At 47.1% G+C, this 72,089-nt stretch overlaps 1 protein-coding gene across 1 annotated transcript; it reads right to left on the reverse strand.

Moving 5' to 3' along the window:
* Positions 1-2,830: 2,830 nt before the first annotated feature.
* On the reverse strand, positions 2,831-59,015 carry CCNJL (cyclin J like). The gene is made up of 6 exons (XM_061188401.1): positions 58,795-59,015; positions 58,302-58,416; positions 28,243-28,456; positions 6,705-7,007; positions 4,949-5,108; positions 2,831-3,424 (listed from the first exon to the last, which is right to left on the reverse strand). Exons 2-6 carry the CDS (start codon positions 58,365-58,367, stop codon positions 3,001-3,003), a joined length of 1,167 nt encoding a protein of 388 aa, XP_061044384.1. The 5' UTR covers positions 58,368-58,416; positions 58,795-59,015; the 3' UTR covers positions 2,831-3,000.
* Positions 59,016-72,089: the final 13,074 nt, after the last annotated feature.

Here is a 72,089-nt window from a genome sequence, read left to right on the forward strand (position 1 = left end):
TCACGTTAGCCTGCGGCAGCTGTGCAAAAGCTATGTTTCTGTACTTTTGTCTGCTGCTGAGCACACTCTGAGAACCCCCTCGACCCCGTCAATCAGCAGCACGAATGCCTGGCCACTCTTTTGCGAACCCATATCCATTATTCTGTCATGTCTTCTTCACCAGGTGAGCAGGATGGCCAGCTGGAGCCTTGCACTTATTCAAAACTCGACTGAGGCATCTCAGGGCGGCGGGGCAGCTCCAGGCTGCCTGGGTTTGAACTGTGCCTCCTTCCTTCACCACAGTGTCTTTAGGCAAAGAACTTCTCTGTGGCCCTGTTTTCTGATCTGTAAGGTACAGCTGCCTTGTAGGGTTACTAGGATGATTATAGGAAATAATATGAGAAAATTCCTTAGCAGAGTGCTTTATAAACAGCAAACGCTTAATAAACGTCAGCTGGGTGATTAGTGCCACGATCACCAGGCATCTATATATTCTATTGGCTGCAGGTGGTTTAGGGCACAGCCATCAAACCCAGTAAACAAACTAACAAGATCATTCCAGATGATTTAACAGCTATGATGAAAACAAAAGGGGTAAGGAAAGAGACCTGGGGGATGACAGAGACCTCTTTGGAAGGTGACCTTGTGGGCTGAGGTTTTTCAACCATGGCACGGCGGTCATTTGGGGCCAGTCCATTCTTTAGTGTGAGGGCTGTCCTGTGCATTGTAGGATGTTGACCAGCATCCCTGGCTTCTACCCGCTGAATGCCAACCACGTCCCTCTCCTAATTGTGACGACCAAAAATATGTCCAGACATTGCCAAAAGTCCCCTGGAGGGCACAAATGAGCCCTGCTGAGAATCACTGATATAAGGGATTAAGAGAGAGGAGCATTCAGATGACAGAATAGATGGCTTTGGAGAGATGGACTTTGAACCCAGAGGGTATGAGGAAGTGGAACCGTAACCCTGACCCTAATCCAGGCATTTGCGATGTTTAGCCTACTTCCTTAAACTAAATCACTCTCACTACCTCCATAATGGGTTCTGTTTTTCTGGAGAACCCCACCCGGTTCAGAGCTGGGATGTCAAGCCTCACTCACTCCCACTGCCCAGCCCGTCTCCCAGGGAGGCCCAGCTCCAGCTCCGAGGGCAGGAGCCCGTCTTGCTGTCACCAAGCCCACAACCTCTTGGCACCAGTGTGGGTGCCCATCCCCAGAGGCTGATGTGGGAGAGGGAGGAAGGGCTGGCTGAGAGAAGGCCAGGAAGAGAACCCAGAGAGAGGCCACAAGCAGGTGATGTGTTTATTGCGGGACCACTTTTTTTAGGGGCTGGGCTGGCTGTGAGGTTCTACTGGGGGTGGTGACGACACAGACGGACGGACCCTCCCAAGCGCCCAGCCCCAGGAAAGACAAACACAATAACTTGGAATCCAAACCAGTTGCACATAAATAGAAGGAGGTTGGCAAAAGAAAAAGAGAAAACTACAAATGAATGTGCACTTTCCTATCTATGCTAGTGTGACAAAGCGGCCCCACGCCGCCCACGTCCAGGCTCTTCTTTACTCAGCTTCCATGCTGAGGCTCCCATCTGCTCTGAAAACCGCCTTCAGATTCAACTCCTGGCGGTCCCCCTGCCAGTCTCCTGGACTGGCAACCAAGTCAAGAAAACTAAGATGGGTTCTTCTCAAAAAAAAAAACAAACCCAAAACCGCTTTCGTGGTTCTCTGCACCTCCCAGTCCTAGGGGGTGAATAATGTGACCTCTGACCCTAAACCAACCAAAAAATAAAACACGCTGAGCACAAGCCGTGAGTCAGAATAAAAACATATTGCACATGCTTCCAAGAGTCTTCCTGAGAGCCCTCTCACTGCAGAGACCCAAATACTGGCTTTTGATCCATCCTGTCACTGGCTGTCAGTCGTGTAACAGACCCTGCACGCCCCCAAATCCCCAAAGCCAGTTGGCATCAGGCATACATCCCACATCATGAGCCTCTGCTCTGAGCCAAACTTGAGGCTGAGGCTGGGTTTAACCTCAAGCAGGAGATGTATGCGGTGGAAGGAGGTGAGCGGTCCTGGGTTTAAATCTTTGTCTACTTTTCAACAACCTTTCTCCTCTGGGTGGTTATCGAAGTTCTACAGGTGAACAGAGCATCCAAGATGTGGAATCTTCCGGCACCGAGAGGCCTGGAAAGTGGTTCTCCCCAACCATACGCTTTTGCAAAGGGAGCTCTGTGGTTTACCACAGGTCTGCCCCAAGCCAGGTTAAAAACCTACAGCCCTCGCGTGGGACAGGCAGTGCGGCGATCACCATCATTTTTCTCCTAAGGACTTTTCAAGTATCACAAAATCCCTGATACAGCATGTAAACAAGACATCTTACTGAACAGAAAGCTAGGTCACTTCGGGAAGCAGCAGCATGTGAAATATCTAGAAGGCTGAAGAGGGTTTTAGGTTCCACAACAAAGCAACAAGACAGCTGCCCACTGTGCCTCGGAAGGCAGACGCTCGGGCATGAACACACACACAGGCCCCTGTGGATGGAGCCAGGGGAAGAAAAGCACCCCAGATAGCATCTACCGGGGGTCTGGAGACACATCAGGCTGCCCCCTTTTCAGTGGTGTAGCTGCCATCGGCAAAGAATAAAGGAGTCTTTGATGCTAAAACCTGGACGTGCTCGTGAACTGCTGGTCTGCATCCAGTCCCCAGTCTCCTGGCCTCTTCCCAGGTCTTTCTCGACCTGCTGGGCCCCTCTCCAGGGGGTGGCCACCGAGCCGTCCCCTTGCATCCCAGCCACACGTGGAAGACGTTTTCCAGAGCAATGCTCTTGGGTGAGGTATGTCACTGCCTGTTTTGCCCTGGGTCGGTTTTATTTAAAAAGAGCATGCACCCTCTCCGTTCAAGGGTCCTGAGGCTCTGCGGGGACAGCCTCCCAGGCGCCTCACTGGGCTGAGCTCCCTTCGTCAGCGCCCTCTTCCTCTGCCCAGATCTCCAAGGCCTCCCTGCGTGGCTAAAGGTGCCCTATCTGTCGAAACAGCCCGCAGGGAACGCGTGGCTCCCGCTGAAGTAGCTGCTCCCGTAGGTGGCAGCGAGGCAGTGTCTGGGCTCAGCTGCAATGGCCATGTGCATGCTGAGCGACGCGGGCAGTGGCACGGGACACACGTCCAGGGGCTGGAGGGTGGGGTACAGGGCATGGAGGGATGAGCCGCTGCCCCCTGAGAGCAGGGTCCCCGAGTGGTGGGCCTGCAGCGAGTCCCGATAGGCCACGCACAGGTCCTGCACGGGGGTCTGGAACTGGGCCAGGGCCATCGCTGTCGGCTGGCCGAGGCCGGGGTAGGTGGGTGGCTGGAACAGCACCTGGGTGGGGGCTGGGGGTGTGCCGGGCACCATCGCCAAGGCCTGGCTCTTGACCGCGACGGCATCCTTGAGGATGTTGTCGTAAGCTCTGAAAGGAAAGGACTTGGGTGAGTCTTGGGAGGTCAGAGGCTCCAGCACCAGACACCTGCCTTGCTGAGGGGGATGCCAGGAGACCCATGTCCTGTGACTGCTGGGCCTCTCCCAGCCTGGGCTCACTGCCTGGAGCACTGCCTCAGCTGTTCTCTGACTAAACTCAGGCCTCAGATCTCAGCTTGGATCTGCTTCCTACAAAAACCCTCTTCTGACCCCTCAAGACTAGCCTAGCTGTGCCTGCAGCCCCTCTGCACTGCCCCACCTTGGCGGTCAACACTGCAGGTGATAACTTCCGCTCACTACCTGGTCCCTCATGCAGAGTTCGAGCTTCGAGAGGGAGCACCCATCTGCTTTTGCTCATCACTGCATCCCCGCACTGGGCACAGCGCCTGCCCTGAGAGGGCAGAGCTCCCGGTGCTTAGGTGAGCACAACCTCTGCCTTCAAGGCACTTCCAGCCAGCTCCATCCTCGGCTAAGCTAGCAGATTTCAAGCAGGTTGCCCCCAGGGACCTAAGTGTCTCCATCTGAAAAGGGGGATGGAACAGGTTTTTTGCCATCTCAAAAAAAAAAAAAAAAAAGCTTCCCGTAGTAAATCTTTTTGGGAAAACAAATCAATTAGAGGCTTCGGTAAGAAAGGAACAAGTGGAGGCTGCAGCAGGTCTGAGCAGGGGGCTACCCCAGAGGGACAGCCTTGGGGAAGAGGCAGGGCTGGTGACTCAGTATCCAGGGGCACCCATCCTCACTCAGGCTAGACCGTGTTCTCCGGCTTTGGGCACCTTCTGAAAGGCACAGATTCTAAAATAAGGGTTAGGGAGCAGGACTGATTCCAGAGGAATGGGACAAAGGCAGCTGTACCAGGAGGCTGAGAGGTGGCTCTTCAGGGGCCTGGCCCTGTGGTCAGTGGGGCCAGCATCCAGGAGATGCCACCAGCTGTTGGGTAGAAGAGAGACCAGGTGCAGCCAGGCGAGGGCTTTCTGTCCTCTCTGTCCTCCTCCCTGCAGTCACTACTGAGCTCTCTTGCTTCCGATATCAGTTTCAGGGTGTTGTGTCTATGATGCCTTTAAGCATCCTCTCTAAAACACTGAACACTTCCTCCCCAAGATTCCCAAGGACCCTTGCAAGGAGGCTGTGGCCTCTTACGTGAAGCCACTCTGGGCTTAGCTGGCTAAGAGTCAGCTTTGTGGCCATGTCTGAGAAAAGCAGCTCATAATGAGAGTGTCTCAATATAATCACCCAGAAGACTGACTGATACACTGGGTCAAAGAGCCCAGACACTCAGAAAGTATGTGCACAGAGCCCTTCTTCTGCTGCACTCTTGACCTAAAAACTGCAAACCCAAAGCTACTCAAAATAGGAAGGACCAACTCCCCAAATCCCAATTCTGTCAGGAGTCACCACGGCCCACTTTCCATGAGCCACCAGCCCACCATAAGCCTCCAGGAAATCGCCTGAAGTGGCGATTATGAGCCAGTGGAACTTCAGTATTTCCGAAACACAAAGGGTCAGGAGAGGAACTTACACCAGCAGGATTTCGATGCATGTGCTGAGGTGTTCCAGGGAGTAGTTTGAGATCCTCTGCAGGTCTCTGGTCCAGTAGGGAGAAAGCTGAAGGCAAATCCTAGAGGCCCCAACGCAGGCTGCGGCCACCACAGAAGGCTGGAATTTGTAGAAAATATGATCTGAAAGAGAATCACGGAGAAAGAGTCAGCATCAGAAAGCCTGGTCCTGGAGTCCTGCCTTGTGCTCCCCGGGAACTGGTAGACAAATGATTAGGTCCAAGGTTGTTCACTGCTCCCGCAAACACACACACACACACACACGATGCAAAATTAAAACAGCATGAATTTCCATTCTTGAATCTTAAAACACCTTGGCTCTCTCAGTCTGGGATTTCTTATGTCAGCCTAGAGCAGCAGTTTTCAAAATACCATCCCTGGCTTCCAGGGGCTGGAATGGGCTTGCTGATGGGCTACAAGCAGAACGGCCAAACACCTGTTCCTTCCTTTGGCTGTTAGGGGTGACCTACACACTGTTTCAAAGGCTTCTTTTTGAGGTTATGACTGAAGGCTACTTAGTAACAAAGCCTGGCCCTCAGTAGGCACTCACTAACAATCTGTTGAAAGAACTAACGAATGAATGAATGCCTGTAAGTGTTTGATATTCTTAACTAAAATTGGAACTTGACTTATGTTTACTAGGGAATCTTCCCCCCCCCAACCCCAGCTTTACTGACATATAATTGACAAATAAAACCTGTACATATTTATGGTGTACAGCGTGATGTTTTGGTACATGTACACACTGGGAGATGATCTGAGAAATCTTAACGTCCTACTTTGATATCTGGCAACATGGCAAAGCTGGTACTACTTATGTGCAAAGGCAAACTGTTGAAATTCCCACAATTCTCATGAAGAACTGTTGGTTATCAGCGCATTATTATGCTGTCTTAAACTGTTTATGACTTTTAATGATTTCAACATTTGCCTGTTAAAGTATGAATTAGGCAGGGTGGTATGGTTACAGACACAGTCAGAGTCAGACTCCTCGGGTTCAAATTCCAGCAATGGCCTTGGGTAAGTTACTTCACATCTTGAGTATCAACTAAGGAAACTGATTCGTAAAATGAGAATAGCACAAAATGATTTTCATGTGAAGTCGCTGTGAGGTTCAAATGAGATAATGCATGCAGAGCACTAAAATAAGGTGCCCGGTACATAGTAAGTGCTCATTTAATGCTTGATATCACAATTGTTGATGTTGTTACTGATATTACTGATATTTGGTTTGCAGTGGGTTATCAGGTGGTTGTATCAACAGTATTTCTGACCTAGTGTTGTACTTAATACCTAGGTCTTTAGACACTTCAAATAAAAGTCCCCAAACAGGGTAAAAGTTTATTGCTAAAGCAGATGTAAACATAATCCTCTCTCCCACCCTACCTGTATGATGATAGCTCTGCCGGAGTGACCTACTTGTGGATTTGCATTGTGTTCCAGATTAGTGTATAAAAAACTACCAGGTGATGAGTAAATAAGACAGGCTACCAGCTGCCTGCATACATGCTGCTGCTTCTCTTCTACACGTTACTGCTAACACACACATGGTCGAATCGTCGCTCTTTCTCTGCTGATCCCTGCCAAGTGGAGTGATCTAATGATTTGGGTGGATGGGCCCCCATCAGCAAGGATTCCCTGGGGCAGGCCTCTCAGGTCCCCTGACCCCGGCCCCCGTGTGGGTGGGGAAGGGCGGACAGGCCCTGACATCAGCCCCACCTTGCAGGGTGACCTCTAGGAAGTAGTGGGCGTACTCCTTGAGGCACTCTTTGGTCTTGCGGGGGCAGGTGGTGGGCCAGCTGTGGCAGTGGTGGTCCTTCTGGCTGACGGAGGCCAGGAGGTAGTAGTCGAGGAAGTGGGCGGGCGTGGGCAGGCAGAGGTTCCAGCCGAAGGCCTCCAGCAGCAGCAGCTCCGTGCTCAACAGCTCCTTCTTGGTAAGGGAGAAGTTCTGGCTGCTCAGGATCCTCGTGCTGTTTATCTGCTCCAGCTTGGGGACGTGGTCTTCCCTATCCTCGAACTTACCTGAGGGAGAAGCAGAGGTTACTGGGACTTTTACAACACTTGCTGTAAAAGCCCACCTTAAAGTACCTGGACGGTGCTGGCAGGGAGAAGAGCAAGCCCAAAGGCACACATTCCAGATCTGTCACACCTGGGCTCGAATCCCCAGGCCATCACTTCCAGCTGTGCTGTGTGGTCATGGAAAGGTGTCTCACCCTCTCTGTGCCTCAGTTCTCTCACATGTAAAATGGAACTTATACATCCTAAAGCTTTTGTTAGATTCAATGGGAAACCTCACACCAAATGTTCAGACCAGCATGAGGATCACAGAAGGTGCTCAACAGCAGTTAGCAACAGCAGCAAGGGCCTGGGGAGTAAGGTGGCCCTCCCATCTGGTCCTCACTAATTCAGCCTCAGGACTGGTCAGGGGGCCATTGTCACGGTGACCTTGCAAATCTGGCCCTGTCCCTCCAGACGTGGAAAAGTCCTTCATTGGCTCCCCAGTATCTTCATTACTGAGTTTAAATTCTGTCAATGGGTTCTTAGTTTGGATTCCCCCAGACACAGTTTGTTTGGGATGTGAGCCTAGGAAAGATCTGTAAGTAGGAGAAGACAGGAAAGGGACAAAAGCCAAAAGGGCACTTGATCTTGAAGAGGTTTCTGCACCCCTATGTTCACTGCAGCATTATTCACGACAGCCAAGACAACCTAAGTGTCCCCTTTCAGATGAATGGATAAAGAAAATACGGTATTTATATACAGTGGGATATTATTCAGCCATAAAAAGAAGGAAATCCTGCCATTTGGGACAACATGGATGGACCTTGAGGGCATTATGTTAAGTGAATAATGAGAGAGTCAGAGAAAGACAAATACTGTTATGATATCTCTTACATGTGGAATCTTAAAAAAACAAACTCAGATACAGAGAGCAGATTGGTGGTTGCCAGAGGGGGTGGGGGATGTGAAGATGGTCAGAAGGGACAAACGTCCAGTTATAAGATAAATTAGTCCTGGGGATGTAACGTCGGGCATACTGACTATACTTAACCGTACTGCATATTTGAAAGTTGCTAAAAGAGTAGATCTTAAAAGTTCTCATTGCAAGAAAAAAGAGTCTAACTATGTGAGATTATGATGTTAACTTATTGTGGTGATCATTTCACAATATATGCATATATCAAAGCACTGTACACCTTAAACTAATGCAGTCTGCCAACTGTATCTCAATAAAACTGGAAAACAAAAAAAGTGGCGTCATGTGACTTCCAAAGTGAGGCTTTAAGAGGCCTTGCATCTTCTGCCTTTGTCCTGCCTGGAGTGCCATTCCCAGACCTCTGTGCAAGGAAGCAAGTCTAGCCTATTGGAGGTGAAGAGGCCACAAGGAGGAGAACCAAGATGCCCAGGCAACAGCCCAGCCAGCATCGACTCTCACACACGTGAATGAGGCCACCCTGGACCTTCCAGGCCAGCAGATCCTCCAGCAACTGTATGAAGGAGTCCAGGTAATACCAGCACAGGAACCACCAAGCGACCCACATCGTTGTTGTTTTAAATCACTTAGTTTTGGGGTGATTTGTTTTGCAGGAACAGACAACTGGAATACATTCATATCTATGCACAGTGGCAAAAAGATGCGAAACCCCGCAGACAGACATGTCACACAGCTCGGGAAGTACTAAAGGAACAATGACCTCATACTGGAAGGTCCTGGAAATAATCTGCAGGAAATAAATCCGCATGAAGCTAGATACAAACAAACAGAAATAAAACACAAGCCTGGGGTTATCCCACTCAAGGGTCAAGGGAACCGAGGATTTCCATAGCAATGTCCCCCTGGTAGTCATCACTTGTGGAAGGCCCTAGTGGCAGCCTCTGCAGGCAGGGGGCGTGCAGCCACCACACCCTCACTCGGGGGAACCACGCACACCTGGCTGTAGCCTCGGCCACGGAAGTTCTCTGCAGGCACCGTGCCCTCCTTGCCTACGAGCCTTCTTCTGCACAGCCCCTCCCCTCTGCACAAGCACCCTTCCCCATCCCCTCGTCACTCCGCCAAGCTCACCCGGTCCTTCACCTCGAAGCCACTGCCCCCTGGAAACCTTCCCTGACCATGGTCCCCACGTGCTGCCCAATGCCCACATCGGTTAGTGGTGCGTCGAGGCCTGGCCTCGGTCTGGTCACCTTGGCCTCCAAAGCCTAACCTCACCGGGTGCAGGACAGCTGCGGGAGCAGGAAGAGGCAGTGGGCGACCAAGTTGAGCTCCGAGCACACATCTGTGCCGATGAAGGGAACAGCCAACAAATCATCCACACACCTGTGCTCAACTGCCAGCGCCTCCGACCCAGTTCTCAGCAGGCGCTCAGGCTCGCTGAGAGATAAGGACATAACCACTTCAGGCCGGCGGCCCTGCAGCAGATACAAGACATTCCTCACTAAGGCCTCAAAAGACGTCACGAGAAATGAAACACTGACTCTGGGAGGCCTGCATCCTTCTTCTTGGGGAGCCAGGCAACAGCCCACTGGGTGGGCAGAGGTGGTGACATGAAGCTCTGGTGCTTGCCACGGGGGAGCAGAGACGATGCTGAGCGGTCCCGAAGCGGCTTGCAGCAAAGCAACCCAGACTCATCTCCTTCCCGAGCCCCATCCACGGCCCCGCCGGCGGAGCACACACCTTATTCCCTTGCCTTGTACCAGGGCAACTCAGGCAGGAAAAGGTGAGGACAGTGCTGCCCCTTCCCCAAGGGGAAGAGGCACTTGAACGCTGAAGTCCCGGGTAGGGGGGACCCTGCTGACCAGGCCTTGCTGCCTTCCGCAGCCTCAGGGCCCCTTGCCCTCCCCAAGCACTGGGTCCAGCCACACTTGGAATCTGGCCCCTCCTCCAGCGGGCGTGCCCACCCCCTCACCCCCTTATTATGTGTCCTCCAGAGCTCAGTTCAGAGGCCGCTCGGTGTCATCAACGCACTTCTCACACTCAGATTGTTTAATCTCAAATAGGAGTATCAGTGGCCAGCACCTGACCATGAATAGGTCATTAACAAGTGTGAGCCCCAGAAGGATGGGAACCATGTCTCACGTATTCGAAGGTGTGCCCCGAGGTGCCAGCACAGTCCCCGGCACACAGTAGATGCCCAATGCCTATCTGTTGAGAGAATGAATGGTCCTCTCCGGATAGTTGAATTGTAGGCCATTTGAATTGTTCTCTGATGCTCTCTGATTATCTGTATCGGCTATTTTTTTCTCCAACAATTCACTTATTCTTTATGCAAATTAAAAAGAAAGAAAATAATATTTTTCTTGCAAAATTGTCAAGGTTTCCCTGAACCTTGGGCTGACCTGAGCCAATGCTGTTCGCAGGCACTCAATAGCTAGAGCTCTTTTCTTCCCAGAGCAGAGGGTGGCATGGTGAAGGTCACGGCTCTGGCAGAAACCTTTGCATCTGGTACCTTTAAAATGGAGAGATCTGGTGTCAGCACCTTAACCAAGCGATCAAATGTAGCATCGCTATTGCATCGTGCCAGCGGTGGCACCAAGACCCTTGCACGGTCTTGCTGGCAGCCAGCAATCTATTCCGACGGGCACATGTGCTCAATCAGATTAATTTCTCCCTGCCCTCAGTGCTTTTCAAACCCTTCAGAGTTCTGCCTTTTCCCCAGCCACCAGGCCCAAAAAGGATCACCCTCAAATGGAAGGGGCCATGAATTACTGAGGAATCTGATTCACCTGCTCCCCTGCTCCCCACACTGGGGAGGCTACCTGGGGACCCACCGCACAGCAGAGCAGGGCAGAGCTGGGTCTGAATCCTCGACAAGTTGACCCTGGACCTAAAAGCACTGAACTCCACAGGCTGTTCATTTCTTCTCTAGGAATCCGCCCCACACGGAGAAAGCATGGCTATGCAGGATGCAGAGTGCTGTAAGAAGTACCCAGCACACAGAAATGGACAGAGCTCCCATGCTGGGCCGGGCACCAGGCTTTGTGCTGGACACACACCAGATCCCCCCAGGCAGGTTCTGTTCGGAGCCCCAGAGGCTCAGAGAAAAAGCTCACGCAAGCACTCAGCTCCACACCTAGGAGTGACCTCGCAGCCCCTGCTCTTAGCGAACACCACATTTCACAGCCAGCAAAGATTTTATGAGTTTCCTGGTGTTGCACGTGCCGGGCAGACATTTCCTCCCCTCCTCCCATGACCGTGAGCCGGGCAGCCCTTCGTCCCCAGCCCGCCACCACTGAGCACCGCCACTCAGCTGCTTGCTCCTTATTGACAAATGGCACAGACAACAGATGCCTGGGAGTCTCTAGGCAGGTCCCCCGGGAGGGGCGGGGGACAGAAGTCCGAGTCTTTCCAAGTCAGACAAGAGCCACAGACTGTCTTCAACTTGTTTGATGTACTTTTTATTTGGGAAAGTTTCAAATCCACAGGAAAGAAGAAAGAACTGAACAATGAACCCAGATGACCCTTCCCCAGATTCACCAACAGCTGACACGGAGCCACACAATTGCCGTGTGTGTGTGTGTGTGTGTGTGTGTGTGTGTGTGTGTGTGTGGTATATAAATATTGGTTTTGCTGGACCATTTTTTAATTAAGTTGCAGGCATGACATGCCACCCCTGGATATTTCAGCATCCATCCCTGAGGTCATTTTCCTACCTAATCATAATGTTATTAGCAATTGCAAGAACATCAGCATTAATGTAGTCAACATTTTCTAACATTCAATCCATATTTGACTTTCCCCAAGGGTCCCAAAAATGCCTTTATAACCTCTGTTTTTTTGATCCAGATCCAAAAGGCTACACATGGTGTCTGTTACATCTCTTTGGTCCCATTCTTTGTTTGTTTTTCATGACATGGACTCTTTGGATGAATCCAGGCCAGCTGTACAATGTCCCGTATTCTGGATTCCCTGATTGTTTCCTCATGATCAAACGGTTTGAGCAAGAAAACTACAGAGGTGACGTTTTGTCCCTCTTAACAGATCACATCAGGAATTATACAACATCAATTTGTCCCAGCAATAGTGATGCTACATTTGATCGCTTGGTTAAGGTGCTGACACCAGATCTCTCCATTTTAAAGGTACCATTCTCCTGTGAAATTAATAAGTCATCTGTGAGGTGACACCTCAAGAATAAGTGAATATCCTGTTTCCCAACAGCCTTTAACTCAGTGGTTTGGCATCCATGGAGGACCCTTTCCTGAATAAATTATTACATTGGGGTTGAAAAAAAGAATTTTTAACAATTCTACCGTTTCATCTACATTTTTCTTTTTGGATATGAGCACTGTCAACATACTAAGTTTAAAAAAAAAATCCTAAGCCTATCAAAGCGCTCACCCTGAATCTGGGAGGCCAGCCACATGCACATGAGCCCTTAGTGTTGGTGGCAGTGGTGAAACATGCAAACAACACGTCTGAGGATGCTCTGCACACCAGCTGACTGATGCTCCCACACTCCCAGGGGCTGGTGCAAAGAGAGCCTGAGCCACACTTGGCAGGTCACAGAGTTACTTAGTGGACTGATGACCGTGAGGCCACCAAGTGACCTGAACTCTTAACCACAGACTAGGCCACAGTGGCCAGACACTGTAAGCCAGCAAGCCTCAGAAGTGACACTCACACACTGGCTTTTTTTTTTTTTCCTCTCTCTTTTTTTAAATGGCATTTAAAGAAATTATAGTAAAATGCACATAACAGAAAATGTACCATTTTAACCGTTTTCAACTGTACTGTTCAGTAGCATTAAGTACATTCACACTATTGTGTAACCAATCTCCAGATCTCTTTTCATCTTGCAAAACTGAAACTCTATACCCATTAAACAACTCCCTGTTTCCCTCCACCAACCCCTGATAACCACCTTTCTACTTTCCGTCTCTATGAATTGACTAAAGACTGGCTCTTTCTTCTTCTACCTACTGTCCTGACAATCAAGCCTTAAAACAGACCAAACAGATTCCTGACTTTTCTGAAGTAGGGTCAAGAGAAGCAGTATTTTTAATTGCTTAAAAAACAAAACAAAACAAAACAAAAACCAAACTCTTTATTTTGGAAAAATTTAAAAATACCAAAAAAATAGAGAAAATGTTATAATGAACCCCCATGAATGCCTTATGCAGCTCTAATGCTCATCCACATTTACATTGCCTTTAGAAAAATTCTTAAACAGAAACATAAACAGCACAGAATGGGAGTCTGTAAAAAGCCAGTGTTGCCCGTTTCTCAAGCCCAGGCCCAGCGCTGCCCACTCTCTACTAGACAGGTCCCAGTTAATCCCCCCAACAGTCCCTCATGCCTGGCAAGATGCCCATTTACAGACTCATTCAGGATTACCTGCTGCCCATTCAGGAGCTAAACCTAGGCTCAGACATGAGGCCAAAGTTCCCCGGCTAAAGAGAACAAGGTTTTAATGCAACAGCTATTAAAACTATTCTTCTTTGCTAAAGAAGTACAATGCCTTTAAAAACAGTCAAAGCTGCTCTTTCTGAAGAAAGGCCTCTCTCCTATTTGAAGTCCTCCCCCCGCCCTTCATCTGAGAACGAGAAACAAAATTAGATGAGGAATTGAGACCCCATGGCTACCCTCCCCCTTCCCGCAGCTCCCTGACCTACTCTGTAAGCTGCTGATGATAAAGGGAAGGGAGGGAGGCAGGTCAGAGGGTAAAGAGCCGCCCCAGTGGCTGCCTGGCCCTCCAGGTGGACCTGACACCTTCTGAGCTGACTGTAGAAAAGAGCTGGGCGGTAGAGAAGCTGAGGACCCAAGAGGAAAGAGAAAGCCCTGGTGGAAAGGGCTTTTCACCAGTACTTGGGGGAGAAAGCACTGGGCCCTGTAGTCCCCAGGCTGGGCCAGGCTGAGTGGAGACCTTTCTGATACAAATTCTTCCTTCTTCAGATTCTTCCTTCATCGAAGGGGAGAGCAGTGGCCATTAGGTGGGGCAGAACCGGCCAGCTTTATTTACAGCTAGTCCTGAGGATATTTAATGAGGGCTGAGCATCCTGTTACCAGGGAGAACCCGGATTCTGGGGGAGGTCCTGACTGGAAACAGGCAAGAATGCTCCCCTTTTCCCTCCAAGGACTTTGAGTTCAGGCTCCATCCTTACTGCTGTTATGACCTGTATGACTTTGGGCAATCACCTGGAAACCCACACCCCAAAGGGTGGTTGGGAGGGCTCAAGGAGACAGTAGGTATGTGACTGGCACAGGACCCTGGGCATAGGAAGTGCTCATAAATGGTAGCAGATGCTGCTATTATTTACTGAACATTGCTATTTATTCCTTGCACCCCGGACCTGTGATCTTTCTTCTAAAGTCCTATTAGTTGGGTAGAGATGAACTAGAGTCGGCAGCCGATGCTACAGACATTTTCTTACAGGCTCTGAAAAAGGGGTGGAAATAAGTCCAACCAAAGGCTCCCCCAGCTCCACCAATTCCACTGGCTGGGCTGTGAGGGACCCCCAGAGAGGACGCTAGAGTGGCCCCAGTTTCCTTCCCCTGGATTGTGACCTTGAATTCCACCCTCCTGCTGATGGTTCCAAGGTTCACAGAGAGTGAGGCCAAGAGCAGTGTGGGGTCCAAGGCCTTTCCCGGATGGGTCTTCCCCCCAGGGGTGGGACTTTCCCAGGTGTCCCAGCTGGTTAGCAAGAAGCAAGGAATCCACACACTAGGATGTGAGCCCCGGAGGGCAGGGAGTTTCACACTTGGTTCCCCTCTGCATCTCAGGCTCCATGCACAGCACAGCAGGCATCAAGCAATGCAGGCAGTCCCGAGGGAGGGGCAGCCTCCACGGACCACGCTTGTTATGCCCTTGACAAGTGAACTCAGTGCATTCTGGGAACAACCCCAGGGGCTGGGAGTGTTTTCCACATGGAATCAGAAGCTCAGAAAGGTTAAGTGAGTTGCCCCAATCACCCAGCTGTGAAGGGTGAGAGCAAAATGAAGTCTGGCTGGCTACTTATTCCATGAGGATGGGGACCACATCTGTCTTGTAGAACATTATAGATCCCCTTCACCTAGCACAGCAGCCAGCACAAATTCAATACTTAATAGGTGTTTTTTAAACGAATACATAAATGGCTCCAAAGTCCAGAGCTTTCTATACCACAAGCAGGAAATCGCAGATACAATCACGAAGATCCCTGCAATTCCAGAAAGTCTCCATAGTGAGTTTATCCACCTGGGCGCAGGAATTCCCATGGATGTGAGTGTCAGGTCAGCTGCAGCCTCCCCATCTAACCCCCATGTTCTCTACAAATACTCATCTTCATCAATCCTCCTATTTATTCCAGAGCCTTTCCACTAAAGATCTGTATGATCAACAAGACTCAGTTTTTATTTCCAATGGCAGAACTGAAGTTGAAGAGTAAATCTCCAACAGGGATATTTTCTGTAATCAAGAACAGCCTCCCCTAGAGGGTGTGGAGAACAGGGAACCCTCCTACACTGTTGGTGGGAATGTAAGTTGGTGCAGCCACTGTGGAAAACGATATGGAGGTTCCTCAGAAAACTAAAAACAGAGCTACCATATGACCCAGCAATCCCACTACTGGGCATATATCCGGAGAAAAACGTGGTCCAAAAGGATACATGCACCCCAATGTTCAGAGCAGCACTATTTACAATAGCCAGGACATGGAAGCAACATAAATGTCCATCGACAGATGAATGGATAAAGAACATATAGTACATATACACAGTGGAATACTACTCAACCATAAAAAAGACTGAAATAATGCCATTTGCAGCTACATGGATGGACCTAGAGATTATCATACTAAGTGAAGTCAGTCAGAAAGAGAAAGACAAATACCATATGATATCACTTATATGTGGAATCTAAAATAAGACACAAATAAACTTATCTATGAAACAGAATCACTAACATAGAGAACAGACTGGTGATTGCCAAGGGGGAGGGAGGTGGGGGAGGGATGGAATGGGAAGTGGGGTTAGCAGATATAAGCTTTTATATATAGAATGGATAAACAACAAAGTCCTACAGTATAGCACAGAGAACTATATTCAGTATCCTGTGATAAACCATAATGGAAAAGAAAATATTAAAAATAGAATGTGTATGTATATATATATATATAGTGTATAACTGATTCGCTTCGCTGTAAAGCAGTAACGAACACAACACTGTAAATCAACGATACTTCAATTTCTAAAAATTAAAAAAAAAAAAAAAAAAAAAGCTCTTTGGCTTTTTGTAGTTACTGAGGCCAGAAGGTTGCTTCCTACTCGTCCCCAAAGGGGCATGCTCATATGTCCAGCAGACAAGTGTCTTTCCGAGGAACGAGGGGAGACAGATTTTGAGCAATCTGATGGAGAAGCCAGGAAACTACTCTGGGGACAGCACCCTCCGAAAGGCTGTTTGACTTTGCAATGCAGCACGAAGAGGCAGAGCAAGCACAATGCCGAGGGTCACCCTGGGTTCTCCAGAGGCTCAGCCACTCACCGGCTGTGTGGTCTGGGGCAAGTCTCAACCTCTGGGGCCGGTGCAGTGGGAGGAACAGAAGGAGACAGAAGGGTGGTGAGGGTGACACAAGGGCTCGGTGTGCTCAGACCAGGGCCCAGCGCTCAACAAACATTGGAACGTGCGCTGCTTTATAAACCTCTGCTCGCTTCAGGACCAACCATGCAGTCACAGTCACAGGTGCAATAACAGCTTAATTTGTGAACAGGATTCGAGGTGGGAGAGAGAGAAAGCCAGGGACAGCGCAAGAAAACCCTCCAGCTATAAGACAGTGCTTCGGTGGTGGTTTTCAGGGAAGGGAGGAAGCTGTGAAGACCATAGCGGGTGGGAAGCAGGGAGCATGTGTCTCCCCCATGCTATCCTGCTGCAGACATGCTGCATCCAAGAGCTCCAGCCCCTCCAGAGACCTGGAGGTTAGGAAAAGTCCTGCAGAAACAAGCCTGTAATCTCAGCCAGACCTGGGTGTCAGGGAGACCCGGCATGAAGGTGAAGCTCGGCTACCTTCCCTGGTTGAGCTCCCTTCCTTCCTCAGGACACAAAGAAAGGTCCTTAAGGAACGTCTACGGTCCCTGTCACTGAAGATTCCTTCCACACACACGTACCCACTGTGTGCTGAGCCTGGGAGATGGTGGGGCCCGAGACAGATCAAGTCCCCGTCCTCACCCTGCCTTACAGAGTCTCCCTCCTTCACCTCCTCACAGCAAGGCTGCATCTCCAGTCTCCGGCACAGAGCAGAGCTCAATAAATACTGAATGCACGAATGAATGAAAACACATTTCTGACAGGCTGACTCAGTTCCTGAGTCCAACTTTGGACCGGAGGTGAGGTTGCAGGTGGCTGTTTTCTCCAGGAGGAAACTGTAAAAACGTCTCCGAGGTCAGAGGTGGCATTCGGCCAGCTGGGTCAGACACTGGCTTCCCTTCTGGCTGCGAGGACTTCCCCGTCTCAGGATGGAGCAACTGGTGGGATGACTTCACACGGTGGCACCAGCAAAGCCCAGGCTCCTTTGTGCTCCTCTTTACAAGGGACCCAAATAATATCATTGACTGTAAAAGCAGGAGCCATGGGATGTGGCCCCTTGTCATGTACACGGCTGGCATCTGGGGCCTGGGTTACATTACAGAGTTCTCCCCTGTAATGAGGGTCACTGCTTTGCAGAATGCCCACTCCTGGCTCACCAGGGGCTGCCCTGGACTGGGTCTGACCAGGCTGCCGGCTGCAGGAAGAGCTGAGACAGAGCTCTTCTAGGCTGCGGTGCTGAAGGCATGGATGAAGGGGTCCTGGATCCTTTGTTGTTCCAACCTCTCTGCTTGGAGAAGGGAGGAGAAAGAGGAAGAGGAAAAAGAGGAAGAGGAGAAGGGGGAAGGGAAGGGGGAGGGGGAGTGGAAGGAGGCGGGGGAGGGGAGGGGAGGGACAGGGGAGGGGGAGGGGAGGAGGGCAGCAATCTTGGCCCCCTCTCTCAAGCTTAGAAGGGGAGCCACTTCCAGACGTGAAACCCGGTCCTTAGGGCCGAAGTTTTCATCCAGGTCAGCTAAAACGCACTCTGCAGCCTCGGAACGCAGAGGAGCCAGGCATCTCCTAGCAACCTCTCCGTTTGCTGGTTTGAGTCTTCTTGCTACAGCCAAGGAAGAAAGTGATCTGGGACTTCCCTGGTGGCGCAGCGGTTAAGAATCCGCCTGCCAATGCAGGGGACACGGGTTCGAGCCCTGGTCCAGGAAGATCCCACGTGCCACGGAGCAGCTAAGCCCATGCACCACAACTACTGAGCCTGCACTCTAGAGCCCACAAGCCACAATTACTGAAGCCCACGTGCCTAGAGCCCGTGCTCCACACCAAGAGAAGCCACCGCAGTGAGAAGCCCGCGCACCGCAACAAAGAGTAGCCCCGCTCGTCGCAACTAAAGAAAGCCCGCATGCAGCAACGAAGACCCAACGCAGCCAAAAATAAATAAATAAATTTATATAGATAAATAAATAAATAAATAAAAGAAAGTGATCTGCTGTGGGACAAATGCTGCTGTTGTGTAGCAGCTGAGAGCAAGGACTCGGGGGGCAGTGTTGGGGGGTGGTGATGGCCACCTGGGTCCCCATCTTAGCTGTGTGCCCATGGGCAAGTTACCCAACTACTGGGTCTCGGTTTCATCCTCTATCAACTGAGGAAAATAACAGTGCCTACTTCACAGGATTGTTCTGAGGATTAAATGAGCAAACCCACACAAAGAATTCAAAACACTGCCTGGCATAGAAACAATAAATATTAACCATTCCATGATCACTGAGGCCAGGATCTGCCCTCCACCCCCAAATTCTGATTATAGAAAAAATGCAGTGAGTTTGCAAGTAGTTTTTATTTTATTCTTTATATTTTTTTCTATTTTCTAATATTCTACAAGGAACAAATACCACTCTCCTGCTGAGGAAAAGCAGTTTCAACTTCTCAGAAGACAAGATGCCACTGATGGGCCCCTAGAAGCCAGAACTGGCAAAGTAACTGCCAGAGAAGGTTCCTGAATGTGGATCTGCCCTAGTCTAAGACTAGGACATAGGGAAAGGCAAGGCATGCTCCTTGAAGACCATCTTGAAAATCCACTCCTAACATGAAAATAATCTCATCTCACCACGCAGAGAGGGGACAGGCTGGCATATTTCCTTTGGGCCTGGAAGGGGTTTTTGTTTTTGTTTTGAGGACAGTGATCTTTATTTATTTTTTTTAATTTTTTAAAAATGAATTTATTTATTTAATTTATTTATTTTACTTATTTATTTTTGGCTGTGTTGGGTCTTCATTGCTGCACACGGGCTTTCTCTAGTTGCGGCAAGCGGGGGCTACTCTTCGTTGCGGTGCGCAGGCTTCTCATTGCGGTGGCTTCTCTTGTTGTGGAGCATGGGCTCTAGGCACGCGGGCTTCAGTAGTTGTGGCTCGCAGGCTCTAGAGCGCAGGCTCAGTAGTTGTGGCTTATGGGCTTAGTTGCTCCACGTCATGTGGGATCTTCCCGGACCAGGGCTTGACCCCGTGTCCCCTACATTAGCAGGCAGACTCTTAACCACCGCATCACCGTATAGCTGATTTACAATATTGTGTTAGTTTCAGGTGTACGGCAAAGTGAATCAGTTATACATATACACATATCCACTCTTCTTTTTTTTTTTTAGATTCTTTTCCCATATAGGTCATTGCAGAGTATTGAGTGGAGTTCCCTGTGCTACACAGCAGGTTCTTATTAGTTATCTATTTGGAAGGGGTTTTAAAACCAACTGAAATGTGCCTTGCTTTCAGTTGGTTTTACGATCTTTTGGTTTTACGAAAGGTACGATCGAGACCAATGCTGACCAGGCGGTGGGTGTCCCATGGAGGGCAGGCTGCTGTGACCAGGGGAGTGAACGCCCACCACGTGGAGCCCGAGTCTCCTAGGCAAGGCAAGGAGGGGCTCTAATCTGGAAGACAGACTCTGGGTGTGGGGAACGGGTGCCTAATGAAGGACTCTGAGCTCTGCCCTCTCAAACTTCAGCACTAGCAGGAGAATGCGTATAATGCAATTCTGGCCATAAGAGCGGAGCAGGTACTACAAGACACGAGTATTCACTACAGAGAGGGTTCAAGGCTACTGTAAATAAAAAGAAAAAAAAGATGAATGCCTAGCTCCCAGCAGCCAAACTGCAGACAGCGTGAGGAGCAGACAGGGTGCCCGACGTCAATGTCCGGGTCTTTGTGTGAGTTGGGCTGTTCTCCTAACAGTAAGGACACTTGGATTTTCTCAGAAGGGCGACTGGCTTGTTCTTGGCAGGTGCCCAGAGACCTGCTGGTCATGCTTGGCTTGAAGGCTGCTTCTTTAGGACGGGGACTTGATCTGCTTTGTGCCCTACAGTCTCCCAGGCTCAGCGCATAGTAGGTACATGTGTGTGGAATGAACCATCGTCAATGAAAGGGTCTGTAGGCACCCCTACTGTTCACCCCCCATCTCCCCGGGGCTGAACACAGCGTCTGGCATATAGCAGAGGTGAAATAAATGCTTTTTGACTGGTTTACCCATGCTGGGTCAAGGGCTCCTGAACACTGCATGATTAATGAACCCATGCAGCTCAAGATTCCCCCTCCCCTCAAAAATCTCCAGGCCTTGGCCAAACAGGTCTGGGCACTAGAATTGCTAAGGCAAATGGTGTGATTTCTGAATTTCCAGCCCAGCAAGCTATCCAACCGGCACGTCACACAAAATCCCTCCCCCCCAAATAGTTCTAAGCCTGCCAGTCTGCAGAGATGGGAACAGGAAATGGAAAATCACCGTGTCCTCACTCACTGCACTGTAACACTGGAGCCCCGAGCCCGGATCTGCTCAGCGTGGCCCTCACGTGACAGACCACTGTTTTCAGTCCGCCCATGCTGCGTGGCCACCGCCGAAATGTCACCGATTAGAAGATGTACCACTGATGTTGCAGCAGCTTTTTGGAGGACATAATAAACTATGGTCATATGAAGCGCACACATCAAAGGTAAGACCTATCCTGGTTTCTGAAATGTGAAACCATGGCAGGGAGGAAACTGAGTGCTGGCCACTCTTGCATGAGAGGCAGGGAGTGTTAAATTATTTCCTGCACGGGGGCAGCCACATTTCCTCGCAGATTTGGGTTTAATCCTATAAATAAATCTTACGCTTTGTCTGAAGTACACCCCTGAACAAGGCCACCTGGAAAAATTGCTCCCTTTCCATCTGCTGCCTACAATTAGTGCCCCAGAGGGGTCCCAAGCATTCCTAGCTTTGGGGGGAGCTGGGGTGCCTTCCTTCATCCTTGTCCAGAAGGGAAATCCAGGAGGGATTAGGACTGCTTCTCCCCCACTTTGCTGTCAAAGAAGCTGCTTCTCAGTCATCAAAGCAGGGGGAGGGGAGGGGAGGGGAGGGATGCAGGGATGAGAGAGGGGGAGTGAGGCACTTTTCTAGGAGAAAGACAGGCCTCTCCTAGAATCTCCCGAGACCCAGAGGCAGTGCCTTTTTTGGTACCTGCCCTAAGAGATGAGGCTACTGATTTCTGGCTTAAGGAGCCTTAAAAGCAGTTGGTCTGGGAACTCATTTCTCACCTGGACACCCTGGACAGGACAAGGCAGAAAGGCAGGATGCAAATGCACTCTCTGCTGGGAGCACAGACAGAAGCTCAAAGTGTACAGTGATGAGGGACCAGATGGGGGAGGGACAATGCTCCTCTTCTGATGGTGTGTTGATCTCGTGGAGAAGCACGTGCTTCCAAAGGCTCCCACACACTAAGTTCAATTTAAGAAAAAAGGGATCTGCTCAGCTGTTGGTCAAAACCTCTGCAAGGCAATTCAGTGCTACCCACCAAAATCTTAAATGCACACACCTCTGACCAAAGCAATCCCACAGACATACCTCAGTGTGCAAAGATGCAGAGGAAAGGACAGCTGTTGTCATATTGTTTAAAGCAGTAAAAAAAAAAAAAAAAAAAAAAAAGATGGCAATGTAAATATCCATCGACAGAGGAATCATTCTATAAATGTCAGTGTTTATAATATGGAGAACTCTGCAGTCAGTAAAAAGAGTAAGGTAAATCCATACAGACGGGAAAGATGTTCCCTAACGTACCATGAAGAAAACACCTATGTTATTAATCCACTTGTGCAAATGTAATGGATTCTGATTATTCACTGTGCACACTGATCTGGTGAATACAGAACCACGCTCCTAGGGGAAGATACAGGGTTAGGTTCCTTTGAGCCTCTGATCACAACTGATCAACACATAACCTTTTTTGTGTATTTCTGTTTACTATATTGTTGATTCATGATCATTGGACTCACAGCCAACAGCACTTACACCTAATACCTGAGCAAAGCTTACCTAACACACACATTTTCTCCTAAGGTACACACATCACAGCCTTCCCAAACGTAGGAACACGACACCGCAATTCAGCACGATGGTTAGGGTCCGTTTTACAGAGCAAAAACACCAACAAGCAGAAAAATGAGAAAACATGGCACTAAACAGCAAAAAAAGGACACCTGTTATTAGTATGAGAGCTGAGAAGGCACAGCGCTGCCTTGTTCGACCTCAGCTGGGAACACGCAGGCCAGACGATTCACATCTTCTGCCGCTCAGCATGTGTCCACGAATGACCCGAAAAGTTCCGGGAGTATTGATTTTGGGGTTACAAATAAATTTTAGTGAGTAGGTGAATTCACAAGTATGGAATCTTGGACTCATGAGGGCTGACTGTATGTTTGTATATGCACAGAACATTTCTAGAAAATACACTCGATCGATTTTGGAAAAAGATGTAAGCAACTGTTCCCAGAAGTTATCTCTGGAGAAGAAGATAGGCAACAGATATTTTATTTTATTCTTTGAATCTCATTTACAAGTGAGCATACCATTTCTAATTTTAAAACTCTACAGGAGGGAGATGGGCCTTTCTACAGGTAAGCACAGCAGAGCATGACAGACTCACGCCGGGCTATGGGACCCTGCCCTGCAGGAAGACCCGTGTGCAGAGAGGGGTCCTTCCCTTGCAGAGGCCGTGGGACCACCCTCCTGCTTGATGTTTCCCTCTCCTGGGGAGGAGGATGAGGGCTGAGATGAAGGCCAGCATTGGACTCAGGCTCACCTACAAAAATATGGAAGTCAGAACTTTATCCTAAGAAACAGATGGACTTGTCCCCCTGAGCTTTCACGGCTTTTCACAAGGCAGAAGCCAGGAGCAGGACAGGGCTCACCAGCAACTCAGCACTAAGAAACCTTGCTTTCCAGGGAGTGGGGTGGGGGTCTGGAAGTCACAACGAAAGAAAACAGAAGTTTGCAAAGAGAAAGTATGACGGAATTGGGATTAGAAAGGAAAAAAAAGAGTAGAAAAAGGAGGAAGGGAGGGAATCTGGCAATTTTGTTTACGGGCAGTTTTTTTTTCTTTTTTGGCTGCACCACGTGGCATGTGGGATCTTAGCTCCCCGACCAGGGATCGAACCCGTGCCCCCTACATTGGAAGCGAGGAGTCTTAACCACCGGACCACCAAGGAAGTCCCTTTACGGGCAGTTTATACGGCTGTTAATCTATGATTCATTCCCTCCTCCCACCCCCAGAAATGAAAATAGGTTTGTTTTCCCAATTATGAAAATACATAAGTAAATCTGGATCTGGAAGGATATACCCCAAACTTTGGGAATGGGACTATGGATTTGGGGGGGAAACAATTTTTTTTACACTAAGTCCTTCTGTATCTTTTGGATGTTTTTAACAATAAAAATGTATCTCATACTTTTTGTATCATCATCATAAGATCTTACATTTAAGGCCATGCTACCGTAGCAATACCACCGAGCATGCCTCTTGTCTTTCTGGTTTTCTTTCCCTCCCTCTCTCCTTCCTCAGGCTGGTCCATGCCCTGAGGTTAAGAACTCAGCACCCAGGGGCTTCCCTGGTGGCGCAGTGGTTAAGAATCTGCCTGCCAATGCAGGGGACACGGGTTAGAGCCCTGGTCTGGGAAGATCCCACATGCCGCGGAGCAGCTAGGCCCGTGAGCCACAACTACTGAGCCTGCGCATCTAGAGCCTGTGCTCCGCAACAAGAGAGGCCGCGACAGTGAGAGGCCCGCGCACCGCGATGAAGAGTAGCCCCTGCTCACCGCAACTACAGAAAGCCTGCACCCAGAAACGAAGACCCAACACAGCCCAAAATAAATAAATAAATAAATAAATTTATTAAAAAAAAAAAAAAAAAAGTTCAACATAGAATGACCATATATGACCAGCAATTCCACTCCTGGGTTGCTACGCAAAAGAACTGAAAATAGATGTTCAAACAAATTGGTACCCAAATAAATATTCACAGCACTACTAATCCTAACAGCCAAAAAGTGAAAACAACCCAAATGTCCATCAACAGATGAATGGATAAAAACAAATGTGGTCTATCCATACAAGAGAGATTATTTAGCTATAACAAGGAATGAAATACTGATACATGCTACAACATGGATGAACCCTGAAAACAGAAAGTGAAAGAAACCAGACACAAAAGGTCACATGTTGTATGATTCCTTTTCATATGAAATATCCATAATAGTCAACTCTATAGAAACACAGAACAGACCGGTGGTTGCCAGGGGCTAGGAGTGGGAAGGAATGGGGAGTTACTGCCTAATGGGTACATGGGCTCTTTTTGGGGCGATGAACATGTTCTGGATCTAGAGAGAGGTGATGGCTGCACAACAGAGTTAATGTACTAAATGCCACGGAACCGTACACTTTACAGTGGTTAAAATGGTAGAGTCTATGTTGTGATATGAATTCTACCTCAATTGAAAAAAATAAAGCAAAATTCCAAACTGTGTGACCTTGGGCCTCTCTGAGCCTGCAGGATGGTCAGATGACAGCACGATCACATAGGCTGGCTGTGAGGCTTCCAAGTGATGTGTGTGTAAAGTGCTTGGCACAGGGCTGGGCGTGTAGAAAGGGACCAGTGAGCAACGAAGCTGCCCCCGCCGGGACGACAATTATTATGTGGCACTGTGAAAGCCAACTCACCTGCAAGTGGTGGCGTTTCTGTGTTGTCAAATTGTCCTTTTAATTAAACAACAACAACCAAAGGACAGTTGGGGAGGGGTGCTATGTAAGATGAAAGACTAAAGAAGAGAGTGGCTCTTCTCTATTTATGGTATATTTATATCTAGATTATATTTATAGTAGAATTCTCTCCTGTGTTAAGGAAGGAAATGCAGAAAACTTGGTCATAGAAAGGCAAAGGGTGGCTTTGCCAGTGGTCCCCCATGGAACAACCCACAAGCTCTTGCTTTTCTGTCCCCTTCCACAGGCTTGGAGGCATGGGTCCTTGACTGGCTCCTGTTTTATGGTGGCAGAAGGGGCTATGTGTAGGTGAGAGGGCTCCACCTACGCAAAGGCCCTTACCTGGAAGCAGCTTTAAAAACCTAAGAACGGGGGCTTCCCTGGTGGCGCGGTGGTTGAGAGTCTGCCTGCCGATGCAGGGGACACGGGTTCGAGCCCTGGTCCGGGAGGATCCCACATGCCGTGGAGCAGCTGGGCCCGTGAGCCACAACTACTGAGCCTGCGCGTCTGGAGCCGTGCTCCGCAACGAGAGGCCGCGACAGTGAGAGGCCCGCGCACCGCGATGAAGAGTGGCCCCTGCTCCTCGCAACTGGAGAAAGCCCTTGCACAGAAACGAAGACCCAACACAGCCATAAATAAATAAATAAATACATAAATAAATAAATTAAAAAAAAAAAAAAAAAAAAACCTAAGAACGGACAGGTGCGGGCAAGAAGGACTGTCCCCCTTCTTATCTGGGAATTAATTATTTGCAACAAAATTAGCAGAACTCACAACTTCCTGAGGCAAGGTGAACCCCCTTGTGGCTGACAGTCAGCCTGGGGAGAGGGGAGGGAGGAATGAATAGGATTTCAGGCTGTCATGGAAACTTTTCTTTCCTGGGGCCTCTGAGCATATGGCAGGTGTCCTGAAAAATCCGTTCCTGCCGCCCAAGGCTGGCTGCTGTCCTCAGATGTGTGGGTGAGGGCCTCTGCCTCTCCCTCTGAAAGGCCCCCTCCCTCTGCCACGGCACAGCGGCACAAAGGAGTCCCCAGTGAGCGCCTCTCATCCCAGCTCCCCAGACAGATGCCGGGAGCCTCGGTGAACCCATGGAAATCCGAGTCCCCTGCCCCCCAGGGCCCTCGAGGCAACCCACAGATCGCAGACGGCAGCAGGCCAGAGGCCACGGTGCAGACTCCAGACTCCAGACTCCTCGAGGGCCGCTGAAACGCGATGCCTGTCCTGCTCTCCACTGACAGGGACGTCTCGCAAACCCCACAGCTCCTCCCAAGACAAAACAGAGCTGCGTGCTGATTTGAGACTTTGAAGCAGTGAGCAGGCCGGACTCCCAGCAAGACAGGCTCCCCTGTATAACACGGGAAATCCAGCTGGCTCAAGGTAGAGAAAATCACAAGTCAGGAGGCTGTAAACCCAAAGCAGCCAAAGGGATTAAGATAACAGCAGGTGGCAGGTGTTATCAGGGTGGAAAACAAGGCAGAATTCTGAAAACTCTAAAGCCATGTGTCTGGACCTGGGTGATTGTGCTGGAGGGTCTGTAGCAGTGTGCCGGGGACAGACAAAGCCACGGGAGAAAATGTGCATGGTGGTCTCAAAGCGTCAGAGGGAATCAAGCACTGGGGAATGGGGAAGGGACCCATAAAATAAAATAGGACAATAACATATCGTAGCAGAGGATGTAAGATCTGATTGAATTTTAAGGAGAAAAGACTAGATGTCAAGGAAATGTGACTGCAGCTGGCCACTTAGGGGTGTCCTGCTCGTCTGCATGAAGGGCAACTTGGAGAAACGTGGAAGCCCAGCTCTAAGGGAAACTCTGGCTCCATTCATTTCCTTTAGCCCACAAATATTGTTTTCATTTTATTTTATTTTTTTTGGCCACACCACAGGGCATGTGGGATCCTAGTTCCCCAACCAGGGATAGAACCCTGGCCCCCGGCACTGGAAGCACGAGAGTCCACAAATCTTATTTTTTGAGGCCTTACTATGTGTTCCTTTTCCTCCCTGAAACTCATTGCTTAGTGGGGGAGGTGAGTGTCAATCAAAAGTCCATGAGGCCGTGGGGCTGTACCTCAGGGATGCCTTACGTACACCCCACTCCCAAGGCGGCAGGGGAGGCTTTCTCGGGGATGTGAGTGCAGGGCCCAATTGCCATTTAACCAGGACCAGATGGGCAGGGGGAAGGAATCGGAAGTGCTGTGGGCAGAGGGAACAGCATGTGCAAAGATCTGTGACAGGAGGGGCTTGGCTGGAACCCAGGGATGGAAGAGGAGAAAGGCTTGAGGTCAGAGAGGCAGGACCCTGACGGACGGTCCTTCTAAGACTGTCGGTAAACCAGAGGGCAATTTTTAGTTGCAGCATGGCATGGCAGACTGTGTTTTAAGCAGATGACCACAGCAGTAGCATAGTCATTTCCTACCTAGGCAGACAGATGGTCAAAGCCATGCCGTGTTTTGTTTTGTTTTTTAAGATTTTTCTTTTTATGTGGACCATTTTTAAAGTCTTTGTTGAATTTGTTACAATATTGCTTCTGCTTTATGTTTTGGTTTTTTGGCCGTGAGGCATGTGGGATCTTAGCTCCCCGACCAGGGATTGAACCCGCACCCCCTGCATTGGAAGGCGAAGTCTTAACCACTGGACCGCCAAGGAAGTCCCCATGCCGTGTTTTTAGTGAGGCCTCACTGGAAGATACAAACTCCAAGAGGCCTGTGCCCAGGCCTGGAGACTACATAATGGGTCCTGCTTGGGGCCCACACAAACAGTCGCATTTCTAAACACCTCTAAGAACAGTGGTTGCTAGGGCTCCCCCCGCTCCGCCAGCAATTTCAGAAGCCCTATGTCAGAAAGCAGGTGACATGGGGTTAAGACACAGGTTCTGGCACCATGCAGTTCTGGGCTCAAATCCTGTCTGCTATAGATGAGCTGGGTGACCCAAGGCAAGTTTCTTAACCTCTCTGTGCCTCGGTGAAATGGGGGTTCTAAAAGTATCTGTCTTCCAGTGTCACTGCGTGGATTCGTTAAGATCAAGCTGCTAAAATCCTCATCCCTTGGCCTGGTACATTATAGATGCTAAAGAAAATGTTGGTTATTATTACTATGGTTCGCATTCAGCTAAGGATGAACACGGAAGACGTGCAAAGACCATGGAAATGTAGAACGATTCAGGAGCACCTGGGCTCACCAAGTGGGAGGAAACGGCACAGGGAAGGAAGTGGGTTCCACGTACTTGCGAGCAGAAGACAGGAGACTACCACGGCGTAGAGCTGCTTGGAGGTGGTGATGTTATAGCGATCCAGGAAGTGGTCCAGCAGGTAGACGGCCAGGTGCCGGGCGGCGGGGCAGAGCTGGCAGTGGCTGCTCAGCAGGGTTAAGATGTCAACAAAGAACCGGCGGCTCTTCAGGAGCGGGGAGTGGGCTCGGAAGGTGGGCAGCTTCAGCTCCTGGAACAGGCAGGGCAGAAGGGGGGTCAGGGCTGTCTCCCGAGAGCCTCAGAGGCCCACCTGCTGGCTGGTGAGGAAGCATCGATTCCCTCCACACCCTCTTCATTTTCCTTCAAGTCCCAGGATGGCAGCCCCTCTATTCTAGAAACTCCTGGACCGTCTCCCACCTGCCCTCACTGAGCATAGGCTCGTAAAGTGTCAAGAACATGAAGACAGAGGCTGGTGAAGGAGAGGGTCATTCCTAGCAAAAGCTCGACTATCTGAGATGCACGAGGCCATAAAACATGTAGGAGGCCTTGAGTTGGAGACCCACGTCCAAATTTTGGTTCTTCTACTCAACGAGTTTGACGGACCTTGGTCAGCCTGCCTTCACCTTCATTTCTTCCTCAACAGCTGAGGATTAAATGAAAAATGGATGTGAAGCACCTATTTTGAAAAAATTCACTGTAAAAAAGTTGTTAAAATAACAGTACAAAGAACTCCCAAATAGCCTTCACCCAGATTCATTAGTTGTTGACATTTTACGTTTTCTCTCTCTGCAGACATACACACTTTTTTCTAAAAGTAAGTTCTAGACATCATATGTCCCACTAGGAGGTGACTTTTCCTTTGTAATTCATACACTGCCGTGTCACCTGAATTTATTTAGTCTAACACAATAAAAACCAACAAGAGAAATGGCACCCAACTAAGATTTTTATGACGGAAAATTTTTTCTTGTGTATCTACCATATTTACAATTTAACCAAAGTAGACCAGACACAATTTATTTAGGAAATGTCTTAGCAACATTTTGTCAAATAGGGAAACAAAAGTGAGGAAAAACAGGAAAAGAAAAGCTGGCAGAAAGGGAATTGTGAGAGCTCACTAAGGGCAGGTTCACTGGGGGAGGAGATTAAAACAAATTGGTGCCGTCCTCCATCTAATGCCCTCTCTTAACCCCGGGGCTTTACTTAAATAGCAACAGCTCTGGGACGAGAAGATATCTGTTCATTCACTCATTCAAGAGATATCAATTCATTCATTTCACTCAGTATCAAGTACCTCCTATACATCAGGCCTTATTCTAGGTACAGGAGGTACAATCTGGAATGAGATAGACACAGACCTAAATGTAAAATTAAAACTATAAAACTCTTGGAAAAAACACAGGAGCAAATCTTCACGACTTTAGATTAGGCAATGGCTTCTTTGATCTGACATCCAAGACAGAAGGATCAAAAAAAGAAAAAAAGGCATAAGTTAGACTTCAAAATTTTAAACTTTCAAAAGATACCATCAAGAAAGTGAAAAGACAAACCACGGGATGGGAGAAAAGGTTTGGAAATCATATATCAACAAGAGACTCTAATTCAGAATATATAAAGAACTCTTACAACTCAGCAATAAAAAGACAACCCAATTTAAAAATGGGCAAAGGACTGAATAGATATTTCTTCACAGAAGATATAGAAATTGCCAATAAGCACATGAAAAGATTCTCACCTTATAATCATTAGGAAAATGCAAATCAAAAGCACAATCAGATACCACCTCACATCCATTAGAATGGCTATTATAAAAACCAAAACCAAAACAGAAAATAAACAAGTGTTAGTGAGAATGTGGACAAAATGGAACAAATTGGAAGCCTCACTGCACCGCTGGTGGAAAAGTAAAATAGTGCAGCCACTGTGGAAAACGATCTGGCAGCTGCTCAAAATGTGAAACATAGAGTTACCACATGACCCAGTAATTCCAATCCTTGGTGTATACCCAAGAGATGGAAACACAGGACCACACAAAAACTTGTACTGGAATGTTGATAGCGGCATTATTCATAATAGCCCCCAAATGGAAACAACCCAAATGTCCATCAACTGATGAATGGAAAAATATGGTCTGTCCATCCCATGGAATATTATTAGGCCACAAAAATGAATGAAATACTGATATGTGTTACAACATGGATGAACCTTGAAAACATTATGTTAAGTGAAAAAAATCCAGTCATAAAAGGCCACATATCCTATGATTCCCTTTATATAGAATGTCCAGTATAGGAAAATCTGTTGACCAAAACTGCCTGCCTCAGCCAGGCACAATAATAACCACTTGCACGAGTTGTCTCACAACAGGAGGTCCCGATGAGGCACACTGCCGCTGAAAACTAACCAGGAGAATTCGGGAGGGGCCAAAAGGAGGGAGGAGACGCCGGCCCATAATATGTCCTGCCAACCTCCCAGAAACCCTCACGCTGGAATCCATCTTGGCTGAGAGATGCACACGCCATCAGGAAGGACCCTAGTCAGACCAAACATGGGCACAAGCAAGATGACTGGCCAGAGACAGCCTGGAAGGCTAACCCCATCACCATAAAACCTGAGACCGTGAGCCACGTGGCACAGTTCTCCTGGGCTCCTTTATTCCGCTGTTCTCTGCCCGGGCACCCCTTCCCAATGAAGTCTTTTGCCCTGTAAGGATACGTGTCTCCTTGGACAATCCATTTCCGAGTGTTAGACAAGAGCCCACTCTCGGGCCCTGGAAGGGGCCCCCCTTTTCGGTAACAAATCCATACAAACAGAAAGCAGATTAGCGACTCCTGGGAGCTGGGGGCAGTTGGGGAGGTTAGTGGCGGGGGGACCTGCCAATGGATATGGGGTTTCTTTCAGGGACGATGAAAACGTTCTGAAATTAGATAGTGTGGATGGTTGCACAACTCTGTGAATACCCTAAAAGCAACTGAATGTATACTTCAAAAGGGTGAATTTTATGGTGTGACTTATATCTCAATAAAGCTGTTATAAAAAAATAAGATGGACACATCATCCACTCTCATGGAGTTTATGGCCCAGTTAGAAAGAGATGGCCATCAAAGAATAAGGCAATTGCAGAATTCCAAACCATGATCAACACTACCGAGGAAAGCTGTGGACTCTGGGAAAGCTCCTCGTCTTCCCTGAGGGAGGGGAGGTCCACCCTCTGAAAGCGAAGCCTGGTGGAGATTTCATGCTGGGATGAAATCTGGCTTATTCCCCCAGAGCCTTGAGTCCACAACACAGCTCTCTCAGTGGCCCTAGAGCTGTGCTCAAGGAAGATGCCCAAAGCCTGAATCAATTATTTCCTGTTCCTAACATTACACATGAAGAAACTGAGTTTGACAAAGTCCTACAAACCCCAGGGCTTAACTAACTATCAATATTAGATCTGAGACTAGAAGAATTTTAATGTATCCTTTTTCTCAACCTTTTATTTTTTTTAAATCCTGGAGAAAATCTTTTTTTTAATAAACAATTTTTTAATTGAAGTATAGTTGATTCACAATATTTTGTTAGTTTCAGGTGTACAGCAAAGTGATTCAGTTAATATATATATATTTTTTCAGATTCTTTTCCACTATAGGTTATTACAAGATATTGAATATAGTTTCCTGTACTATACAGCAAACAATCCTTATTGTTTATCTATTTTATATATAGTAGTATGCATCTATTAATCCCATACTCCTGATTTATCCACCTCCCTCTCTTCCCGTTTGGTAACCATATGTTTGTTTTCTATGTCAGTGAGTCTGTTTCTGTTTTATAAATAAATTCATTTGCATTATTTTTTAGATTCCACATATAAGTGATATCACATATTTGTCTTTCTCTACCTGACTCACTTCACTTAATATGATAATCTCTAGGTCAGTCCATCCATGCTGCTGCAAATGGCATTATTTCATACTTTTTTATGGCTGAGTAATATTCCATTGTATATATGTACCACATCTTCTTTATCCAGTCATCTGTCAATGGACACTTAGGTTGCTTCCATGTCTTGGCTATTATAAATAGTGCTGCTATGAACATTGGGGAGCATATATATTTTCCAGTTAGAGCTTTTGTCTTTTCTAGATATATGCCCAGGAGTGGGATTGCTGGATCATAGGGCAATAATATTTTTAGTTTTTTAAGGAACCTCCATACTGTTTTCCATAGTGGCTGCACCAATTTACATACCCACCAAGTGTAGGAGGGTTCTCTTTTCTCCACATCCTCTCCAGCATTTATGATTTGTAGACTTTCTGAATCATGGAGAAAATCTTAACTTCTTTATGGAAAAGATCTGACCTCTCTGTGTATTATTCATCTTCATTGTTTGATGGATTCACGCTGCTCCTTGAAGGCGGGGGTCTGGGTCTGCTCTTGCTCGTGTTTGTTTTGCCACCACCCTGGTGTGATGAGAACATGGTCGGGTGCCCGAAACTAAACAGTGAAGGAGTGAAGGAAGGGAGGGAACAGGAAGGGAGGGACTGCAGTGATGAGCACCAACCACCCGGGGCCCAGAGGAAGGTGCGGCTATCTGTGTAGAGTAGCAGGTCCATGGGGACTTCAAGGAGAAGAGACCCGTCTAGCCAAATTCTGGAAGGATGTCTAGGAATTAACCTGTTGAAGAAGCGGGAAGGAAAGGAAGCTCAGCAGGAAAAACAGCACCTGCAAGGCCACACTGGGGTCCCGTCTGGGGAATCTGGAGCCCTTGGAACAGCCGGAGAGGGAGGGTATGCTTGAACAAAGCAGGCTGCGAGGGTGGGCAGGCTCCCAGCCTGTATGTCCTGCTAAGATATCCAGCCTGCCCTGAGGGCAATGGGGAGCCAGAGAAGGGTTTAGAGCAGGGCACTGACATGGGCGGAGCAGCGATGCAGGAAGATCTCTCAGCCAGGCTCGTCCTGGGCTACAGCCAGACAGCTGGTATCAGCAGCCAACATGCGGCTGCAGCCCCTCCACGACAGGGCCCTCTCCCCACCCTCCAGCAGCCTCCACAAGCTTGCAGCCTACTTGGGCATTTCCTCTAAGCAAAGGGCTCTACGGCTCTTGACAAGAAGCAAGCAGTCACAGATCCTTGGTGTTCCACAGGCAGCAGCTGCGGGAAATTAGCCAAGCGACCTTTGGCCCAGGCCGCGCTGCCCTCATCAAGGCGGTTCAAAGGCCCCAAACACAGTAAGTCAGATATGCAATGTCCTGACTTCCCTCCCAGCTCAGCTCAACCCAGCCAAGCTTCACTCCCTCCCTCTGGATTTTCCCTTGTGTCAAGAGAAACTCAAAGCAATACGCTGTAGGTCTTTCCTCTGAACACTCCCCTGCGAAAAGAGCCCACTGGCTCGAGCAGATTCTCACAGGAAGCCATCGGTGCATAAAAGAAAAAGCTATGGACCTTCGGAACAGGCAACAATAGCTCTGGAAGGAGTTAGCAGGTAGGGCTTCCTGGAAAAGGCTGGTCTCAAGGGTGGGCAGGCTTCTGAAAACTCGAACAGATGCCTGCGATGCTTCCCAACCCCATTTCTGCTCCTCCCTCAGACACGGGTTTAAAGGTCACTTCCTGAGAGAGGCTTTCTCTGACCCTTCATCGTTCCAAATCAGGTGCCCCTTGTTTTCTCTCTTAGCACGCTGTTCTTCACGGCCAGGTATTTACTTATTTATGTGTCTTTTCCTGCTAAACACTAGCTTCAGAGAGCAGGAGCCACGTCCATCTTGCCGATACCATCTGCCCAGTGCCCAGAGCCTGGCACAGGGGCAGGTGCTCAAGAAAAATATCTGCATGAGCAAAAAGGAATGAATAGCCGTCAAAAGTCATGGAGGAAACTTACATGCATATTACTAAGTGAAAGAAGTCAATCTGAAAAGGCTGCACACTATGACGCCAACTATATGACATTCTAGAAAAGGAAAAACTATGGAGAGAATGAAAAAAGATCAGTGGTAGCCAGGGGTTCGGTGGGGGAGAGATGAATAGGGGAGCACAGAGGATTTTTAGGGCAGTGAAACTACTCTGTATGATACTATAATGATGGATACATGTCCAAACTCACAGAATGTGCAACACCAAGAGTGAACCCCAATGTAAACTGTGGACTTTGGGTGACAATAATGTGTCCATGTAGGTTCATTGACTGTAACCAATGGACCCCTCTGGGGGGGTTGTTGATAGTGAAGGAGGCTGCATGTGTGTCAGGGGGCAGCAGGGGTACGTGGGGAATCTCTGTAGCCTCCGTTCAGTACTGCTGTGAACCGAAAACTGCCCTAAAAAACAGTCAATTAAAAAAAAAAAAATAAGAATGAACACAAGGACATCCCTCCCTGTTCCAAATACACCCATCCCTGCCATATATGGGGGAGCAACTTGGCACAGATTGTAAAGTCAGGCAGTTCTGGGGTGGAGTCTCACCTCCACTATTTACTAACCTTGGGCATGTGAATTCTGAACCCGTGTCCTCATGCAAAAAACGGGGGTCACAGTGCCATAATGTAAAGCATCTGGCACTTAACAGCACTCAGGCAAGCATCAGTGGCCTTTCCCTCAAACTGGGCAATCAAATCTCAGGTAAGTTGAGCTTATCTGCCTCTGTCGGGCTCTCAAAGGAAGCTGCTTTGTACGGTGGAACGAGACATTCTACCTGAGGGGTTATAGCTGGGCCTAGGGGTCTGTGCAGAAAAGGAAGCCTGACCTCTCCACGTGCTCTGCAGAGCCCCGGAACCAAAGGGAATTAGGAGCTCTGAGCCTCTGCTTTTCTCCTGCACCTCAGAGCAGGGCGATTCTTTGGCAAATGAACAACAATGCGGGATGCCAGCATGCCTACCCTGTTTAGTTGAGAGTCCAGCCCGATTACTCCCCTAACCCAATTAGCGGGGAAAGGCATTCATTACAAGGGCTTTGCTCTAAGGATCGCATTCCTCCCCAAGCACTCTTGACCTAAGTCAGCTCCGGGTGCATGAAGCCAGACCCTCCGCTGAGTGCTGAGCGGCCTGGATTCCAGAAACCAAAGAGCAGCCTGCTGAGAGGCGGCTCAGGAAGCTCTCCTGGATTAGGCAGGCACTAGGCAGGCACTTGGCAGGCACGCAGCAGCTGGCGTGGGCAGAAAGGGGGCAGGAACCAGTCAGGCAGGGTGACTTTGCTCGAGCTGGGGCCAGGGGCAGCATCGGTGTGGCCGGCACAAAAGCTGCGGGGAGGGCACTGAGAGGAGGGGCGGAGGGGTGGCGGGGCGGGCAGAAGCTTCCTGAAACTCTCCCTCCCCAGTTCTGGCTCTTTATCACCTGAGCCAGACGGGAGAGCACCTGTGCCTCAGGTACATCTAGAGGCGGGAGCACAGGGACAGATGGCCGTGATGGGTGAGGGCAGGGGGATCCACCTTCAAAAAAACCCTGCTCTTGTTATCTCAGTAGTTTACCGTATTTTTAAAAATAATAACAATGGACTAGGAAGAAAACTATTAGATGTACACCAAAATGTTACAGTGGTTATCTCAGAGGGCTGGGATCCCACATGATTTTTACTTTCACGCTTTTCAACACTGCCCAGATTTTTAAAAAACATTCACTGTAAAAAAAAAAAACATTCGCTTTATTATTTCAATTACTGTGTTTCCAGTTTGAAAAAAAATGGAGAGAGGGACTAGATAGCCACTGTATTAAGGCCCAGCTCAAACCTTATCCCCGAGGATTCCCTGGCAACCCTGCATCATCGCTTTGACAAAATCAGCTCTTTAATAATAGCATCCCCCCTGCCAGCGCCGGGCTAAATATCCCGCTTCATCCTCACAAGATGCAAAGACCCCACCAATGCACTACCCAGAAGTAGTGTTTTTCTTTGTTTCTTCTTTTTACTAATTATAAATTATGTGCTCACTGATAAATTTTCTAAAGTAAAAAGGAATAACAAATATCACTGATAATCCCTGGTGCAGCGACAAGTACTACTGAGTTTCACACGGATTCTTTGGATGTTTCTCTGTGCAAACTTTCACAGAGCAGAGGATCCTCATCTACAAGCACGTCCCTTTCACAGGAATCTGTGGTTTCAATGGCTGCTTGGAGTTTCATTGTGAGGTTGTGCTGTGACTTAAGCAGACCCCGATTCTGGACATTTGGGCTGTATCTCCTATCTTCCTTCGGGTGTCGTCTGAGAGGCCTTTCCTGACCTGCCTCTGCTGCAGCATCCCTACAATCAGCAGTTACTGCTGACTCAAGTGTTCATCTGTCGCCCCCCCTGCCCCTACCACCCACAATGTGATCGCCGGGAGGGAGGGAGCCACCTCTTTCCAGGTCTTGGTTGTACCCCTGGTACCCAGCACACAGTTAGGGCGAATGAATATCTGTTGAATGAGTGCATGAATGTATGAATGAATGAATGGAGTGTTCTGTGATGAACACAGGTGCAACCCAAGCAAACACCAACTGGGGGATCTTCCCTCCACCTGGGGCCTTCTCTAACCTCCTCCCCTAAGTCTCCCTTACCTGGTCCTGCACCCTTCCCTGGGGTAACCAACGGGGTGGGGGAATGGCCCCCGAGTGGGAAACCCCAGGGATACCAGAGGTGTCATTTTGGGGGAGAGGAAGGCGGTGGGTGTCAAGACAGGCTTGAGTCCTTTGGAAACACTTTCCTTGCTGCCTAAGAGCTCTGCCTGAGGCTTTCAAAGCAGAAAGAGGACTACCTGAGAGGTGCAGGGCTCCAAGACAGGCCAGGGACAAGTGAATCATGACCCACATGAAGCCCCAAACCGAGCTACACACAGAGGCAGCAAGGCCGCCTGTAGAGGCTTTGGAGGATTCCATGCTTCCCCCTCCCCTCGCCCCAGCACAGAGGCGCTGACCTTGGCAGAGGTTGGCAAACCCTCCGCACCTGTGCTGAGCTTAGATGTGTGGGAGCATGGGCAAGGCCAGCCCCAAGTGCACTTCAACAGACCCTGAGTCCATAGCCAGGACCCCAGCCCATCACTGTTGCAGGAGAGACGGGGAAGAAAATTCAGTGTGTGCCCCTCACACACAGCCTCTGCCGGCATTTTAAGGCTAACCTCAGAGGGCTTTGAAGGTCATGTGCACTGTGAAAGTTCAGCCAGTCACCCCTGGTTTCTCATATTAGGGGAGAAAGGGAAGTCTTCATTTGACCCCTCGGTGTCCTGCACTGTGTTACTTTCTAATTGACTATTAACCCACTCTTTCTTCCGATCTCTGCTTAAAAGTCACTTCTGAAAAGTGTTCCCTGGTCATACCCCTGTCAGTCCCCGAGCATCCAAGACTTTCCATCCATCCATCCATCCATCCATCCCTCCCTCCCTCCACCCATCCAAGCACCATCTTCTTCACCCCTGACTGGCCATCACGAGGGCAGGGACTGCATTCATCTTGTTCGGCTCTGTGACCCCAGCACCTGACACAAAAGAGATACTCAATACTTACCCAAATCTCCAAATTTGGGGAACCGCAAATACTTGAAATGAAAAGGTAAGAAAAAATGAGTTGCTCCTGATCTTAGGATGTATAAAACTATTCATCTAGTTGAGCAATTCCAACTACTCACAAAGCCGGGCAGTGTGAGGACAGGGTGGGGGTGGGGGAAATGCTGAATTCCACGGGAAGAGAAAGCTGTCCTTGCCTTGGGGTGGTGTGTGCCTCAGTCTACTCAACAGCAACACAGGGTAACCAAGGAGGAAGAAGGTCAGTGTTTACAGAGGACTGGGAGCTTTAAGAATTACGCCCTCCACACTTGGTCATTCCAAAGGTAATGCTTCCCAACATGTGTTCCATGACACCCCAGCCCCTGAAAAAAGGGTTCTCTGGGCCATTAGTTTGGGAAACACTACATACATATTAGCCCATTAGAGGCCCTGAAACATTTGGTCAGGAAAAAACTTACATAGTCTTGAGAAACTCTAGGTTAAATTTATTTATCCTCAGACCACTACCACCCGCTGTCCTTTTTCAGGGGCAGACTAACAACATCCCAGAGAGCTTGTTCTGTGAAATGGTGCTTTAGGGTGCTGGCAGCTGGGCCCTGGTGCGCTGGGGAAAATGAAACCCTGGCGCATCTGCAAGGCAAGACTCTGGTGAAAATCCTTGGCTCAGTGCCTAATAATTTGATGATTCGAAATCAAGAGATTAACTGAAAAGCTTGCTGAGATTAAAAACCACAGCTTCCACCTGAAGAATGGCCCCTGGTAAGAATTTCCACATGGCTGTGGTATTAGGAGCCTAGGAGCAGCACTAGAGGCCAAAGACGCCAGCCACAGAAGCCCCGGGCACCAAGTGCTAGGTGTCCTGCCTTGAGGAGTCCAGGGACTGGGCCCAAGATTAAATCTCCTGCCCCTGTCCCATCTCTTATATATATATATGTATATATTTACAACTTTGGCAGCTCCCAATTCTCCGTAAACCACAGACCTGGTTCCTCCTTGGTTACCCTCTGTTGTTACTGGATAGACTGAGGCACATGTCACCCCAAGGCAAGGACAGAGCTTTCTCTTTCCCCTGGAATTCAGCTCCCTGAGTCTTATACCTCCCCTCTGGTCTTCATGAGTATCTGGACTTGCTCATTATGATGAATGTATCATATTTATAATTTGAAAATATGTATGTATCGTATTTATAATTTGAAAGCTTATATGTATCATATTATACATACCATTTTATATATATGTATCATATTTTAATTTGAAAGCTTATACGTCATTTGCCAGACACTGCATCCCATGCATTTTGTCCTCTCATCCTCCACCAGGCCCACGAGATGGGGACCATCAGCATCCCAGTATTCCAGACAAGGATGGCTCAGAGAGGCTAAGTAACCTGCCGAAGGCCACCTAGTTAATAAAGGACGGATCTGAATCTGGGCTTTCTGACTCCATGATCTTAACACTATGTTTTGGGGTCCCCATGGAATAGTTTAGGTTTGTGTTTTCCTTCCAAAATAATGCTATAGTTAACTGATTATAAAATATCTCATCATTACAGAAATTTTAGAAAATACGATGAATACAAATAAAATTTAAATCACCAGCAATCTCTCCACCAGGAGATAACTGTGAGTATGTATGAGTGTCGATATATGCCCTTCTGACACTGTTTCTCTGCACACAGGCACCCCCGGCAATTTAACCCAATTTAGGCTCTCCATCCCAACACCCACCCTCTTGACATGGGCCCAGGCAGAGGTACTGCCACTAACAATAGTACCCAGGAGACTGAGGCAAAGAAGTTCAGTGGCCAAGGCCACATTCCGGGTTAGTGGCAAATCCTGGCTTGGACATCAGAGGAGCTGGCCGGGCCCAGGGTGTGACATTGCTTTGAGTGTGACAACTGCTTCATACGGCCCAAGGTGCAGGGCATGGCTGAGCTGCTGCTCTCCCACACCAGCCGCTGAAAGAAAACCACTCTGGGTCTCCTCCCGTGCTTCCCACCGTGCTCATCCTCCCTGCTGCCAACGGCTACCTCCCGAGGGAGGCTGGGCCTCCGGGCTCTGGGCCAGCGGCTTGGGAAACAGCTCCAGGGGTTGAGTCGGCCTGAGAACAAAGAGCCGCAAGACGTGAAGAAACACCACGGGTAACCAAGGTGACCAACAGGAAGTGGAGACTTGCAAAGTGAAAGGGAAAAAGAGAGGGGAGGGGGTGGGTTGGTTCTTCAGAGGCCTCAGGAGGACACACCACAGACCTGGGAGGCCCTGCAAAGCCGGAGGATCACTCACCCTCCCTTCCCCTCTCTCCCGATTGCTTCATAAACCCCGAGAAGACATTTATCCGTAAAGAATCAACTTCTCTGCGGGAACATTATTTCAACATTCTCGAGAGGGTAGCTTGCAGTACATGAAGCCAACAATGCTGGTGACATCCTCTCCTGCTGATATCTGGCCTGCAGCTTCCTTCCAGCAGAGAAAAAGGTCACCCCCAGCCACCCCATCTCTCACGGGCCCCCTGAACTCTGCAAATGGCAGGAAGGCCAGCTCCAGACACACCTCCTCATTCCCAGAACCGAAAACACCCACAACCTTTCTATTAAACGCCCCCAGAGTTCTTCCATTCAGCAGCTTCCTGATACGACCATGTCCCACACCTTCTCGACTAGGGGTGCCCCTCATTCTCCCACACCCTCCATCACCTAGGGGTAGGGGTCATGATGTGCCCCATTCTACGGTGGTTCTCTGCAACAGGTCCAACCCTTGACTCTCTCCTCCCGTTCCCCTGGGTCACCGTTCCTAAGCTGTGGCCTCAAAAGCTCTTCACTCCACACTTCCAGCTCCCTTCCCCAATTTCCAGATTCCTTCTGATGGATTCTCCTGGGCACCCAGACCCTACTGTGCAGCCCAAAACGAGTCAGTTAGGGTAACCACCACCACTAACCCCCAGTCACTCCAGCTGGGACTCTGGTCCCTTGCTGACCTGGGTTTCTGCAACTGTGGTCCGTTGATGACAGGCTCTAGAATCTCCTGGGGATCTGCTGAAACATGGAGGCTGCCCCCCAGTGCTGAGTTGGATAGCGTTTCACCCAGATTCATGTCCACCCGAAACCTCAGAATGTGACCTTATTTGGAAACAGTCTTTACAGATGCAATCAGGTTAAAATGAGGTCATGTTGGATTAGTATGGAGCCTAATCCAATGACTGGTGTCCTTATAGGAAGAGAAAACAGAGATGGCACAAACATACAGAGGGAAGACTAGGCAAAGACAGACATACGTAGAGGGCCAGGTGAGGATGGAAGCAGAGAACGGAGGGATGCAGCTACACGCCAAGGAACGCCAAGGAACGCCAAGGATGGCCGGCAACCACCAGATGTTGGAAGAAACAAGGAAGGATCCTCCCTGCGAGCCTTTGGAGGGATCACGGTCCTGCAGACACCTTGATTTCAAACTTCGGGCCTCTAGAACTGTGAGGGAATAAATTTCTGTTGTTTTAAGTCACCCAGTTTGAGGCAGCCCTAGGAATCTATTACATTCCCCATTTCCTGACTTACTGAATCAGACTTCCTGGGATGGAGTTGGGCACCTAAATATGCTTTACAAGCACTTCATGTGAGCCTGATGCTTGACTATAAGCTCTGTGAAGACAGATAATTTTGTTTTGTTCATCACTTATATCCCCAGTAGCTAGCAGCGTGTGGCATGTGGTCGGCTGCTAAAAAACAAGTGTTGAATGCAAGAATGAACCTGCGCCGATGTGCAAGAACTACTAGTGCCTTGCTTGGTCAGGACATTAAGGCAACTTTAATTATCAAATAAGATAATGTGCAACAAACATTCAACAATGTCTGGCATACTGTGCCCAATAAACACCTACTCCCTTAATTTAGAGGGCAGTGGGAGTCTTGAAAGATTACACAGAAACTAGCAATTGCTGGAAGGAGCTTTCTAAGAACACCGTTCACCGTGAAAAAGGCCAATCCCTCAGCAATGGAAAATCTCTTTGTTCCAACAAGTAAGAAACATGAAATCTTTCACTGTTTGTTAACTGGTCCTTTTGACCCTATTTCCTAAAACTCTCAAGTCTCCCCACTTCCTGCCCTGGTTCAGAAGCCATCTCCTTGGATCATTACCAACACCCAGGTCTCCAAGGCCAAGGTCATTTTCCAGTGATTCAGCCCTCGCTCCTCACAGCTCTCCATGTGTCTCAGGATAAGTGTAAACATCTACGGAGACCTGCATCCCAGAGCCAATGCTCCCGGCCCATCTCCCCCTCCTCCCCTACTCACCAGACCTCCCCTGGCAGGTCACTGATATGTGACTATCACACGCGGCCCTGAGCCCTGGTAGATGAACTTCCTCCACATCTCACCTTCTCTTGGAAGCTCTTCACACTTCCCTAGGCAATGGGGTGTCACGGCTGGTACAGTGGTTAAGAGTGTGTGCTTTGGAGCCAGGTTGCGTGGGTTCAAATCTTGGCTCTGCCATCTACCTGCTCTATGACCTTGGGTAAGTTATCTAACTCTCTAAACTTTGGCAGGCTCATCTGTAAAGTGGGGATAAAATGAGGATAATTTAGTACTTACCAGAGGGGGTTGCCGGAGGATTTAGATAACAGGAAGGAACATACGTCAAGCACACAACAAGCGCCCATTAACGGGAAATAGCATTGCTACATTTCACTGGCTATTACGACCATTAACAAATAGAATGGCCAGAAGTGGTTTGAGATGATTATTCTCAGCTGTGCTAAGAACACCCCCCCTCTCAACCCCCAGGACCGGAGTGGGGCTTGGGGCTGTGGTATTTCCTGGTAGAGCCTCTTAGGGTCTGCAGGTCATACACGGGGTTCAGTAAATGACTGCCTAATGGAGAAGCCGTCTGCCAACAAGCCACGGGGATGGTCCAAGGAAATGAGCCAGAACTCTGCCTTCCCAGATTCACGGCCAGGCCACCTGTGGCCACCTGGCTTCCTCCCTCCTGATCCAAATGTTGAATCCCCTGCACCCGAAACAGGCTTCCAGGGAGGATTCCTACCTGGGAAGGTGTCACTAGTGGTTTGACACAAGTTCCCCCAGAAACCGCTTTAAAAGTAAACCATGCAAAATAAACCCTGAAATATTAAGGGATAATGGAATATTATGTCTGCATCTTGGTCCAAGAGGGGAAAAAAACCGCCTGACAGGAAAAAGGGGATGATAAGGCAAATGTGTTGAAGTGTTTACAATTGTGTACTGTGCTGGCAACTCTGCTAAGTTTGATAATACTTCAAGACAGAAAGTTAACACAAAAGAAGAGACCAACAAGAGATTTCCACTCAGAGCCAACAGCTGTGTACCACTCGCCCCAGGGTCGCCCCGCCGCTGAGGGGAAGTCCCTGTGACACATCGCTGCCTTCAAGGCTGCGTGCGACTCCTCTGCTTTTTCAAAGTCAGACTCTGGACAGCAGACCACGAGGTTTTAAGGTCCCAGCTCCCCTACTTAATGGGGGACACCTTGGCCAAGTGCTGAAGCCCTTGGAGGCTGTTTCTCTCCTAGTAGATGGAGTTACTGGCAGCCGTGCTACCTACCCCACCAGACAGTGAGGTCCAGGAAGGCGATGTGTGTGTGGGCTGTAAGGCACAGACCCCAGACCAGGCATCCGTGTTGAGCACGCACCAAGGGGCTTGCGGCTACTCTGCTCAGAACTGGGGAAACACAGCCCCAGCCTGCTCTCACGCACCTGCCGTCTAGAGAGGGAGCCAGATCCAAATGGAACAGTCCCACTAAGAAGTGTACAATTACAAGTCATGCTGGGTGCTGAAGGAATAATCGAGGGTAATCTGAGAACGTCACAGGGGTGCAGACTGACCTTGTGTGCGAGTGGGAGAAGGTTCCTCTGAGGAAGTGATGTTTGACGGCCAACGACAGAACAAGGAGATTGCAACATATTCTAGTCCCACAGAGTAGGGAAGTATACAAGCCAAACTGTTAACAGTGAACGCGAGTTAAGGATACCATGAGGAAGTAATAGGCCAAATTAAGAACAGGGGGTGTCCCTCAGGACAAATGACCTGGTTTCTCCAAAACCCAATGGCATGAAAAAAACAATTTTAATGAGCTGGGGGACAGGGAAACCATTACAGAATAAAAGAGTAATTTTTTAAAACCTACTGAATAGAAGATATTTGCAAATGATATATGACTGATAAGGGGTTAATATCCAACATATATAAACAGCTCATATAACTCAACATCAAAAAAAACCACAATCCGATTAAAAAATGGGCAGAAGAATTGAACAGACATTTTTTCAAAGAGGAAATGAATATGGCCAACAAGCACATGAAAAGACACTCAACATCACTAATCATCAGGGAAATGTAAATGAAAACCACAACGAGATAGATTATCACCTCACACCTGTAGAATGGCCATCATCAAAAGAGCACAAATAACAAATGTTGGCAAGAATGTGGAGAAAACAGAACCCACCTACACTGTTTGTGGGAATGCAAACTGGTGCAGCCACTGTGGAGAACAGTATGAGATTTCCCAAAAAACTAAAACCAGAACTACCATATGACCCAGCAATTCCACTCCTGGGTATATATCTGGAAAAAAACAAACAAACCAGAAACACTAATTCAAAAAGATACAGGTACCTCCATGTTCATAGCAGTGTTATTTACAATTGCCAAGGTATGGGCGCAACCTAAGTGTCCTTCAACAGATGAATGGAGAAAGATGTGGTACATATATACAACGGAATACTACTCAGCCATAAAAAAGAATGAAATTTTGCCGTTTGCAGCAACATGGCTGGACTTGGAGGGCATTACACTAAGTGAAATAAGTCAGACAGAGAAAGACAAATACTGTATGATATCATATGTGGAACCTAAAAAATACAACAAACTAGTGAATATAACAAAAAAGAAGCAGACTTACAGATATAGAGAACAAACTAGTGGTTACCAGTGGGGAGAGGGAAAGGGGGTGGGACAATATAGAAGCAGAGGATTTAAAAAAAGGGTTATTACAGGATTATATGAAATCATGTATGTGACACTTCTGAAAATTATAAAGCACTACAGAATTTAAAGAAACTTACATTCAATTAAAAGAATATAATGCATGGATCTTATCTGGATTGTGATTTTGAACAATGCAACTATAAATGCCATTTCTGAGACAGCTGTGAGAATTGAATTATGGACTGAGCAATAGATTATTAATGAATGATGGTGAGTTTTATAATAATGGCATAGTTGTTATGTCGAAAAAAAGAGACTTTTATTGCTTAGTAGATATTTATGGGTGAAATGACATGCTGTCTGGGGAAGATGAAACAGGTACTGAAGCTGGGTAGAGGGTACATGGGGATTCATTCCACTTTTCTTTCTACTTTTGTGTATCTTTTTAAATTTCTATAACAAAAAGGAAAACACAGTGGTTCACTCCAAAGAGTCAGGAGTACTGAGTTACTTGGATTTTTTTTTTTACAAGGATCAGGAAATCAATTGTTATTAAGCATAAAGTTATCTACCTCATCAAATTTGATAACTCCACCTATTTTAGTGTATGCATGAACCACAGTGAAACCAATTCCCCTCTGATGGGCATTTAGGTTTTCTCCAAGTTTTCCTTACAATAACTGAATCCATCCAATTCCTGATGCTTTTCTCTGTTCTTATGATCCTCCTCACTCCTCCTTGTCATCCCAACCCACCCACGCAAGTCACTGGATGACCATTTTTGGACTAAGTAAGTAGCTGGTGCTACCAGGGGAGATGTCCCTACCACAAAGAAGGCTCAGGCCCTGGTACCATCTGCTCCAGTGACCTGCAACGGAGCCAGTGCCGCAGGACAATTCAAATTCCGCCTCAAGATTCAAGTTTCCAAGCAACTGCCACTTGGGGGTAGAGGGAAGCACACACTGCAACAATGGGGCTCAGAGGGAGCCTGGGGAGTTTTCTGGCCAGGGCCAAAGGTCAGCAGCCCTCACCCAGCCTGACACAGGTTTCAGGCTGGTTCCCTGCTGCATATGGGCCTCCCCAGATCCTGGAAAGTATTCAGAGTTCTGTACCCCTTCCTTTCCATCCGTTAGTGCTTTTCCCATTCTGGGTTCCTGATTCTTTTAAACACAGCCAAGAGACACCATTTTGACCTACTGAAATGGTATGGACTTTTTTTTTTTTAATAAGTTTATTTATTTTATTTATTTATTTTTGGCTGGGTTGGATCTTTGTTGCTGCTACGCGGGCTTTCTCTAGTTGCGGTGAGCGGGGGCTGCTCTTCGTTGCGGTGCGCAGGCTTCTCACTGAGGTGGCTTTTCTTGTTGCAGAGCATGGGCTCTAGGCACACGGGCTTCAGTAGTTGTGGCTCACGGGCTCTAGAGCGCAGGCTCAGTAGTTGTGGCACACGGGCTTAGTTGCTCTGCGGCACGTGGGATCTTCCCGGACCAAGGCTTGAACCCGTGTCCCCTGCACTGGCAGGCGGATTCTTAACCGCTGAGCCACCAGGGAAGCCCGGCATGGACCTTTTTTTTTTTTTTTTTTTTAAAGGCTAATATCCAGGGTTAGCAAAGTTACTGGGAAGCTGACACCCTCCCACACCACTGGTGCAAGTGCAGGCTGGTGCAACTTTTGATAATTTATTAACTGGTGAAACTCAAAGTTCTTAAAATCACACCCCAAGACCAGCAATTCCATTTTAGGCATTTATTCTCATGAGCACACTCGCAGACAGAAGAATAGGATCACCACTGCAGTGCTGTGTAAAATCAAATGGTACAGGAGAAATGACCCAAAAGACCATCAAGAGGGGGATGAATGAACAAATTATGTAATATACATACTGTGGAATATTACTCAGCAATAAAAAAGAAATAAACTCCTAATAGATACAACACAGGTGAACCTCAAAAGTGTTCTCAAAAGTGAATCTCAAAAGTGAATCTCTAAGTTAAAAAAGGCAGACAGAAAAGAGCACATACATGTAACTCCATTTATATGACACTCTGGAAAACACAAACTAATCCACACAGACAAAAAAGCAGATCAGTGATTGCCTGGGGCTGGGAGCATGATGGGGTGAGTGACTGAGAAAAGGTACCTGGGAACTTTCTAGGTTGACGGCAATGTTCTGTATCTTGACTATGGTGGTAGTTACATGAGTATATACATTTGTCAAAACTCACTGTATACTCGAAACTGCATATGTACTTAAGATCTGTACATTGTATTGTATATAAATTAACTTCAATTAAAAAAATGAATAAGCAGCTCCATCTAAGTGTCCAACAAAGAAATGAGTTAAATCATGGTATATCCATACAATAAAACATTACACATGATACTGCAGAAGAATAGTTAATGACATAGAAAGTTACTTAGTATATGCAGTTAAGAAAAAAATTGTTATGAAACTATAATATACTATAACATTTATATAAAATAAAATGTATATATTTGGATAAAAAAATTACCAAAAAGAAATATTTCGTTCATTCATTCAACACAAATATATTGAATATCTACACTATACCTTTATTGTTACAATGAGCAGAAAAGACCAAAAAAAAATCCCTTCTCGTCATGGAGCTTCTGTTTGGTGGTTTCATAAATATTTAAATTATTAAAATGTAAACATTTAAAAAAATCAAATGGTACAGGGAAGTGTGTAAATGCTACTACCACTTGTGTTAGAACACACACACTTGGTTTGTTCATGCAGAGAACTCTGGAAGGATTCATGAGAAATTGGGATCAGTGGTACCTTTCAGGGAGGAAAACTAGAGCCTCTTCACCATCCACCCTTTCATATAACCTGGGCTTTTTTCCTTTTTACCATGTTCTTATATTGTCTATTCTAAATAAACACAATCGTTTCTAATTTTTTGCTAAAGTCCAATAATCAGGAATTGGGTGGAGAAGATTGATATGGAAATGTGAGCATGACATACTACAAAATCAACAAAGTGTTTTAAGAAAAGATATTTTCCATTTTTACTAAAAAAAACTCCAAAATAAAAATGTATTGTGATGACAGGCACACAAAGGAACAGAAGAACCTACACCAAAATGTCAACAAATTACTTCCAAGGGGTGGGATTGTGGGGGGGGGAATTTTACTTTCTTCCGTGTGCTTGTATTTATTTTTGCAGTTTCCTAAACAAACAAACAAACAAACAAAAACCCCACTCTGTGTGTTTAATAACTTTAAAAAAAAATGAAGGGACTTCCCTGGCAGTCCAGGGGTTATAACAGATTCCATGCTTCCACTGCAGGGGGCATGGGTTCGATCCCTGGTCAGGGAACTAGGATCCTGCAAGTCGGGCGGCATGGCCAAAAAAAAAAAAAAGAAAAAAAAAGAGAGAGAAAATAACAGACCAAAATTGTCACCTCTTTCTGCCAGGTTCTCTCAGAGAGAACTGTTGGCTACACTCCCTTTACCCAAGGGGCTATGTGGTTTAGGAAGACAAAGAACAAGTCAAGGGCAAGGGCACAGGGCCAACCCAAAGCCTTAACTGTCCTCCCCTCACTTAGGGAGCACAGCCTTTCCCAACCATCCAGGGTGCCCACCAAGACCCTTCCAGAGGCCCTGGAGACTGATGGAGGACACCCATTTTCTCCCAGGATACCTGGGAGGCAGGGGGCAGGGATCACTCTCCTGGTTTATAGATGAAAGGGAGGCTCCAAGATAATCTGCTTCTTCCACAGATCAGGTGCAGAGACCAAGTCTCAGCTGAGTGTTGAGGGCACACTGAACACTTCCTTATCCTAAGGCGTGTAGGACTCGAGAGAAAACGCCAAGTTCTGATTCAGTTTTGTCCCCAGCTTCCTACAGAACACAGGTGAGGCAGTGGAGTCAGGGCGTCTCCAAGCTAGATGCCACTTTGAATGACATCTCATTCCACCTACAAACCCCATTTCTCAACCCACCTTCCATCCTCTGTCTGCACACACCTTGGGAGCAGCCCAGACCATCTCTTCAGGATGCACGCAGGAAACTCCTGCTTATACTAAAAGCCTCACCGTTACCTCCAGGAAGGGGCCCTGAGGGCCGGCTGCTTAGGGTCTCACTTGAAGACCATCACCATGTCAGTACCTAAGGGTTTGTCAAAACCAGCATGTGGGTCTGAAAGGCCTGAGTAACACATTCCTGGAACGAAGCTGGGCAGACACATCCCAGTGTCTGGAACACTTTCTTATGGGTGGATCTGGGTGTGCCTCATGACTTGGGAAGAACTGTTCCCTGGGGGTGTAGAAACCCAGAGGGAGGGGAAGGGAATAGAAAAACCAGTTAGGGGGTGACCTAGCCAAATGGCTGAGCGTGGACCTGGGTCACCACCTTCTATGAGGAGACAGATGTTCAGCCTTGCAGTGGGGAAATTCAAGGAATTTAAGGGGAGGAGTGAGAAGAGAAAGTATTGATGTTGGAAAAGAGAAATAAAAGAATGTGCAAGCTTTAGGGGTCACTAGAAAATGGTGCGGTTTTAACCCAGGTGAAGAACAGAGCAGGGATGAGATTCTACCACATGCAGCTGTCAGAGTTCGGGCAAGAGAGGAAGGCCCCACAGCATCTCTCCCTTTCCCCAGTCAGCGGAAATAGGAACAGCCCACCAAGTACGCCCCAGGGCAGGCAACAGCAGAGGCCAAATCACTTCAAGGTGAGAAGCACCATGCACAGGTGAGGCACCAGGACCCACCAGGACCAAACAAGGGAGGTTCCGGCCGGGCAGTCAGGCTTCTCAGAATGGTTTAGGGAGAACCTAGCTCTTGGAGAGCCATTGTACCACAAACTAAAATACAGAGCCTACAGTATCATGGAGGGCAGAGCCTCAATTGTTCCCTGCCTTGTACTTCCATTCTTTGCTAAAATGGATGTTTTTCTCCCCAAATTTACGTTCAGACTCTGATACAATCAGGGATTTGATCTCAAGAGAGTGACTGACACCCTCTGAGTCTTGTCGTTTCCATGTATAACACGGGGTCAATCCCAGCACCGGGGCAGATATGAGGAGTGCGATAATACACAGGGCCATGCTTGGCACGCTGCCTGAAATATGGGAAGTGCTCAATAAACAGTAGCCACTAACATCATCATCACTAAACATCATTTTTGTTGTTGGTGTTTTAGGTCTTTGTATAAATTCAGTCCCAAATCAGTAAAAATGTCCTTTATCACTCCATTGGTTCAAAAAAACATGGTCTCACACAGCTAAAGACCTTTAAGTGTGCAAGGAGCTGGCTTCAGTAGGGAAGACACATTTGGTGGCTGGTTGCTCTGCAGATCTCAAATCTGGGGCGATGGGGAAGACCCCTAAGGTACCAGGCGACTCCGATCCTGGGAGAAGACGAATGCCCGATGGAGGAGAAGCGAGCCTCGGGTACGCGGGTTCCCCAGAGCCCCAGAAGATAAAGCTACCAGGTCATGCCAAGCAGGGCTTGTCAACGTGGCTTCGGGACGGTGGGGTACTCTTTCCCCAAGTACCCCCCCCCAAACCCCTATATTCAGAAAGTCTTTCACATACCCAAGAAGCCTTAAATCACAGTGATCGATGAGGGTCCTTAAACACACTCTTTGCTTCACTAATATAAGCACTTCTTCCTAACTGGAGGGACAATTATGTGAAAAATGGACATGAGTCAAAAGGAGACCAGAGCAAGTTCTATCGCACTGCTCATTAGCAGATAAAATTCAGGAAGGAAAATGAAACTTCCCAACCTAAGTGTGGGAGGAATGATCTAGACTTCTATTATCCGGGCTTAACCTGTAGTTCTTTTCCTAAGATCCTGAGGCTGGACTTCGGTCCAGGTCAGTAGATCTGCCCTTGTGGGAAATTCTTTTTCTAGCCCCTCCCCTTTTCCTCTCCTCCCCCCACATTATCCAAGGAGAGAACGAGACTGTCTATCTAAGTCTGTAGGAGGCCAGGAGGCAGCCTCCCCCTGGTCCTGTGCCTGGCACTGCAGCTGCTCACACAGACTGCCCCAGCCAGGCCAGGGGCACCTCCTGGGACATGCCCAAGACCCAAAGGAGGGTCCCTGGGAAGCATTCCTGCACCACCGTTCAACGTGCCCCCGCAAGTCCATCTGAGCCTCGTCCTTCCATTCTGTGCTCCCCCAGTGGCTGTGTCTGCAGCAGGTGAGGGGGTGGACACCCCTTGTCCTCCCTCCACACCTCACACTGGTCTGGGAATCCCGAGATATCACACATACCTTATGCCTGCGAGGGGCTCACAATCTAGTGAGTGGGACAAGTTACTACACAGGTGACAAGGACAATGAGAGAAGCATGAGGTTGGGGCCAGGACACATGGGGGAAGGAGGAGAGGCTTGAAGGACCAGGAAGTTGGCCCTCAAGCTGACAGCCATCCCATGACCTAATTTCATCATGTGTACCCAGAACCTGCTAATTTTAAACTTGGGTGGATGCATCTTTTGGCAAAAAAAAAAAAAAAGTGGCTGTCAGTCTAATCTGAACACTCCTTGGGGCATACAGCTGGTTACTAGAAAAACATCACCAACAGCCTCATTGTCACCACCAGCAATGGTGGGGATGATCTGCTCCTCCCCCCACGTTCAGTGAAGAAGTACAAGGGCACAGGTGTGATGAGGAAGAATCCTGACTCCCCTGTACTGGCTGGCACCCCCAGCCCCAGCAGAAAAGTAGCCAAAGGAGGGGGGCTCTAGCTCTGCTCCAGCAGAAGCAGTAAGGCCAGGTAGGATGATCAAAGGAGTAATTTAATATTTGAAAACAATGTGACCTACAAGGTCTTAATTTCCAAAATATACAAACAGTTCATACAACTCAATAACAAAAAAACAAACAACCCAATCAAAAATTGGGCAGAGGGCTTCCCTGGTGGCGCAGTGGTTGAGAATCCGCCTGCCAATGCAGGGGATACGGGTTCGAGCCCTGGTCTGGGAAGATCCCACATGCCGCAGAGCAACTGGGCCCGTGAGCCACAATTACTGAGCCTGCGCGTCTGGAGCCTGTGCTCCGCAACAAGAGAGGCCGTGATAATGAGAGGCCCGCGCACCGCGATGAAGAGTGGCCCCCACTTGCCGCAACTAGAGAAAGCCCTCGCACAGAAACGAAGACCCAACGCAGCCAAAAAATAAATTAATTAATTAATTTTTTTTAAAAAATGTGCTTAAAAAAAAAAAAAATTGGGCAGAAGACCTAAATAGACATTTCTCCAAAGAAGACATACAGATGGCCAACAGGCACATGAAAAGATGCTCAACATTGCTAATTATTAGAGAAATGCAAATCAAAACTACAATGAGGTATTACCTCATACTGGTCAGAACGGCCGCCATTAAAAAGTCTACAAATAATAAATACTGGAGAGAGTATGGATAAAAGGGAACCCTCCTACACTGTTGGTGGGAATGTAAGTTGGTGCAGCCACTACGGAAAACAGTATGCAGTATGGAGGTTCCTTAAAAAAAGAAAAACAGGGCTTCCCTGGTGGCGCAGTGGTTAAGAATCCGCCTGCCAATGCAGGAGACACGGGTTCGAGCCCTGGTCCGGGAAGATCCCACATGCCGTGGAGCAACTAAGCCCGTGCGCCACGACTACTGAGCCTGTGCTCTGGAGCCCGTGGGCCACAACTGCTGAGGCCCATGTGCCTGGAGCCCGTGCTCCGCAACAAGAGAGGCCACCGCAATGAGAGGCCCGCACACCACAATGAAGGGTAGCCCCCGCTCGCTGCAACTAGAAAAAGCCTGTGCACAGCAAGGAAGACCTGATGCAGCCAAAAATAAATAAAATAAAATAAATAAATTTATAAAAAAAAAAAAAAAAAAAAAAAAAAAAAAGAAAAACAAAGTCGCCATATGATCCAGCAATCCCACTCCTGGGCATATATCTGGAGAAAAACATGGTCCGAAAGGGTATATGCACCCCAATGTTCACAGCAGCTCTATTTACAATAGCCAAGACATGGAAGCAACCTAAATGTCCATCAACAGAGGAATGGATAAAGAAGATGTGGTACATATATACAATGGAATATTACTCAGCCATTAAAAAGAATGAAATAATGCCATTTGCAGCAACATGGATGGACCTAGAGATTATCACACTAAGTAAAGTAAGTCAGAAAGAGAAAGACAAATACCATATGATATCACTTACATGCGGAATCTAAAATATGATACAAGTTAACTTATTTATGAAACAGAAACAGACTCATAGACTTACCAAAGGGAAAAGTTGGATGGGAAGGGATAAATTAGGAGTTCGGGATAAACATATACACACTACTACATATAAAATAGATAAACAAGGACCTACTGTAGAGCACAGGGAATTATATTCAGTATCTTTTTTTTTTTTTTTTGGCTGCACCACATGGCATGCAGGATGTTAGTTCCCTGACCAGGGATTGAACCCACACCCCCTGCAGTGGAAGTGTGGAGTCTTAACCACTGGACCACCAGGGAAGTCCCTCAATATCTTGTAATAAACCATAGTGGAAGAGAATATGAAAAAGTATATATATATATAAAACTGAATCACTTGGTGTACACAAGAAACTAACATAACATTGTAAATCAACTATATTTCAATAAAATAAATAAATAAATAGGAGTACTTTAAGGTTGAACACCGGATAAAGGGGGCCTGCACAGAGAGGAGAGGGAGCCATCTCTCCATAGCAATTTGGGCGGGAAGAGGGTTCCACCCTCCCATTCACTAGTCAGAAAGCCTTCCTGGGGCTGGGTAGAAGATCTTGCTGATGGGGTCTAGTTCCTGTGTCCTACCCCTCAGTAGGCACGTGACTTCTGGCCCACTGCTGCCTTTCCCAGCCTCAGCCCCAACACCATCCAAAGGTCCAGTGCTGCCTTTCTTACGAAGACCCTGTCACACTTGCAAACCCCTCAGAGGGTGGTCACAAACTCCAAGCCTTACCCTAACCACGCATGTCACAAAAGGGGCTGTCGGCCTCCCCCCGAGTGGTCGTTAAGTGGAAAAACATAGAAAAGCACAGCACCTGTCAAGTAGCTGCCACGTGCCTCACACAGCTCTCAGGTTCTCTCACTGAATCCTAACATTCCTAGAAAACATTTCCCCCAGTTTACAGAAGAGGAAATTAAAGAAGATTCACTCGTCTCATCATTCTGCAGAGGGGGCTCTGTTCTGGACACTGCGGCCCCGCACTGAACAAGACAAACATAGGCTTGTTCTTATGGAGCGTACATTCTCGTGTGGGGGAAAAGATAATAAGCAAACAGAAACTAATCCCAGATACTGGTTAAACGCTATATAGAAAACAAAACAGGATGATTCGATTGAGGGACACAGAGGAACAGTTATAGAGAAAAGGAGACTCCAGATAGAGGGAACAACAGCCCGTGCAAAGGCCCTGAGGCATGAAGGAGCTTGACTTATTCAAGGAAGAGAAAGGAGGTCAGAATGGGATGGGGTAGGAGACAGGCAGGAGAGCAGGCCAGGGCTGGACTGTGTCAGGTAACAGAGGTGGTGATAAGGACTGGAAATTGTAACTGCAATGGGATGACGGTAGAGATCTTTAAGCAGGGAAGTGACACAATCTAAGTTCTGCCTGTTGTGGGAAGAATGAACAATGGGGGCCACGTTTAAAGAGGTTTAGAGAGGCTAAATAAGCAGCTCAAGGTTTCACTGCCATTAGTAGCTTGCATTCAACACCAAGGTTTGTTTCCCCAGTGTCACATTTTATATACTGTAGTATAACACTATACTGGAATCTCATATCTGACAAAGGGGGAGCTCCCACTATCTCTGTCATCCCAGGCTTGCTTCCTGCACCAGTCAAGTGAGGATAATTGCTCCTGGTTCTATGATGACAATTCAACAGCATAGATGGAAACACACTTTGTATTCATCTGGCAGCATTCAACAAACAAAGAGTATGACATTATAAGCAAGGAAAGCCAGTGTGGAGAAAAGGGAACCCTCCTACACTGTTGGTGGGAATGTAAATTGGTACAGCCACTATGGAAAACAGTATGGAGGTTCCTCAAAAAACTTAAACTAGAGTTGCCACATGATCGAGCAATCCCACTCCTGGGCATATATCCAGAGAAAATTCTAATTTGAAAAGATACGTGCAGTACTTCCCTGGTGGCTCAGTGGTTAAGAATCTGCCTGCCAATGCAAGGGACACGGGTTTGATCCCTGGTCCGGGAAGATCCCACATGCCACGGAGCAACTAAGCCCATGCACCACAACTACTGAGCCTGCGCCCTAGAGCCCACGAGCCACAACTACTGAAGCCAGCGCACCTAGAGCCCACACTCCTCAACAAGAGAAGCCACCACAATGAGAAGCCCGTGCACAGCAACGAAGAGTAGCCCCACTTGCAGCAATTAGAGAAAGCCCATGCACAGCCACGAAGACCCAACGTAGCCAAAAATAAAATATTAATTAATTAATTAATTAAAAAAAAGAAATGAACAGAAAAGACACATGCACCCCAATGTTCACAGCAGCACTGTTTACAATAGCCAAGACAAGGAAGCAACCTAAATGCCCATCAACAGATGAATCGATGAAGAAGATGTGATATATATACAATGGAATACTACTTGGCCATAAAAAAGAATGAAATAATGTCACTTGCAGCACCATGGATGAACCTAGAGATTACGATACTAAATGAAGTAAGAAAGAGAAAGACAAATACCATATGATATCACTTATAATTGGAATCTAAAATATGATACAAATGAACTTATTTACAAAACAGAAACAGACTCAGAGACACAGAGAACAAACTTATGGTTACCAAAGGGGGAAGAGGGTGGGGAAAGGATAAATTAGGAGTTTGGAATTAGCAGATGCAAACTATTACCTATAGCGTGGATTAACAACAAGGTCCTACCGTATAGCACAGGGAACTATATTCAATATCTTGTAACAAACCATAACAGAAAAGAATATGAAAAAGAATATGTATATGTATGTATAACTGAATCACTTTGCTGTACACCAGAAACTAACACAACATTGTAAATCAACTATACCTCAATTAAAAAAAAAAGAAACCCACGATTTACCCTAATAAGACCAGCTTCAAGTCACAGGTGACCCCGAGTATCAACCCGAGTGAGTTTTCTATCTCTAACCTGTAAAACCTGGACAAACCCGTCCTCCTTCAAGGTAGGCAGCCCAACAGTGAACTAACACGGAATTATGGCATGGGTGAGGCACAATTAACGGGGAACTGCCTGCCCTGCTCCTTTGAGTGGCTGGAGGAGAGATTAGAACAATCTTGCTTATATACAAAAGGTTGAGGATTCTCAGGTAGTTGAGCTGGTTGAGTTTATACTGCTCTCAGAAATCCTTCCTGCTAGAAAGGACCAATGAGGTCAAAGCCATTCCTCCTAAGCTATGAGCAGAACTGACAACCACTCGAGCCTACAATGAACAAGGAAGCCCAATTTCCACGGCAGGCCTCACTAATTTATTTAGCCACCACCTCCAGAAGAGGACCAAGACCTTACTGCCTGGTCCACCATCCCACTGCCCCAGCTTTTTAATTGAACCACCAAGACCTGGATTTCTTCTCCAGATGCCTAAAATGTGCTTGCACCTTGGGCCATTCTGTTCTGGGAAGAAGACCAAGGGAAGCAGAGGAAAGCCACAGCCCGGACAAGCAATGCAAGATGGAGATAGACTAGGTACAGGAAAAAAGAAAAAATAATTTTACTAGAAGACAGCTACCCCCTAATGAGGAAAAAACCCTGAATAGCTGGTGACTTTTTAAGCAGAACTCCATAGACATTGGGTGCAAATGCACTGGATATGAGACCTGTTTGTGTAGGGAGCCAGGTAATCCACTAAGAAGACCTCTCCCTCCCTGTACTGGGTTGAATGGTGTCCCCCCAGAATTCATGTCTACCCAGAACCTAAAAATGTGGTCTTATTTGGAAACAGGGTTTTTTCAGATGTAATTAGTTAAATTAAGATGAGGTCACACTGGATTAAAGTAGCCCCTATTCCAATGACAGGTGTCCTTATAAGGAGAGAAAATAGATACAGATAGAACACCATGTGACAACAGAGACAGAGATGGGAGTGATGCCTCACGAGCCAAGGAATGCCAAGGAGTAGCATGGCCTTGCCAACATCTTGATTTTGGACTTCTAGCCTCCAGAACTGTGAGAGAGCATATTTTTATTGTTTAAGTCCCCAGGTTTATGGTACTTTGTCCCAGCAGCCCTAGGAAACCAATACTCACCTTTATTTCGCACCTGTTCCTCAAACCACCCTTCCCAGTCTCAGCCCAGGGGCAGGAGACAAGACACACAGGCCACGTCTCTAACCCACCTGGACTCTTCCACCTCCCTGGAGCCCATCAGCACTTCTCCCTTTGAGGTGAGGGAAAAGCAGAGATCACATTTCAGCTGCCTCCACCTTCTGCCACCAGCGGTAAACTGGCAGGGGAGTGTTTGTTGTCTCCCCACATTCTCTTAGTTTTGTAGTCTCTCCTTTATTTATTTATTTATTTATTTTATTATTATTTTTTTAACATCTTTATCGGAGTATAATTGCTTTACAATGGTGTGTTAGTTTCTGCTGTATAACAAAGTGAATCAGTTATACATATACATATATCCCCATATCCCCTCCCTCTTGCGTCTCCCTCCCGCCTTCCCTATCCCACCCCTCTAGGTGGTCACAAAGCACCGAGCTGATCTCTCTGTGCTATGCGGCTGCTTCCCACTAGCTATCTATTTTACATTTGGTAATGTATATATGTCGATGTTACTATCACTTCGCCCCAGCTTCCCCCTCCCCGCCATGTCCTCAAGCCCATTCTCTATGTCTGCGTCTTTATTCCTGTCCTGCCCCTAGGTTCATCAGAACCATTTTTTCTTTTTTTTTTTAGATTCCATATATACGTGTTAGCATACAGTATTTGTTTTTCTCTTTCTGACTTACTTCACTCTGTATGACAGACTCTAGGTCCATCCACCTCACTACAAATAACTCAATTTCACTTCTTTTTATGGCTGAGTAATATTCCATTGTATATATGTGCCACATCTTCTTTATCCATTCATCTGTCGATTAGGTTGCTTCCAGGTCCTGGCTATTGTAAATAGTGCTGTGTAGCCTCTCCTTTAGTGTTTCTTAAATCTTATTCAGTCCCATCCTAGATATATTTGGGGTGGGGGCATTAACTACGTATGCCTTATACTATCATTTACCTAATTATTCTTTATGTAAAGTCACTACTTTTACTTAAATTTATTTTAAAAGGAACTCCTACATCGTTACAATATATGGAAAATCAGCATCATTTAGCCTATGCAGAACTTGCTCGATAGATATGTTTTTAAATTGCACATTAAAGTAAAGACACGATAATTATTTTTTTTAAGTTCATTCATGTACCCTTTAAAATAATCTCGGGTGACAGTACTATGGGAAATACCACCTTAAGGGGTACAGTTTAGTTGTCTGAGAACTCTGGGCTCCTAAGCAGAAAAACCAATTTAAGCTCTCCAGTCTCGTTTCTCACCTCACGACTGTCCCAGGAGGAGGCTAAGAGCAGGGGGAAAGAAAAGCACCGGGAGTTCCTAGTTCCCACGCAGGGCGACCTGAGGATACGGAGTCGAGAGCGAAAGGGGCTTTAAATACCCAGCCCTGCGAGTGACAAGGGCGGGGAGGGACTGACCTTCTCGCGCAGGGTGCAGTGGACGTCCGAGGCGACACGCCCTTCCCACCACGGCTCATCCATCATCGAGTCTACAGCGCCGCGATGCGAGGCTACCGGGCTCTCAGGGCGCACCCTGTGTGGACACGGGCAACTTCAGCGGCCACAGCGCGCCCCCCGGCATCCCATCCTCTCTCGTCCTCGGCCGGGGTCTCTGCCGGGCGCCCCCTCCTGTCCCGCTCAGCGGAGCTGGCGGTCGCCTCCCATCCCGGGAAGGTTGCAGTGCCCCCTCCCCTCTATTCGCGGGACCTGAGGCGACCTGGAGCTGTGCAACAACTTGCAGAATTTTTATCTTCCCTTTCGCAAAAGTTGCAGAGAAAGTTGCCGACTTCGCTAGCTCTCCAGAGGCCAGGGCTCCGGCAGCGGCCACCGGCTCGCCGTCCCCAACTCCTCCCCCGCCGCCCAGCCTTTGTCCTGCTCCCACATCCTGCCCTCCGGCCGGGACAAAACTCACGCATCCCTCTCCGGGCGTGGGGGGCTGCGGGCGCCGGGCCCCCCGGCCCAGGGCCGAGCTGGCTGTGCCCTGGGGTGCCTGCACGCGGATGGGCCCTAGCGCTGGGCGCTCCACGCTCTTGACTGCCGCCTCCGTAGCCCGGCTAGCCCCCGCCACCGCCGCGCCCCTGCGTGCGCTCGGGTCCCGCCGCGGCTCGCAGCCTCGGGGCCGCCGGGGGCCTTCCTCCCTCGCCGGGGGAATTGGGGGCCGGGCCTCGCGCATGCGCCGCCGGTCCCCGCACCCCGCGGGGCGGGGGGCTGGGAACTGGAGTCTTTCTTTCGCCGGCGCTGGCTGCGTTTCCTGTCAGCCCTCCTCCCCCGCCTCGGTGGAAAGCTTCCTCTCACCTTCGCGTGGGCGCCGGGTGGCCTCCTGGGCACCCCGCGGACTCACGCGGGCAGCGCTGGGACCGCGGCGCTGAGACCGCGGCGCCACCTGCGCGCGCCACTCGTGAAAGGCGCGGGCAGGATGCCCCCAGAAAGTTCTCTCTCCCGCGTGCGCTGTTCTAGCCAACCTTTTGTCGGTTCCACCTGGCTTTTTTTTTTTTTTTTTAACCGGCCCTGCAATGGGGAGGTGGATTTCCAAACGGGCAGTTCCCACGAAAGCGCCGGAAAATCCGCTCTTGATTATCCACGAGTCCCTGATTCTAAAGGAGGCTCAGTAAATCAACGGATATTTTTTTGTGCTCCTGCAAAGTATAAATTCTACGCCTTACATTGGGAGAAAACCAGTCTTTTTGGAGGGTCCGCTGGATGGAAGGCATTGTCTTTTTAATTGAGTTGATTAGTTGATTGTTTTCGGAAAGGCACGCCCTTTAATCAGCTCCTCTGATGGCACAGAAGATTGATTGGTTTTTGTGATTCTTTTGGACATTCACAGATCTGTTTCAAATCCAGCTAGCAACTGGGTGACTTTTGCCATGTTCCTCAGACTCTATAAGCTTGGAACCCTCATGTGTAAATTGGGAATAAAAATTGCACCAACCTGCTGGAGATATTGTATCATTAAATAAGATACTTCATATAAAGGGATAATCGCCATGCCAAGTATAAAACAAACAACAAATAGCTGCCACTAAAGAGCCTTTGGTTTCTGACTGGTACCCAAGTACCACCTGGAAAAAAAAATTTTAAATCAGCTTTGATAAGCTTCAATAGGTGCTTAAAGAGAAGTTTTAATATAAAAAATAAATTTAAAAAACTACTGTGAAAGTGAAAAATAAGAACAAACAATAAGTGCAGGCTCTGAATAAAGAAATTATAAAGGTTAAACATAATAAGAAAGGCTTGAAGAAATAGAAATAGGTGAAAACATCAACTTTACTCAAATTAACTCAATAAAATTCTAACGATTGTGGGTAGATGGGGGTGGGGGAGGGATGACAACACTTTTTCTAACACTCAAATGGAGGAATATCTATGACAAAAACTAAGATTTTTATAATTTAAAAATGGGGGATAGATCTATATATTGCCAAATCTTGAAACATATTGCAAGGCTATAATTCAAACAGTGGTGTTGACACAAGAATAGATGGATAAGTATCAGTGGAATAATTGAAAGTTTAGAAACATATCCTACATACTTAAAAATTAACTGTGTGATAAACGTGGCATTTCACTTTTGAGGGGAAAAGGATAAATTCTTCAATAAATTGGGCAGGGGAAATTAGTTAATTTGGGGGAAAAAAGTAAAACTAGGGATTTATTTAAACCATCATCAAAATAAATATAAGAACTTGTCAAATGACAAAACTAAAACAATTTAGTAATGAGTTTGATGTTCTTTATTTAAGAGAAAACAATTCATGAATTGGGAGAGTGCAGTGCCTCACAAGCAGTGGAACATTCTTCCCAAGGGATTTTGGGCAAAAGCGAGTTTTATAGAGCATTAGAAGAGGCAATGAGGAAACAGGGCATGATTGGCTAGGAGGTCCTGTTTTCTAGGGTAAGGTGAGCCAGCTTTAGCTGAGTTGGAGGACTGTGATTGGTGTAGTTAGGTTTCCTAGACAGCAAGGTGTTTCCCACAAGTGCAAGCTGATTTAGGTTTAGATTTGTGATGTAGCCCAGGCCACTGGGGCAGCCTCCATTTGGTGGGTCCCAACATACAAATTAACTTTTTCAAACCCAAAGAACTACAAAGAAATATCAACAACCCCCCCCTAAAAAAAAAAAATCACAAGAGAACTAAAAGAAAACACAGGTTATTTCAGAGGAGAAGGCCTAGAGCTTAAGGCATAGGAAGAAACAAAAGGCCAGGATGAGTATATATATTTGAATAAATATGCAAGACTTAGACATCAAATATCACCAAAAAGGAAAGTGACAAATTGGAGAAAATGTTTTTAACAAATGTGGTAAAGGTTGATCTTATTATATAGACCTCTTGTAAATCAATACATATTATAAGACGCTAGTACCTGAAATGCAGAAAAGGATGAACAGGCATGCATGAAACAAGAAATTCAGGGACTTCCCTGGTGGTCCAGTGGTAAAGAATCCACCTTCCAATGCAGGGGATGCAGGTTCGATCCCTGGTCTGGGAACTAAGATCCCACATGCCACGGGACAACTAAGCCTATGTGCCACATCTACTGAGCCCGAGCACCTCAACTAGAGAGCCGGTGTATCACAAACTACAGAGCCCACGCACTCTGGAGCTCCTGCACCACAACTAGAGAGAAGCCCGCATGCCACAATGAAGATCCCACGTGCCTCAACTAAGACCCAACGCAGCCAAAAATAATAAATAAATATTTTTTAAAAAGAAAGAAGAAATTCAAATGGACAGTTATCATTTTTTAAATCCTCATACTAGGAAAGACATTAAACATGTTTTAGAAACAAGGTATATCTTTGTCAAGAATTTTTAAGAACACAATACACAGGATTGACAAATATACAGTGTTGGTGGGAATATAAATTAATACCATCTTCTGAAAGACAATATCACTCAAAAACCTTAAAAATGTATCATTATATCCAACTATTCCACTTCTAGAAATTTATTCTAAAAAAATAAGCAGATGAGTACAAAGATTTTTTTACAAGGGGTTTCATCAACAAATGCTCTTTTATCACCGTGAACTATTAGAACAGGGACTGGTTAAATAATAATTTGGCTCTTACCATTTTTTAAGAGAATGAATAATGACTTGAGAAAATGTTCACAAGACATTAAGTGAAAAAGGAGATTAGATTATGATCCCAATTGTATATTACATTCACACACAATCACAAAAGAAACAAAAAAAATCTGTAAAAATATTAACTGTGTAATCAGAGTGGTAGGATTATGGGTAATTCTAATTAACTTTTTATTCTAGTATATCTGAATTTTCTAAATTTTCTATAAGAAACATGCATTACTTTCACAATCAGGAAAAAAGAATGAATGTTATTTTTAAGTAATCACACGATATATTTACTAGAGTCGCCTTCCATTGAATAACAATTCACAGTGTTGTTTTGTTTTTGGTTTTGTTTTGTTTTTTTCATAGCAGTATTATTTCTTTCTCAGGCTACACCAAAAGAGGACAGACCTTTATTATTCACTGATTTGGAGTCTTCTTTTCCTAAACTTCAGCTCTCAGTTATCTGGAGTTCTGATAGGTGAGAGGGAGACAGAATCTTGGGGCTTTTCTCCCAGGGTATTTTAAGAAGATACTAAACATCATTCGTATTCTGCAGTCCTTTTTGTATCATTCTCAGGAGTCTCTCGTTTTCCCAGTGTCTCTGAAAGATAAAAACATGTTGCACTGATGGTTTTGGTAGTGAGTCCTGTCCACAGGTAGAAATGATGTTGGTGCCCTTAGCAGAAGAAGCTTCCTCTGGTGCACAGCAGGGGAACAACACAACTGGAGTTACTTCTCCCACCCACTCCATCCCCAACTAAGCTAAGAAGTATCCATTCATTTATTCATTCATTCACTCAACAACTAAAACTGTATCAAGTGCTTACTATGAGCGACTACCACCCTCCCACTTCCAATCTCTGAAGCTCACAAGTTCAGAACCAAACATTTAGAGCAAGGCCATCCTACCTCAAACTTTACCAGGTATAAAATGAGAAAATTTTTTTTTTTTCTCTGACCTTTCCAATCTTCCTCAGAGGACAAATCAATCTAATATTATAAACTACTCACTTTAACTTCCCTTTGTCTTTTTTTTTCCCATAGGCTATAAGCTCTCACATTAAAAATATATATTTATGGTGAAATGAACGTGTTCTCGTCCTGGTCCTAGGCCTTGTTCTCCTCCCCAGGGATAAGCAGCGCCTTGTGTTTCCTTCCAGAAGTGATCCACGCACTTACCAACATGAGCACCCATGCCTTTCCCCCCTTTACACAAATGGCAGCATACGGAATGCATCCTTCTGCACCTTCTTTTTCCCTCTCGGTTGTTTCATGGCAGTGCCCGCAGAGCTGCACGGTTATCCCATAGTCCCATAGTATGGATCCATCATGATGTATGTAACCAGTCTCCCCTGGGACCAGGGGAGTCCCAGGAAGAATTTTAAAAAGCAGCATTTTGCAAACAAAACTCAAAACCTAGGATATTTATAAAGCTGGTCCATACTACTTTTTTCAATTAAAAAAACAGTATGAGGGGACTTCCCTGGTGGCGCAGTGGTTAAGAATCCGCCTGCCAATGCAGGGGACACGGGTTCAATCCCTGGTCCGGGAAGATCCCACATGCCTTGCAGCAACTAAGCCCATGCGCCACAACTACTGAGCCTGCACTCTAGAGCCTGTTAGCCACAACTACTGAGCCCACGTGCCAAAAATACTGAAGCCTGTGCACCCTAGAGCCCAAGCGCCCCAACAAGAGAAGCCACCGCAATGAAAACCCGCACACCACAACAAAGAGTAGCCCCCGCTCGCTGCAACTAGAGAAAACCTGCATGCAGCAATGAAGACCCAATGCAGCCAAAAATAAATAAATAAATAAATAAATTTAAAAAAATAGTATGAGATCAAAAAGGCACAAAAGGAACAAGAAAAAAATAAATTTCCCTCTCACTGGGCCAGTTCCTGGGTTGAGTTGTACAGGCTCAAGCTCAGGAGGGCCTTGTGCTTGATGTTAATGTTCTACTGTCACCACCTTGAAATTCTTAAGAGTTTTGTCTTTGAACCCGTGTTTCGTAAACGAAGTCCAGGAGGACAGAGGAGCGTGCATATGAGCAGATGACATCCGTGACATAGGTGTCTGCTGTTCCTTGCTGCCCCATGAGCATGGAATTCTAGTGGACCTCCTAGGCCTGGGAGTTCAGTGAAATCCAAAGAAGTAGAAGGTAAGCATGTTACCTCTATACCTGGGGGGCAGGAGGAACTGACAACCCTGAGAGGCTATACTTTCCACTGAACTAGACTTGCTTTGAATGCAAAAAGAAGGCGTGACCATTTCCTAAAGGCTGCTGTAAACAAAATACCACAAACTGGGTGGTTTAAAACAACAGAAATTTATTCTCTCACAATTCTGGAGGCTAGGACTCTGAAATCAAGGTGTCAGTGGGGCTATGCTCCCTCTGAGACTCTGGGTAGAACCCTTCCTTGCCTCTTTGAGCTTCTGGTGGTGGCCGTCAATCTGTGGCTTGCAGCTGCATCACTCCACTCTCTGCCCCTATCTTCATAACATTCTTATAAGGACAGTAGTCAGCCATCTAGTATTAAGGGCTCACCCCACTCCAGTAGGATCTCATCTTAACTAATTATATCTGGAACGACCCTATGTCCAAATAAAATATTAGGACTTCAACATATTTGGGGGGGGAGGACACAATTCAACCCATAACAGAAGGCAATAACATTCTGAGAAATATGAATGACCCAGGAAGCCTATCATAGCCTTTCTTACTGGTGTTGCTTCCGTGTATTAAGCTACCATGTATCATGACACAGAAGGAAAGGAAAAGGTGGGGCAACCTGTCATTCCTTTTCCTTTCCTCTCTTCCCGGCTCATGAGTGAGCCAGAGGTAGAGAGTATTGATAAGATGTGCACATCTCAAGAAGTTCATTGTAACAGTATTCACAATAGCCAAGACATGGCTAAGTGTCCATTGATGGATGAATGAATAAAGAAATTGTAGTATATATACACAATGGAATATTATTCAGCCTTAAAAAAGAAGGGAATCCTGTCACGTATAACAACATGGATGAACCTGCAAGGCATTAAGCTGAGTGAAATAAGCCAAACACAAAAAGACAAGTACTGCATGGTATCACTTACACGTGGAAGCTAAAAGACTCGAATTCATAGAAGCAGATAGTAGAACAGTGGTTACCCGGGGTGGGGAGCTGGGGAAAACGGGAAGATGTTGGTCAAAGGGTACAAAGTTGCAGTCCTGTAAGATGGATAGGTTCTGGGGATCTAATGCGCAGCGTAGTGTCTATAGATAGTAAAACTGCATTGTAGGGACTTCCCTGGTGGTCCAGTGGATAAGACTCCATGCTTCCAAGGCAGGGGGCACAGGTTCCATCCCTGGCCAGGGAACTAGGATTCCACAAGTGGGGCGGCCAAAAAAAAACAACAACAACAAAAACAAAAAACAGGTAACTGTGTAGAATGATGGGGTGATGGATATGTTAATTAGCTCAACTGTAGTAATCATTTCTCTATGTATATGTATATCAAAACACATGTTGTACACCTTAAATATATACAATTTTTATTAGAAAACAAAACCAAAAAAACCCCAAAACAAAAGCAAAAAGGAGTGAAATAAAAAGTTGCATTAGTTGTGTGCAGCATTTCCACTGCTATTATATAAACTAAATACATACGAACATACAAACTGTGAAATATGAATTGTGTGATTTCAGGGATCCTGCATATGAGTTAAATACTTTTACTTTTGCATTGAAAAGTGGCAATGCACAATATAAAGATGAATGATAAAACTCACAGTAATATTTAAATTTTTCTTTTCTTTTTTTTAAATCTTTGGTCATGCCATGTGGCTTGTGGGATCTTAGTTCCCCGACCAGGAACTGAACCCACGCCTTGGGCTTTGGCAGTGAAAGCACAGAGTCCTAATCACTGGACTGCCAGGGAATTCCCAATTTTTCTTTACTTAGAACATTAAATAGCAAATAAAACAATGACAAGTTGAGAGATGGCAGAAGAAAGGAAAAAAACTTTATATTTTAATAACTTTAGCAGCACTTTTCCCTGCTTTTTGAACAAGGAGCTCCATGTTTTCATTGAGCACTGGGCCCTGCAAATGGAGATAGCCCAGCTCCCACCTCTGGTCCCTCTGAACTCTACCCCAGCGGAAGCCCATTGCTATGGTCTGAATGTTTGTGTCCCCACCATCTCCCAAATTCATATGTTGAAATCCTAACACCCCAAGGTGATGCTATTAGGAGGTGGGAGCTTTGGGAGACGATTAGGTCATGAGGGTGGTGCCTTATAAAAGAGACCCTGGAGGGACCCCTAGCCCCTTCCACCATGTTGAGGACACAGCGGGAAGGTGCTGGCTATGAACCAGGAGAAGCGCTTTCACTAGAATGTGACCATGCTGGCACCTTGTTCTATGTGTTCCCAGCCTCCAGAACTTCTGAGAAATAAATTCCTCTTGTTTATAAGTGACCCAGTCTGTGGTATTTTGTTACAGTAGCCTGAATGGACTAAGACACCCCTTTATGTTTCCTCCCAAAGATATTCTATACCTTATGATTCTTAATCTGAACTCACCCATCCCCCTCCATGGGCAATCCTTGGGGCAAAAATTTCCCCTTCTCCCCACCATTACAATTTACCCTCACACCATTTAGGCTCCTTGAAGACAAGGACAGTGCCTTATGTAAAGGAGGTGGTCAATACAGTTTTCCTGAATTAACAGATAAATGAGGGACATATGGATAGCAGAGCTAATGGAGTCTGAAGGAATCAGCTGGCTCAGACTTCAGCTTGGTAAGGCATTATCCCCAGTTTTCACATGAGACTCAGAAAGTTGTAAGACCCTGGACACTTATGCTCTCTGGTAGTAAAAAGGAGGAACTATTGTTTCCTTAAAAGACTGTTGTGACTATGAAAAGAAGAAAGGTGCGTGGAAGTACAAACTGCTCTCTAATATGTGTCACTCATAACAAAACATGCCAGAACATTCCTAGGACATTGCTTTTATTTTTTAATATTTATTTATTTATTTGGCTGTGCCAGGTCTTAGTTGCCATGTGCGGGATCTTCATTGCGGTACACAGGATCTAGTTCCCTGACCAGGGATCGAACCCGGGCCCCCTGAATATGAAGGGTGGAGTCTTAACCACTGGACCGCCAGGGAAGTCCCAGGACATTGCTCTTTAGAGCCTAAAACAAGTGCTGTGTAAACTCACTGTGGGGAGTTGGCAAGCAGCTCTCCTTCCACAGGGCTCAGCTTCTCCTCTGTCAAAGGAGGGGATGGGATTAGATCCCCAGGGTGGGAAACAAACTCAGGGGGACCAAGGGGTCAGGAAGACAACGTGAGAGAATCTTGCTGGGTGGAAGAATGCTCTCACAGCCCTCCTGTGTAACTTCCCTACCCCCACTCCCCACTCTGAAGGAGACACAGGGATAGAGAAGTACTCTTCTCCGTGAGGAAGACAACAGCACAAGTTTGATGTTCAAGGGCCATGCAGCCGAGGTGCTGGGGGACAATAGGGAGTGGTGAGGATTGCGGTGAACCAGACAGCTCATGGCACATCACAAGTGAGGTGCCCACTGTTCCGCTCTGATTGTTCCAGCTCCAGAGTTTGGGTCCATTATTTCCAGTTTGTTAGATGTCTCAAAGAAAGAGGAAACCGAGATATCTCCTGATTTTTAAGATACTGGCTTTTTTTCCTTTCCTTTTCTTCTTCTTTTTTTTAAAATACTTATGGCCACCCTCAGCATCAGACCCGTTTTGTGAACGCTGGACTAGGTGTGTGACAAGGAGCGTTCCAGCCTGACCAGGAGCCCGTGGGGAACAATGGAACAAGAGCCTAAGACTCCCCAGACTCCAGGAGGAAATAAAAGCAGCCATTAACTTAAAAGCCCCTGAGCCTGCCAGACGCCCCTCCCCTGACAGACAATGAACAGGAAGGAAACTGAGACTGGACAGTAAAAAGCAACCAGACAAGCCTGCTGGGGCCTGCCGGTAGGACCCTCAAGCTGAGGAGGTCCTGACCGCCAGCAGCCAGCTGCCGATTTCCTCAGGCCACGGGATGCCAAGAGGTCACCTTCTATGAGGGGCTTCCAAAGCTTGCAGGTGCGCAGAGACCCAGGCTTGAAGAGCCAAGAATTAGGGCAGCAGCTGCTCAGCTCGGGGGGCCTGAGGCTGGGAGTTAGGGGAGGGTGCTGGGCCATCTTCTATTTTGACATTTTTGGATTACACAGGTATCACTCTCCTTGTAACACTATTAAAACTGGATTAAAATATGTTGAAGATCCTGAACAACCCCACTCTCCTACCACCATTAGGCAACCATGTGATATCAATGTGATGATATCTGGAGCTGGGCACATGGAAGGTGGGGATCAAGAGAGATGAGGTCGGAGGCTCCAGGTGGAAGCGGTGGAGGAGGTGAGAAGGGACCAGACTCTGAGCATATTTGGAAGTTAGAGCCGACAGGATCTGCTGATGGAACAGATGTGGAGTGTGAAAGAGGGGAATCAAGACGACCCCAAGGTTTTAGGTCTGAGCACCTGAAGGTGGTAGTTCTCATTTCCTGAGACCTTAATCCCATGACCCAGGACATTTTTGAGGTCTTGCCCTCCCCCGACCCTGGCCTCTCTACCTCCCGCCAGCTCAGTGGTTAAATCAGGGCTCTGAGAGAGACTGCCCAGACTGCAATCTTGACCTTGCTTCTTTCTAGTTGATGATCTCAGGCAACTTACTTAACCCCAGATTCTTCATCTGTAGAATGGGGATAATAAGGGGTAGATCCTTTATAGAGTTATATGAAGATCAAATCATATCATGCCTGGTATGCAGAGGGCACTGAGTGTGAGCCCAAATTACTATATAATCATGGAGTTGTAATCACCTGAATGCAGTTTTGTATCCTGCTGCTTCTAAGCCCCAAATTATCTCATGAGCATTTTTCATGAGATATCTCAAAAATATCTTTCAAAAATATTTTCAGGGAGTTCTCTGGTGGCCTAGTGGTTAGGATTCTGGGCTTTCACTGCAGTGGTCCGGGTTCAATCCCTGGTCAGGGAACTGAGATCCTGCAAGCCGTGCAGTGAGGTTAAAAAAAAAAAAAAAAAATAGTAATAATATTTTCAGTGGCTGCATAATATTCTATCATGTTGCTAAATCATTTATTTAACCAGTCTTTTATTGTTGGATATTTTAAAATACAACTGAGAGTTATTGGTAACACGTTGTGTTTTTTCTGTGCATTATAAATAAAATCCTAAAAACATACTTTTTAAAAAAAATTTTTATTGGGGTATAATTGATTTACAATGTGTTAGTTTCAGGTGTACAGCAAATTTTAAGTGCTTTACATGTAACAAGTCATTTTTTCCTCATAACAATCCTATAAGGTACTATCATCATCATCCCCATTTTCAAGATGAGAGCATGGAGGAACAGCAAGGTCAAGATCACAAAATTAAGTGGAAGAATTAGAACAGAACCCAGGCAGTCTGGCTCCAGAATCCACATTCAGAACCACTACACCAGCCTCTCAGGTCCACTAACTTCCTACGGCTGCTAATACCCAGCCATTATATCATATTGAAGTAGGCTGGACCTTCTCAGATCAGACCAGGGAGCAGATGCACCTGGCGGGCTTGTTAAGCAGATGGCTGGCCCCGCTCCCTGGGTTTCTGAATCTCTGATAAGAAGGGGTGGGCCTGATCATTTGCATTCCCAACAATGCCCAGGTGATGCTACTGTGCTGGTCTGAGGATCCGACCCGTGAGGACCAGTCCCAAGTCCATTCCCCCCTCTCTTTCATAAGCCACCACTTCATACCTTTTCTCAGCCTCCAACACTTTGTCCCCATCCTCACTCTTGACTGATGACCTCCCTTCTACCTCACTGAGAAAACAGAAGCTGTCAGAAGGGAACTTCCACAAGCTGCCCCAGCATATTTCCTCACCTTCCTGCTGCCCTCCCTCCTGTTATTACAGATGAAATGTCTCTCTACTGGATCATTCCCACCAGTATACAAACATGCTATAACTTCTCCCAGCTTAAAAAAAAAACTACTTTAAATCCCACTCTTAGCTACCTCTCTCTGCTTTACAACCGAGCTTCTCAAAACAGTGGTCTCTGCTCACTGTCTCCAATTATTCACCTGGTGTCTCTTTTTATTTTCTAAGAAAATTTTGTGATAAAATACATAACGTAAAATGTGCCCTTCCAACCATCCTTTCAACCATTTTAAAGTGTATAATTTAGTGGCATTAATTACTTTCACCCTGTTGTGCAACCATCACCACTGTTTTCAAATTTGTTCCTATATATAGGAAATGCCAAAGAATCCAGAAGAAAGCTACTAGAGCTAATAGCCAAGTTCATCAAGGTTGCAGCTGCCTATTGTCTCTCGAATGATCCCCAACCATGTTTTTCCTCTATTTCTCCTCCCAAACTTCTCTTTCCAAAATCTCCTCTGAGCTCCATCTCGCTAAAGCCAATGGTCAACACTCGATCCTAATTTAATTTTTCCTACTGCATCATCTGATATGATTGATCATTTCTTCCTTTCTGTAACAGTATCTTCACTTGGTGCTACAGACTGAAGTTGTGTCTCCCACCCCCAAATTCATATGTTGAAACCTGATCCCTGATAGTATGGTATTTGGAGGTGGGGCTCATGAATGGGATTAGTGTCCTTATAGAAGAGACCCCAGAGAGCATCGTTGCCCCTCCACCATGTGAGGACACAGCAAGAAGATGGCTATCTATGAACCAGGAGGTGGGCTCTTACCAGACACCAAATCTGCCAGCATCCTGATCCTAAAGTTTTCCACCTCCCGAACTATGAAGTATAAATTTCTGTTGTTTATAAGATACCCGCTCTAAGGCACTTTTTTTTTTTTTTGCCCGCGTGACATGCGGGATCTTAGCTCCCAGACCAGGGATGAACTCGCGCCCCCTGCAGTGGAAGAGCAGAGTCCTAACCGCTGGACCGTGTATGGCACTTTGTTATAGCAGCCCAAATGGCCTAAGACACTTGGCTTCCAGCCCCACAGTCCCTTGATTCTCTCCTACCTCTGTAGGACAGAGGGAATGAGACCAAAGAGGCAGAGGTTGGGGCAATGCAGCCAAAGGTCAAGGAACTGCTGTCAGCCCCCAGAAGCTAAAAGATGCAAAGAATAGATTCTTCCCTAGAGCCTTCAGAGGAAACGTGGCCCTGCTGACACTTAGAGCTCAGACTTCTGGCTTCCAAAACTGTGAGAGAATCAATTTCTGTTGTTTTAAGCCACCAAGTATGTGGTAATCTGTTACAGCAGCCCTAGGAAACTAATAGAGTTGTCTAGTAGACATCTCCAACTCAACATGTCCAAAAACAAACTCTTCTTTTTTTTTTTTTTTTTTTAATTAATTAATTAATTTATTTATTTTTGGCTGTGTTGGGTCTTCGTTTCTGTGCTAGGGCTTTCTCTAGTTGTGGCGAGTGGGGGCCACTCTTCATCGCGGTGCACGGGCCTCTCACTGTCGTGGCCTCTCTTGTTGCGAAGCACAGGCTCCAGACGCGCAGGCTCAGTAGTTGTGGCTCACGGGCCTAGTTGCTCCGTGGCATGTGGGAATCTTCCCAGACCAGGGCTCGAACCCGTGTCCCCTGCATTGGCAGGCAGATTCTCAACCACTGCGCCACCAGGGAAGCCCACAAACTCTTCTTTTATTCACCTCCCACTCCCACCCATGAACCTGCCCCTCCCACAGTATTTCCCATCTCAGTAAAGGACAATTTCAGCCTTAAAGTCACTCAGGCAAAAACCTTGGTGTCCCTATTGAGCCTTCACTTTCTATCACATCCAAATCATTGGCAAACCATGTTGGCTGTACCTTCAAAAATAGCCAATGTCAGATCACTTATAACCTCCTTCCTCGCAACCACCTGGGTCCAAGCCACCAGCATCTCTTGCTTGGATTATGACAGTCATCTCCTGTCTCCCTGATTTTGTCCTTGCCCTTTAAACTCTTCTCAAAATACTAGCCAGAGTGATGCTGTTAGAATCTAAGTCAGACTTTGTTACTCCTTTGTTCAAAACCTTCCAATGGTTTCCCATCTCACTCAACACAAAAACCAAGTCCTTACAATGCCCTACAAAGGCCCTTAT

Source organism: Eubalaena glacialis, chromosome 4, assembly GCF_028564815.1.
Source record: "Eubalaena glacialis isolate mEubGla1 chromosome 4, mEubGla1.1.hap2.+ XY, whole genome shotgun sequence".
NCBI lineage: Eukaryota > Metazoa > Chordata > Mammalia > Artiodactyla > Balaenidae > Eubalaena > Eubalaena glacialis.

Coding starts and splice junctions, on each gene's coding strand:
- CCNJL (XM_061188401.1), bottom strand. CDS start 58,367: ATGATGGATGAGCCGTGGTGGGAAGGGCGTGTCGCCTCGGACGTCCAC. Junction 28,457..58,301: donor ACTGCACCCTGCGCGAGAAG/GTCAGTCCCTCC, acceptor TGCCTGTTCCAG/GAGCTGAAGCTGCCCACCTT. Junction 7,008..28,242: donor CTCCTGTCTTCTGCTCGCAA/GTACGTGGAACC, acceptor CTTCTCCCTCAG/GTAAGTTCGAGGATAGGGAA.